The 72,089-nt window shown below is 34.3% G+C and overlaps 1 protein-coding gene across 1 annotated transcript; it reads left to right on the forward strand.

Annotated features, from left to right (window-relative positions):
* The first annotated feature begins 32,204 nt into the window (after positions 1–32,204).
* LOC139863984 (uncharacterized) lies at positions 32,205–45,185 on the forward strand. The gene is made up of 33 exons (XM_071852577.1): positions 32,205–32,566; positions 32,642–33,098; positions 33,198–33,452; positions 33,559–33,771; positions 33,891–34,022; positions 34,111–34,240; positions 34,333–34,379; positions 34,455–34,556; positions 34,690–34,768; positions 34,914–35,046; positions 35,243–35,337; positions 35,424–35,502; positions 35,792–35,840; positions 35,937–36,017; positions 36,268–36,360; positions 37,258–37,361; positions 38,654–39,101; positions 39,262–39,297; positions 39,607–39,805; positions 39,888–40,021; positions 40,139–40,316; positions 41,014–41,240; positions 41,381–41,476; positions 42,155–42,247; positions 42,341–42,373; positions 42,453–42,587; positions 42,661–42,721; positions 42,790–42,845; positions 42,944–43,000; positions 43,120–43,240; positions 43,852–43,940; positions 44,007–44,178; positions 45,091–45,185. The coding sequence occupies exons 1-32, from the start codon at positions 32,205–32,207 to the stop codon at positions 44,157–44,159; spliced, it is 4,527 nt and encodes a 1,508-aa protein (XP_071708678.1). The 3' UTR covers positions 44,160–44,178; positions 45,091–45,185.
* The last annotated feature ends 26,904 nt before the right edge of the window (positions 45,186–72,089 follow it).

The following is a 72,089-nucleotide window of genomic DNA, read 5'->3' on the forward strand; positions in this document are numbered from 1 at the left end:
AATTTTTTGGTTCTCTAAGACCAACGCTCGGATACCAACTGAAATGTCCCGTTCTTATTGATTAAAAACGTTCCATATTAATTGATTTCGTTGCGAGGTTTTGACCTCTATATGAGACGTTTTTCAAAGACTGCATTCATTTTTAAACAAACCATAACCTTTATTTCATCAATAAAGGTTTAAAAAGCTTTACGTAGATTATCAAATAATGATAATCTAAAATATCCTGTTTACACACGACCATTACATAATGGTTTACAATACAAATATGTTACAACAAAATAAGTTTCTTGAATGCAGTTTTTACACAATATCATACAAGTATGGACTCCAAATCTTGTCCTTATTTAAGTATGCGACAGCGGAAGCTCTTAATAATCACCTGAGAATAAACATGCTTAAAACGTCAACAAAAATGTTGGTGAGTTATAGGTTTAACCTATATATATCAAATCGTAACAATAGACCACAAGATTTCATATTTCAATACACATCCCATACATAGAGATAAAAATCATTCATATGGTGAACACCTGGTAACCGACAATAACAAGATGCATATATAAGAATATCCCCATCATTCCGGGATACCCTTCGGATATGATATAAATTTCGAAGTACTAAAGCATCCGGTACTTTGGATGGGGTTTGTTAGGCCCAATAGATCTATCTTTAGGATTCGCGTCAATTAGGGTGTCTGTTCCCTAATTCTTAGATTACCAGACTTAATAAAAAGGGGCATATTCGATTTCGATAATTCAACCATAGAATGTAGTTTCACGTACTTGTGTCTATTTTGTAAATCATTTATAAAACCTGCATGTATTCTCATCCCAAAAATATTAGATTTTAAAAGTGGGACTATAACTCACTTTCACAGATTTTTACTTCGTCGGGAAGTAAGACTTGGCCACTGGTTGATTCACGAACCTATAACAATATATACATATATATCAAAGTATGTTCAAAATATATTTACAACACTTTTAATATATTTTGATGTTTTAAGTTTATTAAGTCAGCTGTCCTCGTTAGTAACCTACAACTAGTTGTCCACAGTTAGATGTACAGAAATAAATCGATAAATATTATCTTGAATCAATCCACGACCCAGTGTATACGTATCTCAGTATTGATCACAACTCAAACTATATATATTTTGGAATCAACCTCAACCCTGTATAGCTAACTCCAACATTCACATATAGAGTGTCTATGGTTGTTCCGAAATATATATAGATGTGTCGACATGATAGGTCGAAACATTGTATACGTGTCTATGGTATCTCAAGATTACATAATATATAATACAAGTTGATTAAGTTATGGTTGGAATAGATTTGTTACCAATTTTCACGTAGCTAAAATGAGAAAAATTTTCCAATCTTGTTTTACCCATAACTTCTTCATTTTAAATCCGTTTTGAGTGAATCAAATTGCTATGGTTTCAAATTGAACTCTATTTTATGAATCTAAACAAAAAAAGTATAGGTTTCTAGTCAGAAAAATAAGTTACAAGTCGTTTTTGTAAAGGTAGTCATTTCAGTCGAAAGAACGACGTCTAGATGACCATTTTAGAAAACATACTTCCACTTTGAGTTTAACCATAATTTTTGGGTATAGTTTCATGTTCATAATAAAAATCATTTTCTCAGAATAACAACTTTTAAATCAAAGTTTATCATAGTTTTTAATTAACTAACCCAAAACAGCCCGCGGTGTTACTACGACGGCGTAAATCCGGTTTTACGGTGTTTTTCGTGTTTCCAGGTTTTAAATCATTAAGTTAGCATATCATATAGATATAGAACATGTGTTTAGTTGATTTTAAAAGTCAAGTTAGAAGGATTAACTTTTGTTTGCGAACAAGTTTAGAATTAACTAAACTATGTTCTAGTGATTACAAGTTTAAACCTTCGAATAAGATAGCTTTATATGTATGAATTGAATGATGTTATGAACATCATTACTACCTTAAGTTCCTTGGATGAACCTACTGGAAAAGAGAAAAATGGATCTAGCTTCAATGGATCCTTGGATGGCTCAAAGTTCTTGAAGCAAAATCATGACACGAAAACAAGTTCAAGTAAGATCATCACTTGAAATAAGATTGTTATAGTTATAGAAATTGAACCAAAGTTTGAATATGATTATTACCTTGTATTAGAATGATAACCTACTGTAAGAAACAAAGATTTCTTGAGGTTGGATGATCACCTTACAAGATTGGAAGTGAGCTAGCAAACTTGAAAGTATTCTTGATTTTATGAAACTAGAACTTTTGAAATTTATGAAGAACACTTAGAACTTGAAGATAGAACTTGAGAGAGTTCAATTAGATGAAGAAAATTGAAGAATGAAAGTGTTTTTAGGTGTTTTTGGTCGTTGGTGTATGGATTAGATATAAAGGATATGTAATTTTGTTTTCATGTAAATAAGTCATGAATGATTACTCATATTTTTGTAATCTTATGAGATATTTCATGCTAGTTGCCAAATGATGGTTCCCACATGTGTTAGGTGACTCACATGGGCTGCTAAGAGCTGATCATTGGAGTGTATATACCAATAGTACATACATCTAAAAGCTGTGTATTGTACGAGTACGAATACGGGTGCATACGAGTAGAATTGTTGATGAAACTGAACGAGAATGTAATTGTAAGCATTTTTGTTAAGTAGAAGTATTTTGATAAGTGTATTGAAGTCTTTCAAAAGTGTATAAATACATATTAAAACACTACATGTATATACATTTTAACTGAGTCGTTAAGTCATCGTTAGTCGTTACATGTAAGTGTTGTTTTGAAACCTTTAGGTTAACGATCTTGTTAAATGTTGTTAACCCAATGTTTATAATATCAAAAGAGATTTTAAATTATTATATTATCATGATATTATGATGTACGAATATCTCTTAATATGATATATATACATTAAATGTCGTTACAACGATAAACGTTACATATATGTCTCGTTTCAAAATCATTAAGTTAGTAGTCTTGTTTTTACATATGTAGTTCATTGTTAATATAATTAATGATATGTTTACTTATCATAATATCATGTTAACTATATATATAACCATATATATGTCATCATATAGTTTTTTACAAGTTTTAACGTTCGTGAATCACCGGTCAACTTGGGTGGTCAATTGTCTATATGAAACCTATTTCAATTAATCAAGTCTTAACAAGTTTGATTGCTTAATATGTTGGAAACATTTAATCATGTAAATATCAATCTCAATTAATATATATAAACATGGAAAAGTTCGGGTCACTACAACAAGGCTCGTCGGTTTATTCGAAGATCGATTAACGTTCTGGATATCATCAAATGCGAGTAAAGGAGGATGATATTCCAAAAAAGGCTTTTAGGACGCGTTATGGTCATTACGAGTTTATGGTTATGCTGTTTGGATTGACTAATGCACCAGCTGTGTTCATGGACCTTATGAACCGAGTGTGTGGGCCATATCTTGACAAGTTTGTCATTGTTTTCATTGATGACATACTTATTTACTCAAAGAATGATCAAGAGCGCGAAGAACATTTGAGAAAAGTGCTAGAAGTATTGAGGAAAGAAAAACTCTACGCTAAGTTTTCAAAGTGTGCATTTTGGTTGGAAGAAGTTCAATTCCTCGGTCACATAGTGAACAAAGAAGGTATCCAGGTGGACCCGACAAAGATCGAAACCGTTGAAAAGTGGGAAACCCCAAAAACTCCGAAGCATATACGTCAATTTTTAGGATTGGCTGGTTACTACAGAAGATTCATCCAAGATTTCTCCAAAATAGCAAAACCCTTGACTGCATTAACGCATAAAGGGAAGAAATTTGAATGGAAGGATGAACAAGAGAAGACGTTTCAATTATTGAAGAAAAAGCTAACTACGGCACCTATATTGTCATTGCCTGAAGGGAATGATGATTTTGTGATTTATTGTGACGCATCAAAGCAAGGTCTCGGTTGTGTATTAATGCAACGGACGAAGGTAATTGCTTATGCGTCTAGACAATTGAAGATTCACGAGCAAAATTATACGACGCATGATTTGGAATTAGGCGCGGTTGTTTTTGCATTAAAGACTTGGAGGAACTACTTATATGGGGTCAAAAGTATTATATATACCGACCACAAAAGTCTTCAACACATATTTAATCAGAAACAAATGAATATGAGGCAGCGTAGGTTGATTGAATTGTTGAATGATTACGACTTTGAGATTCGTTACCACCCGAGGAAGGCAAATGTGGTAGCCGACGCCTTGAGCAGAAAGGACAGAGAACCCATTCGAGTAAAATCTATGAATATAATGATTCACACTAACCTTACTACTCAAATAAAGGAGGCGCAACAAGGAGTTTTAAAAGAGGGAAATTTAAAGGATGAAATACCCAAAGGATCGGAGAAGCATCTTAATATTCGGGAAGACGGAACCCGGTATAGGGTTGAAAGAATTTGGGTACCAAAATTTGGAGATATGAGAGAAATGGTACTTAGAGAAGCTCATAAAACCAGATACTCAATACATCCTGGAACGGGGAAGATGTACAAGGATCTTAAGAAACATTTTTGGTGGCCAGGTATGAAAGCCGATATTGCTAAATATGTAGGAGAATATTAGACGTGTTCTAAGGTCAAAGCTGAACATCAGAAACCATCAGGTCTACTACAACAACCTGAAATCCCGGAATGGAAATGGGAAAACATTACCATGGATTTCATTACTAAATTGCCAAGGACTGCAAGTGGTTATGATACTATTTGGGTAATAGTTGATCGTCTCACCAAGTCAGCACACTTCCTGCCAATAAGAGAAGATGACCAGATGGAGAAGTTAGCACGACTGTATTTGAAGGAAGTCATCTCCAAACATGGAATACCAATCTCTATTATCTCTGATAGGGATGGCAGATTTATTTCAAGATTCTGGCAGACATTACAGCAAGCATTGGGAACTCGTCTAGACATGAGTACTGCCTATCATCCACAAACTGATGGGCAGAGCAAAAGGACGATACAAACGCTTGAAGACATGCTACGAGCTTGTGTTATTGATTTCGGAAACAGTTGGGATCAACATCTATCGTTAGCAGAATTTTCCTACAACAACAGCTACCATTCAAGCATTGAGATGGCGCCGTTTGAAGCACTTTATGGTAGAAAGTGCAGGTCTCCGATTTGTTGGAGTGAAGTGGGGGATAGACAGATTACGGGTCCGGAGATAATACAAGAAACTACCGAGAAAATCATCCAATTTCAACAAAGATTGAAAACCGCCCAGAGTCGACAAAAGAGCTACGCGGACAGTAAAAGAAAAGATATAGAGTTTGAAATTGGAGAAATGGTCATGCTTAAGGTTTCACCTTGGAAAGGCGTTGTTCGATTTGGTAAACGGTGGAAACTAAATCCAAGGTACATTGGACCATTCAAGATTATAGATCGTGTCGGACCAGTAGCTTACCAACTGGAGCTATCTCAACAACTCGCGGCTGTACATAACACTTTCCACGTCTCAAATTTGAAGAAATGTTTTACTAAAGAAGATCTCACTATTCCGTTGAACGAAATCCAAATCAATGAAAAACTTCAATTCATTGAAGAACCCGTCGAAATAATGGATCGTGAGGTTAAGAGACTTAAACAAAACAAGATACCGATTGTTAAGGTTCGATGGAATGCTCGTAGAGGACCCGAGTTCACCTGGGAGCGTGAAGATCAGATGAAGAAGAAATACCCGCATTTATTTCTAGAAGATATGTCAACACCTCCAACTGCTTAAAATTTCGGGACGAAATTTATTTAACGGGTAGGTAATGTAGTGACCCGAACTTTTCCATGTTTATATATTAGTACCCTGCAATACATAATTTACATATGCATATATAATACTAAAATCCCATAAGTTACGGAGGAATCTACGGAAGTTGTCAGGCAAAGTTACAGTAATAGATACGCTAAGATATGAAGTAGCAGATACGCTAAGATATGAATTTTATCTATACACTATTCATGCAGTCAATGCAGTAAAACGTGTCTAGACTAAGAATGATAAGCAAATGATTCTCTAAAAATGATAAGCAGGTAATTTTTGACACAAAATGATAAGCAAAACTTTTGACATGCAGACACGGTCGAAGTCCAGACTCACTAATGCATCCTAACGACTTATCAGTTAGACACACTAATGCAGACATGGTTTGCTAAGACCACCGCTCTGATACCAACTGTGAAGACCCGTCCTAATCCATCCGGACGAAGTTCATATCGATTATAAACGATTCACAACAGTTGAATACATCGCGAGGTAATTGACCCATATATGATACATTTTACAAACATTGCATTAGTTTTTGAAAAGACAAACTTTCATTACATCGAGAGTTGACAGCAGGCATACCATTTCATAATATATCCAACTATAATTGACTTAATAATAATATTAATGAACTCAACGACTTGAATGCAACATCTTTTGAAATATGCCATGAATGACTCCAAGTAATGTCTCTAATATGAGTTAATGCACAGCGGAAGATTTCTTTCGTACCTGAGAATAAACATGCTTTAAAGTGTCAACCAAAAGGTTGGTGAGTTCATTAGTTTAACATAAATAATCATTTCATAATTTTAATAGACCACAAGATTTCATATTTCCTTTTCTCATAAACATACGTCCCATGCATAGAGACAAAAATATCATTCATATGGATTGAACACCTGGTAACCGACATTCACAATATGCATATAAGAATATCCCCATTATTCCGAGATCCTCCTTCGGACATGATATAAATTTCGAAGTACTAAAGCATCCGGTACTTTGGATGGGGCTTGTTGGGCCCAATAGATCTATCTTTAGAGTTCGCATCAATTAGGGAATCTGTTCCCTAATTCTTAGATTACCAAACTTAATAAAAAGGGCATATTCGATTTCGATAATTAAACCATAGAATGTAGTTTCGATTACTTGTGTCTATTTCGTCAAACATTTATAAAAGCATCGCATGTATTCTCAGTCCCAAAAATATATATTGCAAAAACATTTAAAAAGGGAGCAAATGAAACTCACCTAATGTATTTTGTAGTAAAAATACATATGACGACATTGAACAAATGTAGGGTTGGCCTCGGATTCACGAACCTATGTCTTTAATATATATTAACACACATAATTGAAGTCGAATATCTTTATATATTATTATTAATATAACTGTTAGTTTTAGTAATTCATGTGTTTCGTTATTAACTTAAATGTATTTAATTTATATACTTTAAATAAAAATAATAATAAAAAAATGTAGTTTTATTAAATATAACTAACTTTTATAATAATAATATTAATAGTAATATTGATAATAAAAATAATATAGTTGTAATAATAATAATGGTAAAAGTAATAATAATGATAGTAATAATACTAAAAATGATAAAGATATTAATAATAATGTTAATACTAATAATAATGATAAAATAATAATAATGATCCTAAAAATATTAATTTTAATAATAATGATAAGAATAATAATGATAAGTAAATAAATAAATAACTACCTCAATGGAGTAATCCTAATTTTTTTTTTTGCCCAAGTCCGGGTTTGAACCCGCGACGTCCCACTAACCTAAAAACACCTTTAACCCATCATCTACCGTCTCATTTCTGATTTTAAATCCCCACCTAACAAATATATAACCTATGTACTTCTGCCTGATTCTTCTTCATTTTCTAAAAAAAATAAATGCCCCAGCCTGGGCTTGAACTCAAGACCTCTTGCTTAACGAACAACAACCCTAACCATCCTTCCGTTCTTTCATTCCGATTAAAACTCAACCCATAAATATATATATCTATAGCTTTCTGATTCATCATCTTCATTTTCTAAAAATAAAAACGCCCCAGGCCAGGATTAAACCTGTGACCTCTCGGCTAAACAAACCAACACCTTAAACCACTGAACCACCTTGTTACATTTTGTAATAATTCGCACACTTAATTATTTAAACTGCAATAACCGTTTATCATTTATATCATGAAATCATACCCATGGTCTTCTTTATTCAAATCATGTCAATAATCAAACCATCATCTCGTTATTACCCCGTATCACCATCATACCAACGACATTCAATACAAGCCCAAGTATATTTGCCCACATTGCAAGGAGCCCAAATGTTTAAATTAAATGGCCCATGTTGTTAAATTTAAGCCCGCTAGTATGATCCAATAAAACCACCGATGGAAATAATTGCATAATGTGTGTCGGCCACAAGTGAACCGAATATGCACTCCAAGTCATCGATTTCATTCCCCACCTTTTATCAACATCATAATCAACTTAATATTATTTATCATTATCTATGACCCATTAGACAAAAATATGCATTTGCAGCCCCCACAATAACCATAGTACACGACATCAAAAGGGAAAAGAAATAGTGGCCCAACTTGTACTCTTGTACTCGATTGGTTTCTTTGACGGCTCGTATGATTAATTATTGAGTTGTAGAAACTAGGCTTTTAACAAAAAAAAAAATAACAAGTGGTAGTAGACATTTGCGACCCCTCCCATTAATATCATATATTATCTAAGGTCTTCAACAAGTAGGAAAAAGGTATAGCAGCCACGTTCACAAGAAAGAAAGGAATTCGGTAGTGGGGTGGTTGGATCCAAGAAAAGAGAAAATCGAGCATGCTCACCTCACTTTATCATCATTCATTTTAACCTTGTATATAAAAAAAATAAAGGAATGTCCCCTATAATCTTCATTTTCGGCCATCAAGGAAACTCCACTCATTGTCTTTATTATTTATTGTATATAAAGAAAACGCGTTCTCCTTTCTTCCCGATAATTTCATAACTTGATCTCCATAATATAAATATATATTTGAATATATTTGATACCTGATGTCTCTATACAGCGTGACATTAGTTTGATATCTAAACAGAAAATGAGTAAAGGCTGCAGCAGATTGTTGGCAACACAGCAAAAGTAGTTGTAGTTTGTCGTGGGTTGGTTTATGATTTAAATGGAAACAGAAAAAGGGTGATGAATTGAAGGTTGTGTCTCGATTGGACAGCAGGCAGGAAACAGTAACTAATAGGTTTGTTGATGGTGTTGAAAAGAGAGAGTGGCTCGAGGGTGGTGACACAATATGAAACGACCCGACCCAATCCATAGGGACGAATACAATAACATATGATTACATCGCGAGGCATTTGACCTCTATATGATATGTTTTATAAACATTGCATTCTTTTGAAAAGATATACCATAAATGAATATTTAAAATTCAATGTTTTCGACATCTGATGATTTTTACATATAGACAATCACCGTAAATAACAGTTTACAAGAATACTTCCGTTGACAATGCAGTCAAAATAAATACACGGTGATGATTTTGTGAATGCAATGCTTCCTTGAATAAAACATGTATGACTCCATGCACATGGTTTCTCTAACATATATTCAAACAGCGGAAGACTTCTAGGAACCTGAGAATAAACATGCTTTAAACGTTAACATAAAGTTGATGAGATATAGGTTTAATGCTAGCAGCGTTATAAATATAGACCACAAGATTTCATATACATAAACGTTTTAATAAAAATATTCTAAATGGTTGAGCACTTGATAACCATACTTAACATTTAATCAACGTCGCATATTCCCTTTATTATGAAATCTCACTACACTGTACCAAGTGTAGTCACCGAAACGAAGTACTGTGCAACCGTTGAATACTGGTTGTCCAGTCCGGTTGGGGTTGTCAGGACCGATAGATCTATCAACAGGATTCGCGTTTACAATACCACATGTAAATAGTAGTTACCAAGCTACAGGGAAGTATGCCAGTGGTACAACTCAACGTAGAATATATTTTTTTATCACTTGTGTCCATAACGTAAATTATAAAATGCATGTATTCTCATCCCGAAATATTTAGAGTTTAAAAGTGGGACTATATACTCACTTTTGCCTTGAAGGTATTTAACTCGACTTGGTCTCCGATAGATATCACGAACCTAACCATATATATATATATAATATCAACATATTTTCTTTTCAAGTAATCGTTACATATATATAAATATATATATATATATATATATATATATATATATATATATATATATATATATATATATATATATATATACTTATAATACTTTTAATATTTTCTTAGTCCGTAGTTAGCAGTCCGATGTTAGTGGTCCACAATTAGTTGCTCAATAAAATAAATAAAGACCCCATCGTATTCGTATTGATCAGAATTAATCTCGACCCATGGTACCATGTTGTCAAATGACGTGTTGCGTACATAAAGTACCGTGTTGTCAAATGACGTGTTGCGTACAATCATGAGGTCTTATGATTAATCTTCTCGTGTTGTTTACGGGTGGTCCTGAAATATATAAAATCAAATCATAAGTAATTATATATAAAATATCATATTAATTAGAAAATATATGATTAATTTACTTTATCTCCAAATATTTTCGTAGCTAAACTAGCTTCGGATACCCAATCTTGTTTTAGTCGTAGTTTCTTCATTACAACTCCGTTTTTGTTGGTTCAACTTGCCACTTCCTTGGATCGAGTCAAATTTTAAGAATATTAACTGAAAATACCTTAGTTTGTATTCGAAATCAGAAATTATAGGTCAAACTTTGGTAAAACTTATGAAAGTGATCATTTTCCATCATAAAAATAACATTTAATGATCATTTTTCTAAAAATACTTACACTTTGAGTTAAACCATGAAATTTTTATGTGTTAACATATTCATAAGAAATATAATTTTTCCAGAACATGAACTTCCAATTCAAAGTTCAAGATAGTTTTTAATTATTCAACCCAAAACAGCCACCGGTTGCACTCCGACGACGTAGATTCAGTTTTTAAGGTGTTCTTTGTAAAACCAAGTTATAACTTGTTAAGTTAGCATATCATTATGATATATTACAGGTCTTGAAGTGTTTTAAAAGTTAAGTTAGAAGGATCTATTTAGTTTGCAAACAAGTTTGAAATCATTCAAACTATGTTCTTGTTGTTAAAATTTTACAACATAAAATAAGATAGCTATATAATTATGAATCGAACAAGATTATAAACAAGGTTACTACCTAAAGTTACTTGGACAAAGTTACTGTAAGAGATAAGAAAAAATCTTGGAATCAAAGAGTGGTGGAGTTAGATCAAAAGGTTGGAAGTATACTTTTTCAAATGGGTGGTTATTTTGATATGTTCTTGAAAGAGTTTTCTTATGGTGTTTAAGGCTTGTAATTGAAGCTAAATGATGGGGAAAATTCTTGGAGATAATCAAGTATGAAGTTAGGAGTATTTTGAGAGAGAAATGAGGGTGTAGGTATGAGAAAATGGAGTGAAGAAATGGTGTTCATTCATAAAAACGTTTTTAGTTTATAAAGAAAGAAAAGGATTCCTAATTTTGTTTTCTTACTAATAATTCATGCTACTTGACAAATCCTAGTTATCTCATATCTAGGGCAGTAATAATATTGATTAGGATGTTGATTTGATGTGTATATACCAATAGTAAATACATATAGAAACTGGATATGATACGGGTACATATACCCTAGATATACGTATAGAAATCTTGAGGAAATGGAATGAGAATTCAAATATAGCTATATTTTGTGAATATACTTATATTGTTTTATGTATTTAAGTCCTTAAAAAGTGATTAAATACATTATATATACAATACATGTATAAGCATTATAGGTTATAAGTATATATATCAAAGAATGTTACGTATAGTTATCGTTTTGAAAACTTAAGTTAGTAGTTTCAAAATATACTTATAACTCATTGTCATTAGTACACAATGAGATGTTAAACCATCCTTAGATCATGTTAAATATATATATATACATATATATACACAAACGTATAATTATCGTATGTTATATAGTTCGTGATATCATCGATCAAATTGGACGGTCAAACGTTGTGTAAAACTCTTTTCAAAAACACAAGTCTCAACAATTTGGATTACTTATCATGTTGGTAAGGTTTAATTTATGTAAATATTAATCTCATAAGTATAAAACAATTGGAAAAATCCGGGTCGTTACAGTACCTACCCGTTAAATAAATTTCGTCTCGAAATTTGAATGGGATGGTCATGGCTGACAATAAGTATGTTTTCATGACGTATACGAGTTGGAAATTAGAGTTTTATTATCATCAAGTAATATTGATAAAGCAATTTGATTTTTGTGAAGAGTACGAGTGAGGCTATCACCAAAGGGTGAAATGAGTAGGTATAGATTCGTCATATCTTTTGAGGTAGATAGGATTGATTTCCAAGTTCATGAGATTTGGAGTAAAATCTTCATAATGAGATTTGATTCTTTGATAATCAAGGAAATTAGAATTCGCTTTAAATGCGATCATCTATTTTGATTGCTCTGCCGGATCTTTTACTATAAATCCACCTCCCTTCATTTCCTTACAACTCATACCTTCTATTCTTCCTCCCTCAATTCATACTTTAAAACATTTATCAGTATGCTTCATCCAGTACTGATCCTGGATATACTCTTAACTTTCATCTCTGTCATTCTTCTTTTTCATCTACCTCCGGAGGATTTTATTTATTTCTACTATTACCTTGGGGTTATAGTATTGTTAATTCTCCCGTGCCTTTACGTTGCAATACGTATTGATATACACGGTTTGTAATTTATTTGTTGTTGTCGAGCTTTATATTTTCTTTTATATTCAACAGTTCCATACTTCTGTTTCCTCTTCCCGACTTCGAGTCAAGCGAATAATGGTCCGGAATTCGTAGGTATGGATTTTGAAATAAACATAGTTAATGTTCTAAGAAGGAAATAGTAATTGCACGATCTTGATTTGGTAAGTTACCAGAATGTCCGAAAAGATAGAATTATCAAGGAGATATGTTCTTAATATGTTTGGAGATTAGGTAGAATGTAAGAGTTGTGTAACATGGCACATGATGACGTTATGATCTGTGAATCATTATGTTCCATTTAGAAACTCAGCATGAATTACTGTAATATAATCACGTTGATCAAGTGTCATTATATTATACTAATTCATGCTTCAGTTTCCAACACTACTTCAAAACATTCATATTTTAAACTCGAATTTTTCAGAATTTAGAAACTAACACAGTTTCTTTTATGTTGTAACGCAAATATTGTGAAGAGATAAATGATTTTTGATGAGGATAGTTGGGAATATATCTTCAGGAATATCGGAGATATTTATAATAAAAAATACGATGATATCTTAGAATATCTAAGATCAGGGAATGACGCGGAAAATCAGTCTGTGAAGGTTTAGAATAAGGAGTAAGGTTCTTACTAACGGTTTCAGCAGACACTGAATCATTTGAATCCTTTGAAGGTAGATTTCGTCATTGTGATTTGTCCACGACCTCCTTTATACTTTGCTCAATCCGTTTTCCAGTACCAAATTTTTCGTTCGAGCTTTTCCAATCTATTATTCTTTATTGTCAAACTTTTGACCGTAATTGTTGTCTACTGTCTTTACCACTTTATCAGTCTTTTCCAAAACTTAATAGCACTAATTCGTAGACTGGAGCATTTTTCAGAAACTTCACATTTGAAATATGTAATTCTTGGGGATAGACGTTGTATATATATATATATATATATATATATATATATATAACTGCCGAAATAGAAATGCTGCGAGATTTCAAAATACCAATTGTTGATTCCGCCAAAGGGGTAACGAGTTACTGGTACATCTGCTGATAATGTCGTGGAATATAAAAGGTTCCCTGGTAACAAAAGGGTAATCGTATGTATTACAGGTTATAATAAGGCTACTTCAAATGGAATGTCGAGGTTGACTTGCTGAAACTGTGACAAAATTTGCTATTTTGAAAAGGAATCGCAAAGTTATTTTTGCTAATAAATGCTAAAACATTTAACGCGGATACATGTTAAATTATGTCCTTGGTTTCGAGAGCTTTTTAGGTGCAAGACTGCGGGTATTGTGTGGTTGGATCATCATCTCGATTGTCCATTATTTGAAGTGTCTTCAGGAATTTCGAAGGGTTTGATCATAGATTGTAATTGTTAATATACATATGATGTTTTAGGACTTTGAATGATACAAATATTTTTCTGGGTTCCAAGAATCGAATGATGTTCTAGCATAGTTTTGAAGTCAAAGTATAGTTTTGAAAGATGTAAGAGTCCTAAGAGTGACGTCTTCTGTTAAGTCTTGACTTGGATTTCTTTTTGTCATAATCAAATTTGGATGAGAATGGTTGTTTTGATTTCTATGAAAGAATGTATATTATTGTGAAGGTAGTGAGTATAGTTGATGATTGTTGAATCAGAGTCGAAGAATATAATCATATTAATTGTGAATTTATATATCTCTCGGGTATTACCTACCCGTTAAAAAAAATTTTACAAGTAATGTTTTGTACCAGAGAATTTTATTACAATCTTTATGAAAATATATGTACATATATATCTTCTTCAGATATAATCATGAATTTAATAAGTCAATATAATATTAGACTCATTTGATTTTCGGTTTGAGCTAGAATAAGTAATCTCTAAAACGATTAGGAACCACATATTCTTCACAGAATATTAATGAAGTTATGGATCAATACTTCATTATTTATTCTTATATATATTTCCTTAGTGAATCATGCTGATACTCATTGAACTCTTGCTAACTTCGCAAGATATGAATGTTGTTTCCCAGTAAGCTTCGAGTACATTGAAGATGAAAGTGTAAAATCAAACATATTATTGAATAATACACTTGGTTTATTATAAAACGAAATTCATTGAATTGAAACAGGGATTGTAGTTAACGATGATTAAGTTGCTGACGAAGGACGTACATCATTTCATATTTGTAGTATGAATTTAAACGAGTAGTATCTACCCTTTTTCAATTCATACTTAATAGCTTAGTACGAAAAGATTTATTTTGGTTTCCGAATTCATATATATAAAATATTTATATAAATTCTTCAGAAGAATGAGTTAATACTTCATAACTCGTTGATGCAATATACGCGTTATTGATGATGTCCACGGTGATTCTTGAACTGGTGGAGCTTGTGATGTTAAAGTTGCTGACGATTCTAACGATGTTTACAGCACTGACTGTGTTGGTGAGGCTAAGGGTACTGCTGAGGCTGTTGGTAAAACAAGTCTAGCTTGTACCTTACGCATCATTCTTGTCGGGGTTTCTACTCTTCCTTTTATCATTTTTGTCCACTCATCTGATTTATGGTTAAGGCATAAATAGGTAATCTCTATGTCTTTAAAGATTACATAATCACCATAGAATGTTTCTCCGATGAAGTTATGAATCAATACTTCATCGTTTGTTGTTGTTGGTACTTCTTGGTATCTATGGTGCGTGTTACGTTGATATCTGAGGTACGGATGGTGATATTGAGGCGTGTGATGCGGATGTGATTGTTGGTGGTGGTAATGATCCTGTTGATGTTGAGGATGGTGATAACGTTGATGCTGGTGATGCTGCTGGTGCTTAGGGTATTGAGGCTTGCGATGTTGATGTTATTGACGGTACTGGTTATGCTGTTGATGCTGCTGATGGTGTTTGTAACCTTCGTACCGTATTCTCCAAAGCTACTACCCGAGTGCGAAGCTCGTTGACTTCTTCTATTACACCGGGGTGATTGTCGGTTCGGACGAGTGGATAAATAAAATCTAGAATTTGATGTAGTATATAATCGTGACGAGATACTCTGGAAATGAGAGAGAAAATGGTTTCTCGTACAGGTTTGCCGGTAAGTGCTTCAGGTTCATCGTCAAGAGGGCAATTTGGTGGATGGAAGGGATCACCTTCTTCTTGTCTCCAATGATTGAGGAGGCTACGAACTCATCCCCAATCCATCCAAAATAGATGATGACTGATTGGTTGATCCATTCCGGTCACACTGCTTTCGGAGCTTGAGTGGTATTCCATATCGGAATCAGAGGGACTTTAACTAGTGATGAGTTCCATTTCGTATGATTGAATAAAGGATTTTTCGATATGAAATGATTTTCCGGCTATCGGGTGGTATTCTAATTATATAGAATATCCACATATATAGAACAAAAGATCTCATAGATTACGGAGGGATTTACGAAATATGTCAGACAAAGTTTACAGTAACAGATACGTGTAGATATGAATTAGCAAATACGCTAAGATATGAATTTTGTCTATACACCATTCATGCAATGAATGTAGTAAGACGCGTTTAGACTTAAGATGATAAGCAGGTAATTTCCTACAGATGATAAGTAGATGATTTTATACACAAAATGATAAGCAAAATTTTGACATGCAGACACGGTCGAAGTCCAGACTCACTAATGCAACCTAACGACTTATCAGTTAGACACACTAATGCAGACCTGGTTCGCTAAGACCACCGCTCTGATACCACATGAAACGACCTGACCCAATGCATAGGGACGAATACAATAACATATGATTACATCGCGAGGCATTTGACCTCTATATGATACGTTTTATAAACATTGCATTCTTTTGAAAAGATATACCATAAATGAATATTTAAAATTCAATGTTTTCGACATCTGATGATTTCTATATATAGACAATCACCATAAATAACAGTTTACAAGAATACTTCCGTTGACAATGCAGTCAAAATAAATACACGGTGATGATTTTGTGAATGCAATGCTTCCTCAAATAAAACATGTATGACTCCATGCACATGGTTTCTCTAACATATATTCAAACAGCGGAAGACTTCTAGGAACCTGAGAATAAACATGCTTTAAACGTCAACATAAAGTTGATGAGATATAGGTTTAATGCTAGCAGCGTTATAAATATAGACCACAAGATTTCATATACATAAACGTTTTAATAAAAATATTCTAAGTGGTTGAGCACTTGATAACCATACTTAACATTTAATCAACGTCGCATATTCCCTTTATTATGAAATCTCACTACACTATACCAAGTGTAGTCACCGAAACGAAGTACTGTGCAACCGTTGAATACTGGTCGTCCAGTTCGGTTGGGGTTGTCAGGCCCGATAGATCTATCAATAGGATTCGCGTTTACAATACCACATGTAAATAGTAGTTACCAAGCTACAGGGAAGTATGCCAGTGGTACAACTCAACGTAGAATATATTTTTTTATCACTTGTGTCCATAACGTAAATTATAAAATGCATGTATTCTCATCCCGAAATATTTAGAGTTTAAAAGTGGGACTATATACTCACTTTTGCCTTGAAGGTATTTAACTCGACTTGGTCTCCGATAGATATCACGAACCTAACCATATATATATATATATATATATATATATATATATATATATATATATATATATATATATATATATAATATCAACATATTTTCTTTTCAAGTAATCGTTATATATATATATATATATATATATATATATATATATATATATATATATATATATATATATATATATATATATATATATATATATATATACTTATAATACTTTTAATATTTTCTTAGTCCGTAGTTAGCAGTCCGATGTTAGTGGTCGACAATTAGTTGCTCAATAAAATAAATATAGACCCCATCGTATTCGTATTGATCAGAATTAATCTCGACCCATGGTACCATGTTGTCAAATGACGTGTTGCGTACATAAAGTACCGTGTTGTCAAATGACGTGTTGCGTACAATCATGAGGTCTTATGATTAATCTTCTCGTATTGTTTACGGGTGGTCCTGAAATATATAAAATCAAATCATAAGTAATTATATATAAAATATCATATTAATTAGAAAAGATATGATTAATTTACTTTATCTCCAAATATTTTCGTAGCTAAACTAGCTTCGGATACCCAATCTTGTTTTAATCGTAGTTTCTTCATTACAACTCCGTTTTTGTTGGTTCAACTTGCCACTTCCTTGGATCGAGTCAAATTTTAAGAATATGAACTGAAAATACCTTAGTTTGTATTCGAAATCACAGGTTATAGGTCAAACTTTGGTAAAACTTATGAAAGTGATCATTTTCCATCATAAAAACAACATTTAATGATCATTTTTCTAAAAATACTTACACTTTGAGTTAAACCATGAAATTTTTATGTGTTAACATATTCATAAGAAATATCATTTTTCCAGAACATGAACTTCCAATTCAAAGTTCAAGATAGTTTTTAATTATTCAACCCAAAACAGCCACCGGTTGCACTCCGACGACGTAGATTCAGTTTTTAAGGTGTTCTTTGTAAAACCAAGTTATATCTTGTTATGTTAGCATATCATTATGATATATTACAGGTCTTGAAGTGTTTTAAAAGTTAAGTTAGAAGGATCTATTTAGTTTGCAAACAAGTTTGAAATCATTCAAACTATGTTCTTGTTGTTAAAATTTTACAACATAAAATAAGATAGCTATATAATTATGAATCGAACAAGATTATGAACAAGGTTACTACCTAAAGTTACTTGGAAAAAGTTACTGTAAGAGATAAGAAAAAATCTTGGAATCAAAGAGTGGTGGAGTTAGATCAAAAGGTTGGAAGTATACTTTTTCAAATGGGTGGTTATTTTGATATGTTCTTGAAAGAGTTTTCTTATGGTGTTTAAGGCTTGTGATTGAAGCTAAATGATGGGGAAAATTCTTGGAGATGATCAAGTATGAAGTTAGGAGTATTTTGAGAGAGAAATGAGGGTGTAGGTATGAGAAAATGGGGTGAAGAAATGGTGTTCATTCATAAAAACGTTTTTAGTTTATAAAGAAAGAAAAGGATTCCTAATTTTGTTTTCTTACTAATAATTCATGCTACTTGACAAATCCTAGTTACCTCATATATAGGGCAGTAATAATATTGATTAGGATGTTGATTTGATGTGTATATACTAATAGTAAATACATATAGAAGCTGGGTATGATACGTGTACATATACCCTAGATATACGTATAGAAATCTTGAGGAAACGGAATGAGAATTCAAATATAGCTATCTTTTGTGAATATACTTATATTGTTTTATGTATTTAAGTCCTTAAAAAGTGATTAAATACATTATATATACGATACATGTATAAGCATTATAGGTTATAAGTATATATATCAAAGAATGTTACGTATAGTTATCGTTTTGAAAATTTAAGTTAGTAGTTTCAAAATATACTTATAACTCATTGTCATTAGTACACAATGAGATGTTAAACCATCCTTAGATCATGTTAAATATATATAAATACATATATATACACAAACGTATAATTATCGTATGTTATATAGTTCGTGATATCATCGGTCAAATTGGACGGTTAAACGTTGTGTAAAACTCTTTTCAAAAACACAAGTCTCAACAATTTGGATTGCTTATCATGTTGGTAAGGTTTAATTTATGTAAATATTAATCTCATAAGTATAAAACGATTGGAAAAATCCGGGTCGTTACACAATAAGATGGGTGTAGTGGTTCAAGGTAGCCAATGGTTGTGAGGAGAAGAAGGGTGGTCGAAGGTGGCTCTTGAGTTGTGGTTCGAACAAGATATCATAAGCTTGTATTCATGGTTTGGTGGTGGTTTGGCAGAAAATATTAAGGAAGGAAAAGAAGATGTTTTCTATCTCTAAACTTCTGTGTAAATATGTCTAGGTGCTTGTATATCATGTAATATGTGTGTATATATTTTATATATATTGAGAAAAGTATTAATGGTTGAATATGGTGATGGAAAAATTGAGTCGCTGTTTATCAATAAAAGGATCAGTTTTATAATACTAATGTCGACCGTGATTCACATGTAAACAGAAACACAGAAAAAGGACATACAATTGGAAAGGGATGTAAACCATCTCCTTGTTTATTGTCTGTACGATTTTGATAGAAACAGATGTAAAATCGATGGGTGGTTGAGTTTGTAATTTGTGTGTCGAAATCAAGACAATGACTTAAAGTTGGGATTGCAATTATCTGTATATGATTTTGTATATATATATAACTGTATATATTCATAACTGTATTTATGCATCTGTTTATATATATCCATAATATTAAATTTTGTTATATTAATTTATAATATAAACCTATAGGTAAACTAGTAACTGTTATTAATCTTAATAAGAATACTAATAATAATAATAAAAATAATACTAATCTTAGTGGTGATAATGATTAACAACATCAAATAATCAAATAATACTAATCATAAAAATATAATAATAATAATAATAATAAATCACAAGAATGATAATAATAATTTATTCAAAATATTACTAATAATGATGATATTTAAAAATGATAATAATTAATGATAATATTCGTAATACTATATTAATTCTAATAACTATTGATATTATTACTGATATATGTAACAATTTATATATATCGCGTTTCATATTCGTATATTATATTTATAGTACTAACTTGATATTAATATTGAGAATAATAATAATACTACTATTCCATTTATTTTAACTTATAATTTCAATTCAATATATTACAATTACATATTTTTAACTATGTGATATTTAATAATATATAATAACACATAATCAATATTTAATATTTATTCATTTTATATATGTATTACAACATACATATATTACTAATTATGTATAAGAATCATATATATTTATATATGTATATATGTGTATATATATATATATATATGTACATTTTATTTACAAACAATTGTTCGTGAACCATCGGGCACATTCGAAGGGTAAATGTTTACATGAATATAGTTTCAAAATTTTTAAGACTCAACCTTGTAGACTTTGTTTATCGTATCGGAAATATATAAAGATTTAAGTTTAAATTTGGTCGGAAATTCCCGGGTCGTCACAGTGCCTACCCGTTAAAAAAATTTCGTCCCGAAATTTGAGTGAGGTTATCATGGTTAACAATAAAAATGTTTTCATGACGAATATGAGTTGATAAATAGAGTTTTATCATCATTGATAGATAAAACGATTCGATTATGCGGAGCGTACGAGTGAAGCTATCACAAAATAATAAAATGAAAGGATCGAGATTTCTCTTAGCTTTTGACAGAGTTAGGGTTGAATTTAGATAATAAGGTGCATCTTATCTTTTGACGTTGTCTTGGTTGAATTCTGGAATTCAAGGGATTCAAATAAAATCTATGAAATCTATAAGATTTGATTCTTCGGCGAGTAAGGAAAATTAAGATCTCTAAAATTAAATACGGTGATCCGCCTCGATTACTCTGTCTGATATTTCCATTATAAATTAAGCTCTTCCGTTCCATTACTTCTCACCACTCCCATTTTCTATATTTTAATTCATACTTTCAAATCATCAGTCAATATGCTTCATCCAGTTTTAATTCTGGATATATTCCTGACTTTCATATCTGTCATGCTTCTTTTTAATCTTCCACCAGAAGAATCTATTTACTTCTACTATTTCCTTAGGGTGATACTATTTCTAATTATACCGTGTCTTTATATTGTTATTCGTATTAATATCCACGGTTTGTAACCTCCGGGTTGTGATTGAGCTTTATATCTTCTCTTACATTTTGGAGCCCTTTGCCTTTTTATTCTCCTCTCAACCTCTAGTAAAGCGAGTAATGGTCCAGAATTCGTAAGTATGGAGTTTCGAATGATCTTAATGTTCTAAATAGGAAAGAACGTATTAGCACGATTTGATTTTGTCAAATTACCAGAATCACTGAGAATAGAATTATCAAGAATATACTTTCTTGATAAGTTCAGTAGTAAAGCAGAATGAAAGAGTTATGTAACATGGCACATGATGACATTATGATCTGTGAATCATCACGTCCCATTAGAAACTCAGCATGACTTATTGTAATATAATCACGTTGATCAAGTGTCATTATATTATACTAACTCATGCATCAGTCTCCAACACTACTTCAAAATCATTCATAGTTTAAGCTCGAAAATTTACAGAATATAGAAACTAACAGTTTCTTATATGATGTAACACTGATAGCGCAGAGAGATAATTAATATTGGACGAGAATATTTATGAAGGTATCTTCAGAAATATTGAGGATATTAATAATGAAAGATACGATAATATCTTGGAATTTCTGAATCAAATTGTGATGAAGAAATTCATTCACGATGATTTAGAGCGATTAAGGAGCAAGGTATTCGTTAAAAAATTTCATCAGAAACAGAATCATCAGGATTCTTTTATGTACAAGTTTAGTCCTTATAATTTGTTCAGAGTCTCCTTCATGGTTTGCTCAATCCGGTTTCCAGTTCCAACTTTTCTGAGCTTTGCCAACATACTATTCTTTATCTTTATATCTTCGACGGTTGGGGTCGTGTACAGTTTTTGCTCCTGTATTCAGCTTGTACAGTTTTTGCTGCTGTATTCAGCTTTTTCAGAATTTGGAGTATTGATTTGTAGACTGGGTGCTTTTCAAAATTTCAGAGTGGAAGATCATAATTCTAAGAGATAAGGATTATATGTATACTTATAATTGTTGATGTAGACATGCTGCGAGTTTTTAAGATACTGATTGCTACTTCCCGGTAGTTGGTATAGTAATTCTCGTTATAGAATGTAAAGGAGTATATGATAGGGTTTCACTGAATATAGTGAGTTTTCGGAAAGTCAAAGATCAAAGGAGTTGTTGGTAAATTTACTGGTAATGTGGTGAGATATAAACGGTTTCCCGGTATCAAAAGATAACTTATATATCAGGGTTATAATAAGCTAATCCGAGTGAAAAATCGAAGTTGATTTGTTGGAGCTGTGACAAAATTGGCTACTTTGGAAAGGGATTGCAGAGTTATTTTGGTAATAATAATACTAAAGAAATTAGCACAGCTACGCGTTAAACGTTTACTCAGTTTTCGAGAGTTTTTCAAGTGCAATACTATATGCATAAATCTTTCCTTCCGTAGATGAAGTGCGGTTGGTTCATCCTCTCAATTGAGGTGTTTTCAAGAATAATGAAAGGTTTGAACGCGGATTGTAATCGTCAAGATACAAATGAGGTTTATGATGAAATCAAGTGGCAAACTTGAAGAATTGTTTAGTTTCATATGTTATAATCAGTATTTTAATTCATTTTAATTGTCCAATGTTGGCAGTCCACAGTCGATAGTCCACAGTTAACAGTCCAATAATTCATACATAGTTTAATATATAATATTCGAATTAATTAATTCATATCGTGACCCGTGTACACGTCTCAGACTCGATCACAACTCAAAGTATATATATTATTTGAGAATCAACCTCAACCCTCTATAGAGAACTCGATCATTACTGCATATAGAGTGTCTATGGTGATTCCAAATAATATATATAGATGTGTCGATATGATATGTCAAAACCTTGTATACGTGTCCCGATATTTAAAGAGCGTAAAAATAAATAACAGAAATTAAATGACGATAAATAAAATTAATAGAATGTAAATTGCGATAATTAAATTGCGATAAATAAAATGTAATCAGTTAGCTAGGAATAATTAGCTAGGAACATTTAACGTGGATTCTTAACAAAATTACTCATAGTTAATTTGTTTGTTTCTAACAAATTTTATTTTGTCAAATGTTTTCTTCATTATGCCACTTATTGGATTCTGATAAATCAAAATTCAAATATGAAATTGGATGAATATGGTTATTCTGTGGTGAACGGATTTGTATATCGGTGGATGTAAGTAGGATAGTATATAACTGTTGAAACAGATTCGAAGAACGTACAATATAACTTATTGATTTGAAATTTAAATACTCCTCGGGTATTACCTACCCGTTAAAATATTTTCACCATTAACAGTTTGTACAAGATAATTTTTAATTACAATCTTTATGAAAACATATATACATATATATTTTCTTCAGATGTATTCATGGATTTAATGAGTTAATATGATATTAAACTCATTTGCTTTTCGGTTGGAACTAGAATAAATAATCTCTAAAACTTTAGAGATTACATATTCGTCATGTCGAACGAAGATAAATGAGGTAGAACGATACGTAGAACGAAGATCATACTCAAAGTACAGATGATGATATTGAAGCATGGATTGTTGATGGTACTGGTGCTGTTATTGATGGTACTGTTGGTGCCGGTGATGTTGCTGAAGCTGGTACATTTTGCACCATATTCTCCGAATTGATTATTCGAGCGCGAAGTTCATTGACTTATTACTCCAGGATGATTGTCGGTCGGAATGAGCGGATGAATAAGGTTCGGAATTGTGGATAGAATATAATCTTGTCGAGTTACCCTGGAAATGAGACTGAAAATGGTGTCTCGAACAGGTTCGCCGGTAAACGCTTCAGGTTCATTGTCAAGAGGTGAATTCGGTTGGTGGAAGGGATTGCCTTCTGCGCGTTTTCATTAATTAAGTCGACTACGAACCCATCAGATGAATTGATAATGGCTGATTGGTTGATTCATGTCGATGACGCTGTTTTCGGAGCTTAGGTGAACATCTATGTCGGAATAGCTGTCGGAATAACTATCGGAATAGCTATCGGAATCTGAGGGACTCGAACTGGTTGCAGGATTCATCTCGTACGATCAGATGAAGGATTTTCGATAAGAAATAGATTATAGGATGTAGATTACTACCCTGCAATACATAATTTACATATGCATATATAATACTAAAATCCCATAAGTTACGGAGGAATCTACGGAAGTTGTCAGGCAAAGTTACAGTAATTGATACGCTAAGATATGAAGTAGCAGATACGCTAAGATATGAATTTTGTCTATACACTATTCATGCAGTCAATGCAGTAAAACGTGTCTAGACTAAGAATGATAAGCAAATGATTCTCTAAGAATGATAAGCAGGTAATTTTTGACACAAAATGATAAGCAAAACTTTTGACATGCAGACACGGTCGAAGTCCAGACTCACTAATGCATCCTAACGACTTATCAGTTAGACACACTAATGCAGACATGGTTCGCTAAGACCACCGCTCTGATACCAACTGTGAAGACCCATCCTAATCTATCTGGACGAAGTCCATATCGATTATAAAAGATTCACAACAGTTGATTACATTGCGATGTACTTGACCCCTATATGATACATTTTACAAACATTGCATTTGTTTTTGAAAAGACAAACTTTCATTACATCGAGAGTTGACAGCAGGCATACCATTTCATAATATATCCAACTATAATTGACTTAATAATAATATTGATGAACTCAACGACTTGAATGCAACGTCTTTTGAAATATGCCATGAATGACTCCAAGTAATGTATCTAATATGAGTTAATGCACAGCGGAAGATTTCTTTCGTACCTGAGAATAAACATGCTTTAAAGTGTCAACCAAAAGGTTGGTGAGTTCATTAGTTTAACATAAATAATTATTTCATAATTTTAATAGACCACTAGATTTCATATTTCCTTTTCTCATAAACATACGTCCCATGCATAGAGACAAAAATATCATTCATATGGATTGAACACCTGGTAACCGAAATTCACAATATACATATAAGAATATCCTCATCATTCCGGGATCCTCCTTCGGACATGATATAAATTTCGAAGTACTAAAGCATCCGGTACTTTGGATGGGGCTTGTTGGGCCCGATAGATCTATCTTTAGAGCTCGCGTCAATTAGGGTGTCTGTTCCCAAATTCTTAGATTACCAGACTTAATAAAAAGGTCATATTCGATTTCAATAATTCAACCATAGAATGTAGTTTCGATTACTTGTGTCTATTTCGTCAAACATTTATAAAAGCATCACATGTATTCTCAGTCCCAAAAATATATATTGCAAAAGCATTTAAAAAGGGAGCAAATGAAACTCACCTAATGTATTTTGTAGTAAAAGTACACATGACGACATTGAACAAATGTAGGGTTGGCCTCGGATTCACGAACCTATGTCATTAATATATATTAACACACATAATTGAAGTCGAATATCTTTATATATTATTATTAATATAACTGTTAGTTTTAGTAATTCATGTGTTTCGTTATTAACTTAAATGTATTTACTTTATATACTTTAAATAAAAAAAATAAAAAAAATGTTGTTTTATTAAATATAACTAACTTTTATAATAATAATATTAATAGTAATATTGATAATAAAAATAATATAGTTGTAATAATAATAATGGTAAAAGTAATAATAATGATAGTAATAATACTAAAAATGATAAAGATAGTAGTAATAATGTTAATACTAATAATAATAATGATCCTAAAATAATAATAATGATCCTAAAAATATTAATTTTAATAATAATGATAAGAATAATAATGATAAGTAAATAAATAAATAACTACCTCAATGGACTAATCCTAACATTTTTTTTTGCCCAAGTCCGGGTTTGAACCCGCGACGTCCCGCTAACCCAAAAACACCTTTAACCCATCATCTACCATCTCATTTCTGATTTTAAATCCCCACCTAACAAATATATAACCTATGTACTTCTGCCTGATTCTTCTTCATTTTCTAAAAAAAATAAATGCCCCAGCCTGGGCTTGAACTCAAGACCTCTTGCTTAACGAACAACAACCCTAACCATCCTTCTGTTCTTTCATTCTGATTAAAACTCAACCCATAAATATATATCTATAGCTGTCTGACTCATCTTCTTCATTTTCTAAAAATAAAAATGCCCCAGGCCAGGATTGAACCTGTGACCTCTCGGCTAAACAAACCAACACCTTAAACCACTGAACCACCTTGTTACATTTTGTAATAATTCGCACACTTAATTATTTAAACTGCAATAACCGTTTATCATTTATATCATGAAATCATACCCATGGTCTTCTTTATTCAAATCATGTCAATAATCAAACCATCATCTCGTTATTACCCCGTATCACCATCATACCAACGACATTCAATACAAGCCCAAGTATATTTGCCCACATTGCAAGGAGCCCAAATGTTTAAATTAAATGGCCCATGTTGTTAAATTTAAAGCCCGCTAGTATGATCCAATAAAACCACCGATGGAAATAATTGCATAATGTGTGTCGGCCACAAGTGAACCGAATATGCACTCCAGGTCATCGATTTTATCCCCCACCTTTTATCAACCTCATAATCAACTTAATATTATTTATCATTATCTACGACCCATTAGACAAAAATATGCATTTGCAGCCCCCACAATAACCATAGTACACGACATCAAAAGGGAAAAGAAATAGTGGCCCAACTTGCACTCTTGTACTCGATTGGTTTCTTTGACGGCTCGTATGATTAATTATTGAGTTGTAGAAACTATGCTTTTAACAAAAAAAAAATAACAAGTGGTAGTAGACATTTGCGACCCCTCCCATCAATATCATATATTATCTAAGGTCTTCAAAAAGTAGGAAAAAGGTATAGCAGCCACGTTCACAAGAAAGAAAGGAATTCGGTAGTGGGGTGGTTGGATCCAAGAAAAGAGAAAATCGAGCATGCTCACCTCACTTTATCATCATTCATTTTAACCTTGTATATATAAAAAAAATAAAGGAACATCCCATATAATCTTCATTTTCGGCCATCAAGGAAACTCCACTCATTGTCTTTATTATTTATTGTATATAAAGAAAACGCGTTCTCCTTTCTTCCCGATAATTTCATAACTTGATCTCCATAATATAAATATATATTTGAATATATTTGATACCTGATGTCTCTATACAGCGTGACATTAGTTTGATATCTAAACAGAAAACGAGTAAAGGCTGCAGCAGATTGTTGGCAACACAGCAAAAGTAGTTGTAGTTTGTCATGGGTTGGTTTATGATTTAAATGGAAATAGAAAAAGGGTGATGAATTGAAGGTTGTGTCTCGATTGGACAGCAGGCAGGAAACAGTAACTAATAGGTTTGTTGATGGTGTTGAAAATAGAGAGTGGCTCGAGGGTGGTGACACAATAAGATGGGTGTAGTGGTTCAAGGTAGCCAATGGTTGTGAGGAGAAGAAGGGTGGTCGAAGGTGGCTCTTGAGTTGTGGTTCGAACAAGATATCATAAGCTTGTATTCATGGTTTGGTGATGGTTTGGCAGAAAATATTAAGGAAGGAAAAGAAGATGTTTTCTATATGTCTAGGTGCTTGTATATCATGTAATATGTGTGTATATATTTTATATATATTGAGAAAAGTATTAATGGTTGAATATGGTGATGGAAAAATTGAGTCGCTGTTTATCAATAAAAGGATCAGTTTTATAATACTAATGTCGACCGTGATTCACATGTAAATAGAAACACAGAAAAAGGACATACAATTGGAAAGGGATGTAAACCAGCTCCTTGTTTATTGTCTGTACAATTTTGATAGAAACAGATGTAAAATCGATGGGTGGTTGAGTTTGTAATCTGTGTGTCGAAATCAAGACAATGACTTAAAGTTGGGATTGCAATTATCTGTATATGATTTTGTATATATATATATATATATATATATATATATATATATATATATATATATATATATATATATATAATTGTATATATTCATAACTGTATTTATGCATCTGTTTATATATATCCATAATATTAAATTTTGTTATATTAATTTATAATATAAACCTATAGGTAAACTAGTAACTGTTATTAATCTTAATAAGAATACTAATAATAATAATAATAATAAAAATAATACTAATCTTAGTGGTGATAATGATTAACAACATCAAATAATACTAATCATAAAAATATAATAATAATAATAAATCACAAGAATGATAATAATGATTTATTAAAAATATTACTAATAATGATGATATTTAAAAATGATAATAATTAATGATAATATTCGTAATACTATATTAATTCTAATAACTATTGATATTATTACTGATATATGTAACAATTTATATATATCGCGTTTCATATTCGTATATTATATCTATAGTACTAACTTGATATTAATATCGAGAATAATAATAATACTACTATTCCATTTATTTTAACTTATAATTTCAATTCAATATATTACAATTACATATTTTTAACTATGTGATATTTAATAATATATAATAACACATATTCAATATTTAATATTTATTCATTTTATATATGTATTACAACATACATATATTATTAATTATGTATAAGAATCATATATATTTATATATGTATATATATGTGTGTATATATATATGTACATTTTATTTACAAACAATTGTTCGTGAACCATCGGGCACATTCGAAGGGTAAATGTTTACATGAATATAGTTTCAAAATTTTTAAGACTCAACCTTACAGACTTTGTTTATCGTATCAGAAACATATAAAGATTTAAGTTTAAATTTGGTCAAAAATTCCCGGGTCGTCACAGTAGCTATGGTAGTAATCGATCTTGAAGATGGTGGTTTCAAGTGGTTCACGATTGTGAGGGTGACAAATGGTGGCGTGTGGTGTAGTGCTTTATGATGGTAGCAAAAGAACAAGGTGGTTGTTTATTTGTGAAGGTGGTGGTTTTGGTAGCGGGTTTGTGGTGCTCTAAACGGGTTTAGATGGACATTTGTTGTAGAAAAACATATGGAAGTTGTAGTAATTAGTAGCGGCGGTGGTGGATCTTCGGTTAACAACAACAACCGAAGGGTGGTGATTTGTAGTGATTAATTGTGATGGTGAGTTCTTGTCGATGGTATCTAGCTAGAATAGAAAAGGTGTTCAGGTTTGAGGTGGCAACCGAGGATAGGAGCTTTAGCATTTGATGGAAATCGATTAGCAAACATGTAGTGATTATTGGTTGTGTGTGATGTAGAAGAACACAAATAGTAGTGGGTTCTTGGTTATAAAGTGGTAGACAAAATCTTATGCATGTATGTATTATATAAGAACATGAAGATGTAAGATGAGATGATTTTCCTTGATCTATTCACTGTAAAATGTATCGTATATATACATACATATTCCTTATCATGCCTATCAACTTTTCCATCATATATGTAAAAGATTTGACTAGCAAGTGTATATCTCTTAATCTATTTTGACATGTGATACATACAATCTTATGCCATTAATAAATATATCGTGTCATGTGCTGGCATTGTTTAATAAAAGAAAACTGTAGTAATAGTGTAGTTATAGTATATGATGGTTGTGGTTTGACAAAAGAGAAAAGCAGAGATAGGAATATCTCTCGCATGCATGAACAACAACTAAAATAACAAAAGCACAATTTTTGACATTTAAAAAAAATACCCGTGATTATTACTTGTTTATAGGTTACCGACAATTTTAACGTGCATCAATAGTGCGCAAATAGTAATCTAATTAGTTTAGCAGCCATCATTTTTGTAGCTTTCTTACCGACAGTTTATCACGGATGGCTATATCAGACTCCGTTGTTTATTCAGTGGCGGATAAAAATCTTCGGAAAAATCCCATATTTTTAAATTAACTATATTTATTTATTTTGGTCATTATGGTATAAAATTCGATCATTAACTATTAAATAAAAATTACATTAATTATTCACTCCCAACCCCAAGTAAAATATAAAAAGTTTTAAAATTCAACAAATAGTTTCTAAATACATTTTTAATAAGTCTATAATTTATAAAACTCATTTCCGGATCACCGTTTATTTTAAAATCGCATAAGTTCCTTTTTAACTCGTTTATTATCAATCGAATGACAATTGAGCGTTACCGTCGTTTACTAAATAACTTTGAAATCACAAAATATATATTCTATATACTTTATTTATGTATATATATACTTTTTGAATAATAATTATTATAATATCATATTTTATTTTAATTTTATTTTACATAATAAATTCTAAATATTAAATCATATAATATTTCAAATTATAATTCAACTTATTATTATATATTCGTATATTTAAATATTTATGTATCTATTTACAAATAGTGGTTCGTGAATCGTCGAGAATGGTCGAAGGTTAAACGAATACATTAAAACAGTTCAAAAATTTTGAGATTCAGTTTAATAAATTTTACTTATCGTGTCAGAAACATATAAAGATCAAGTTTAAATTTGATCGGAAATTTCCGGGTCGTCACATTTGGTGCTCTAATATATGTGTTGTGTTGGCAACTGTATTGTCTGCAAATCGAATTAGTAGCATAAAATAAATAGATTTTGCCTACATTTTGTGAGCTGTAATTCCAGTTTGCAAGCAAAGATATAAATTAGAAAATCAGTTTGTTTCAATTTAATTCTAATAATCCACAAGCATTTACATATACCACAAAAACTTACTTCCAGTATTTAACTACAAATATACTCATGACATCAAATTCAACATTGAAGAGTAACAATGATGAACATGATGAACTGAAATACAATAGCAATCAGATCAAATTTCGTACATGAATTAATTCAATCAAGATTTACTTAACACATATTAATATTCCAGCAATCTAATTCGAGAAATTAAACAACTAAAATCATACAGAATCAGATTCAACTCACGAAGAATTGCAGCTAAAAACATAATGAACGCAAAATTCCTAAATTCAAATTCGAATTTAGATGTTTTCAGGAAAGAAATTCTACATAAAATTTGATCTAAATCATTACCCTAACACTCGAGAATCATTAATTAAGCTTGAATTTGACAGAACCGTTTCAATTTGATGTTAACTTTTATGACCTAATAACTTAAATGACAGATCTCAAATCAAAAGATGTTAGGGTTAGAAATTGACCATAGATGAAGATAAACGATGATGTTTATGATGTATCTGTACTTTTACTTTCTTTAAATCAAAAGCTTGAATTGATCCAGAGAGCTTAAATTGATCTTCAGAAATCCGTTTAAGTTTTGTGATTGAATGGTAGCTGTTGTAAATTTTAATTAAATAAGAGGGTATTTTAGTCTTTTTAATGGATGATTAGCTAATATGGTTTTTTTGTTAGCTAATAGGCAAAATGGATGGTTATGATTAAAAGTTATTAATAATCCTATGGTTATAAAGGTGTTAGCTACTATAATAATGCTCCTCTTAAAAAAAAAAAAAAAAACGCATACATTTTCTTTTCCCGTCAATTTCTTTTGAAAAAAACTAGAGTACGCTGTACGCAGCAGTCAGGTTCGATTTCTACTCGCGAAAAAATTACAAACACTCGGCAAGTTTTCCCGCCAATTTCTCCACCATTTATCCTCTTCACCTTCACACCAACATCTCCGCCGTTTCACCGCCGTAACAGTTCGCCAACCACCGAAAAATGTCGTTTCGTAACAATCAAATCCCTCTGCGTAACAAACGACCTTCAAAATCATTCGTTTCACCAATCTCACGCCCTCCCAAACTCTCCAAACCTACTATCACTTCCACCGCCACTAATCAAAACGACACCGTACCACCACCACTTCCTTCACAAACCCTAAATTCAATCGACAAAATGACTTCAATACTGGCAGATTCAGGTTGTACATTAATCAACGTTACTGGTCCCCCTTGTCTCCCTGCTGACTTACACAAACTCCGCCACCATCTTCAAACTCGCCTTTCTACTGATTCCGATCTCCGTTCGCAGTTTCTCGAAGGATTCTCTGCTTACATCGACAATCAAAATGATCTCCGCAGGTTTAATTTTATCAAAATTTGCAAAATTAGGTTTATTAATCTATATTTCAATAAGCCTTAGTTCTGTAAATGCAGGGTTTTGCTACCGTCACAACGTGATAATATTATTAATGGACGAAATGATAGCTTAGTTAGGGTACTATTATTGATTCCTTGTATACAATTGAGTCTTCAGAAGATGTTGCTTGAGAAACTGCCCGAGTATTTTGATAATGATAGTTATGGAAACCACACATCGTCGAGTTTGCGCTTGGATGAGGATATAGCTAGGTTGATAATTAATCAATTCAGATGGCTTGATTTTCTAGTGGATTCTGAGGCGTTTATGGAGAGTTTGTTTCAAGTGATGTCAATTTGTCCTCCTAATTTAAAGAGAGAGATTATCGGATCGTTGCCTGAGGTCATGGGTGATACGGATAATAAGATCGTGGTTGATGCTCTTGAAAAAGTTTTGCAAGATGATTCAACTGCTACAGTTGCTGTTATTGATTGCTTCTCTAGTCTCAATTTGGACGAGTTGTTACAAGATAAGGTCATTTGCTTTATGTGCATACTTGTGTGTGTGTGCGTGTGTGTATCTGTAGTTTGTAGGCTAATTGTTAATATATGTTTGTTTTTAATTCTTCTGAAGGTTATAACAATAGCATTATCATGTATCCGAACGATTGAAGCAGAGAAGCTGCCTTACCTACTCAGGTTTTTATTGCTATCTGCAACACCGGTAAATGCGCGAAGAATAATCTCACAATTCCGTGAACAGTACAAGCTGATTGGAGTCTTTGATACTTGTTCAACCCAACACAATAAACTTAAGGGAAAGTCAGTTGTAAATAATGTAGAGGCTTCTGTTCTCGATGCTTTGGGGTCAAGCCTTCGCTTTAAAAATGTACTGCAAATACTAAAAAAAGTTATTAAGCTTTTTTTTTTTTTTTTTTTGAAATTACATAATGGTTTAGTTGGTAACATCTTCATGTGTATGTTGATGCTTGTAGATACTATGCCAGGAAATACTTAAAGAAGTTCAACACATTGATAAACCCCAAGATCATAAGGCGATTGACATTTGGTTGCTGATGCTTATATTTAAAAACTGTGGATCTATGCAAAAGAGTGTTGAAAAGCTACTAAAGAAGAAAATCACTGAAGGCTCTATCCAGAATGTTCTGTTTGAGCAATGCATCTTTGGTAACAAAGAGTTGGTAAAGGTATGATGTCAGCTACTACATGTTATTGCAAGCAATGAAAGAGTTGCTAATTAGGAAATATAGCAAATTCTTATCTTTCTACTTGAGCTCATTCTGTGTCTCTTGCTTTTTAATAATAGGATTACTTTTCCTCCTTTTTGCTGTTATCGGAATACTTGTTGTCTTGCAAAGAACAGAAAACAAGCAAATTTGGCATTCAGATGTATAAGTACCTTTTTGAGGGATTTTCCGATACTTACTCAAGACAGGAAGTAAGCTGCTATAAGTCGTAACAATACATTTTTCATACATATGCAATTGGCTTTAGAAAAAGCGTAACCTTCTTGTTTTTATATACAGGTCTTAGGGGCTTTGGTAACCCACGTGGGTTCTGGGATTCCATTTGAAGTCAGTTCAGCTTTAGAAGCTATGGTCTTGCTAGCCTCTACGTACTCCCAAGAACTAATACCAATTTGTTCCTACATAACTGGTATACCATCACTTCTTATTATGTATAGTTTGATCACTTTTGCTCTAATGTTGAAGCGTACGTGACGACATGTTACTTTTCTTAATGTGTAGGCATATTAGATTATATGGAAGGGTTTAGCACTGAAAACTTGCACAAGGTTACAAATATGTTTTTTGTACGATAAAGTTCATGCATTTTCACATGCTTACTTATCCGGACACTCGTATTGCAGATGTATGATGCTTTCTGTTTTTTGTCACGGTCTGCACGGTCTAACTCTGAATTGGTAGGGTCATCTATTGCTAACGATCTTTTCATGATAGTAAGGAAGCAGGTAAAACTAGTTTGTTTTTTAGCTATATTTCCCAAATCATAATTTCTATAAGCCTGTTAATCATTATTTCAATAAGCCTGTTCATAATCCGAGTATTCTTTGCACTTAAGTTATATGACTATTTGACATGCAGGTCAGTAATCCAGAATTCAAGTACAAGAAAATGGGTCTAATTGGAACCATAAAAATATTGTCCCATCTTGGAAAGACAGATGACATATACAACTCTTCTTCATCACAGGTATAGGGATGCTAAAAGTATGTGTTTTTTATTAACTTATAACACAACTATGTAGTATATTATAACCGAGACTTCCTATGTTCTTTTGTTTGAAATCTCTTTGTAGAAGTTGAATTATGAGGAGGCTCTAGAACTTTTGAGGACAACTCTGGATTCATGCCAACAGTTGCCAGTATCGTTAATTCTTTTTTACGATGAATTATCTGCCATTCTTGATTCAGAAACTCTTCATCCGGCAATCATGGAACGGTAAGTATATACTTATATGGTGATAGATTAATGATATGCTTCATCTTGTGATGTTGATTTAAGAGTTTTACTTGTTCAATGTCTTGTAATGTTCATAATTATAAGCTGCTCAAACATGATACTATGGTTAGTTAATGGAACAAACAGTTCGCAAATAGATTTATTATATATTGATATCTAATACTCCCACGTGCAGGGTTAGCCAACTTGTGGGGGAGTTTGAATCCATGTTTTTATCTGATTTAGAAAATGGGAAACTGCCTGTTTCTGACTTGTATTGCGGCCTTGAAGGTGAGTCACCGGGATTTGTCTTTTGTGGCATCAAATTTATCAGCTTTTATCGAAGAACTTTGATGCATATATTTTTTGTTATGTAGGGGAGCTATGGATGAATTTGGATGGAGATATATCTCCAATCTGCATGAACTTACTGCCACTGGCTTCCTCGTCATCAAGGTAAATAATTTCATTCATTCGTAAGTCGTGTTCAGCATGTCAGTATATGAACCAGGAAGGAATCTTCAAAAGTTAACTGTAATACCGTATAGTTTTGTATACAGGAGATAATATGTATGACTTGTATCCTAGAATAACCCAGACATATGCTATAATGAATCTTCTAGTCAACAACTAAAATTACGTATTCTTTTTCTAATTTTAAATAATATCATGCATTTTTCTACTTACCATTCTGTATATATTTGAACAAATGATAAGAATTCTATATATCTTTGCATCCCTTCAGGTCAACATCAGTACAAACTCTTCCTGCTAACTTTCGTTTGCTTTCCGTGGTAGGTGCATCTTCAGAAATATGACTCTGTCAACCTTATTTTTACATGATGCTCTCATCTTTTTTTCTTTTTTTTTAAATCTATTTTTTAATCCAGACGGAGAAGTTGGGAAATCAGGGATCTCTTTCAGGGATTGACGCACTTCTTGGCTGTCCTATACACCTTCCTTCTTCTAAGGTTATTTGTGAACTGTCTCCAACTCCTAGAGTGTCTTCAATGAGTCATGCATTCATGACAAACATTTTTTGTAAGCATAATAGCATATTACAGGGTATTGATGGAAATTACTCGGATATTAAATAAATTAATTCATTTGCATTCCTCTCTATTCAAAGATTCTGAGCTACTTCATGTGTCTCTGTCCTTATTTTATGTGGATATGCAAGACGAAGGACTTACTTAAATACTTTCTTGCATTGGTTTGCAGCTTTTCTTCGAGTCTTGGCAGTCGCTAGATAAAAAGCAGAAGCATGTTGTCTGTTTGTCTCTCTATTATGCAATTAATTGGATCAGAGAACTTGTAAGTTCTCCGACAAACTTAATTCAAAGTTGATCACTATACTTCTCTATTAGTTTCAGACTTCATTACGACAAACTCAATTGATTAGTTATTATTTGTTATTAGTTTCAGACTTGTGTCTTTATGCTTACATAGTATACTTATTTGTTTTATATTGCATATTATACCTACATGCTTCATACCTACATGTTTACATATACATATTATACTTGCATGGTTTGTTATACTTGCATATTTGACACTTACTTATTTTACTTATATGTTCTATTACTTTACTTTGTTACATGCTATATTTATGTATACTTTTCCCATGGTAAGGTTTCTATATTATCTTTTCTACCTGCATTTAGCTACTTCACTTGACGGAATTCATGGTTCTTTCTGGCCGGAGGTCCTTAGGAAGCAGCCTCTCTGCCCTCTAGTATAGGGAGGGACGACTTCTTCTACCAGCGGACCGATAGGTACCCTTGGGTGGAGGAATGACTTCCCTTTTACTCTAGGGTAGAGGAAAGACTGTCTACATCTAACCTCCCCATACTCCACTTTGGTGGAATTGGGTATTGTTGTTGTTGTTGTTGTTGTTTTCTGGAAGGTTTATAAAGCCCACAAAATCAACATATCACTGAAACACAAAAAATCTTAAGCATTTGTGCTTTGTTTACAAGAAAACTGACATTTGACTTCATGGTTGATTGTCAATAAGTTGGTATGTACTATGCGTTGTTACAAAGAGTTTAATCATGAGTTGTGTGCTCACAAAGAGATTTACATAACAAGTTCTTTGGTCACATGACAAACCAAGTATGATGGCCAATTTGACAATCTGATATTGTTGAAGCAAGACAAGAGTGTTTATCATATTTACTTAATTGACTTATTAACTTTCATGTTAAATAGCTTAATGCCTTCTGTGCACAAGTTGCTGGAAAGTATGACTGCATAAGCCAAGCTACAAAGGAGGACACCGTCACCAAGATCTTGAAACGCTTGAAGAACCTTGTGTAAGTTGATATAAAACCTCACTCTAAAATACAACTTTTTTATAAAGTATGAAAGGTTTCGTTTTTTGCAGCATTGATGTTTACCTTTTAGCTACTTTTTTCCCATCCCACCCAATTATAAATAAAGCATTTGACTCGATTCTTGTTTCAATAGAGATTTTGACTAGTATTCAAATATCTAAACTTCCCCTTAATAATGGTAGTTATGCATATTCTAAACTAATATTTATCCTTTTTAAGATGATATATAAAGGATCTTAATTTGATGAACATGCATATATACAGAGACTAAGATCTTTCTGTTACTTTTTTATTTCCATATATTAAATTATTTATCTGCTAGAAATATCTCATGTGGAAATATGCACAGATACAGAGATTAAAATTTTTCTGTTACTTTTTTGTTTCCAAATGTTACATTATAATCTGTAAGAAATATTTCATATGGAAATGCTTAACAACATATTTGAGGATATGCTGCATTGAGTTGTACACATGAAATTCATTACTGTCTTTCAAATGCTCTTTGGTACCTTTTGGTATAAACTATATCTGGCAATTGAGACCGATACACTCAAATTCGGGTCAAATGGGTCAAGCTTTCGGGTCAATTGGGTCTTGAAAAAAATTATGACTAACAATGTAAATCAAAACTCAAGAAAAGATCCAAATGGGTTTCTCTCCAACCTATTTAGTCCTATACAAAAAATGAAGGAACGGGTCTAATAGGTATCAGTACTCAAAGATCAATAAATAGAAATAGGTCTAATGGGTTTTGTGAACGGGTCAAATGGGTCGAGCATAAAAAGTTTCATCCGTAAAAAATTTATGAAAGCATTCATGGTTATATCATTTATTATGTATATTAATATTTCGTATCTATATATAATAAATAATAATAACTAAAATAATGTAATAAATGTAAAAAAAAAAAAAAAAGCGATGTAACCCATTTGACCCAATTGACCTGTGACCTGTTTCGACCCGTTACCCAAACCGACCCAACTTGACCATTTTGATCCTTTTAAAAAATTGACCCGTTTGATCTATGACTCATTTCAACCCAAAACTATTTTGACCCGTTTCCCAAACCAACCCAACCTGACCCGTTTACCAGGCATAGTATAAACTACTATATGTTCTCTTTGTAGAGCTTCAATACTTTAAGTTGTAGTTCTTTCATATGAATTCTGTTGCAGAAACTAACAGCAATTGTCTGAAATTTGTGTTAATTTAATCTACAAATTTATTTCATTGCAGTTGATTTTATTTAACCTTCTCTTGTGATACAGATTTCTTGAGAGCTTGTTGAATAAGAGTCTCAAGGAGTGTCCCTTATCGTTACCTGAGTTGTCCTCAACAATCTATACAGGTCAGCCTACTCGAATTCAAAAGAACACAGAGCAAATGAGAACAAATCAAGAATCTTCCAAAAGAAATAAGAGAATTGAAAAGTCTTCAAAATCATGGACCCAGGGAAGTAAGACCACTCAACTTACAATTATTGAAACATGGAAGAAAGCAGGTGCAGTAAACAGCCAAGATGGTTTAACTGAAAATTCTACTGCCATGCCCTCTAAAACCGGTCAATCTGAGTCAGCAACGTGTTCTACCATCAACTCTAATGAATCAATAGATACTGGTATTGAGATTTCTGAAGCTGTTAAGCTTCTAGAAGCTCAACGATACAAATTTAGACCTCTTTCGCTTGATTGCTTCTCCATTTTGTCTTATTCAAAGGTCAGTTCCTATTTAGTAATATTTATATATCTTAAATTTGTTCAATCGCCGTGTCTTACATCTGTGGTTTTGTCATTTATGCTTTTGGTACTTCTCAAGTATAGTCTACAGCAAAGTATTAAGCTGCCTCATATGCTTGTTTCATGTTTCATGGACGCAGGTTGTTGATTCTTGTTGTGCAGGTTCTACGTGTGAGGTATGTCTTTTCCACTGCATGTCAGAAGTGGTTACACCTCAGTTATGTATAAATGTGTTGGCCAAAAGTGGTCTAAAGTGGACCGTAAAGAATAAAACCATAGTTTTTGAAATTATATTTGATAAACTAGGTATTTATATTTGGTCAAAAAGGGTTTTGGTTCAACCAACCCATTCTGACTCGACCAATTGTTAATTTACCCATTTTGACTTGCTACTCAACCCACGCGACACCCACCATTGTTGCCACCTATAAGCATTGATTGACTGCAGCTTAATTATTGTGTTTCATGTGGATTTCATATTCTAGTTACCTGTTTATCTTTACCTCCTGCGCGATCTTCATAGCAAGCTAGAATCTTTTGCACCTAAACCAACATCACCCAGATTTTCAAGCACTCCTCCTGGTTCACAAGCATTAACAGCAGTTGAATTTGTAAACAAGATTCAGGCCTTGTTTCCAATTCTGAGAATGTACTTGGATTCTGCTATGTCATTACTTGAGAATGGTAATATTTTATCATTAATTTATTGAATGTCCTTCAGTAAGGGTTCAAAATTCTTTCTTTTATCTTACAAAGTGATATTTAGACTCTGAAGCATGCGAAACACATTGGAGGGATCAATTTGTCATGGCTGGTAATCCAGATATAATCAACATGTTAGTGTCTGTACCATCTGTCTCGACTTTAGCTGTCAAAGAGACACTTAACTGCTTCAGCAAGGTATCTACTGCGATTTATCCTTTTAATTTTATCTGGTAAAAGCTTTGCATTTTTATGATTTGATCAACTTTTATATTATTTTATTTGTTTGTTCTTTTACCTTTTGGTCCAGCACAGATGTTGACCTATTCAGATCTTATACTGTCAAAACAGTCTGCTTTCTTGGATCTACTTAAGTCATTTCAACCCAAAAAAGTCTCTGATATTTCAGACATCCCGTCTTTATCATCATCAGGAGACCTGGATTGTTTGTATGGTGGTGTTTATACGTTTCTAGAAGGAGTTCTGGATGTAGGTATGGTTTTTCTTAGGAATGGGTCAATTGGGTTATGTTTTATCTCTAGCCTGATAAAGCGAGTATAAAAATAAAAAGTTGGCTAACAGGAAAATGGACAAGGCCAAATGGGCCGAAAGTCGCCCCCCCTTATTTCATATGTAATTTATAAACCAATATTAAATTATTGTCTTTTTCTATTCAAAATATTATATTATGTTTATATACGGATTAATATATAAGCTTAATAATTAAAAATGAGACACTGATATTTTATATAAACGTACATAAGTTATGGACGAATACAAGGTTGCAAAACTTGCTACTCGGGGAGTACTCGGTTGGGACTTTGGAGGGAGTAATCGGTAATTCGGGGATTAATCGGACTGGACTTTATGTGTAAGTACATAAGAAAACCATAAACATTAACATAATTGTTCATTTGTTCAAAAAATCTAGAATTTTATTTTAATTTAACTTCATTTTAAAACGTTTACATGTTTTGACTTTGACCAACTTTGACCAACAAATCCGATTTTCACCCATCAACCGATGTTGACCAACTAATTAAACGGATTTTTGAAATCTGAAAGCTCTGCTCTTGAAAACGGAGTAATCCGGGATTTTTTTACAACAGTGGACGTATGTTGCTTCGATTCAACCCAACCTGCCTATTTTTATTTTGCCATCTCTGATTGCATGGCAATCTTTTTTGCAGCACTCCCTTTGTCATTTATGCTTGCCTGTGAAGTGGTACTGACATTGGAGTTGGTAGTTATTTCTGTTAAAAAAGTGGTTGACATGCCTCTAGAGGGAATTGGTAAGCATACACAGGCTGTCATTCAACAACTCATTGTCAAATTGCGCAACAAACTCAGCTCTTCTGCTCACAAACTGCTGAGTCATGATTACCATAGCGACGTTGAAAATGGTTGGAAGGGGAAGGTACGTCTCTTCTATGCTCTTCTTCAATCTTATACTAGAAAACATTAAATTATTTGGTTTCAAATTGTACGTTGAATTTTTTTTTTTTCAATTGAACTTTCAATGGCCAATTGGTCATGCTTCTTTTCTATCTATTTTAGGGGGAAATGGTGCAGAAGATCCTTCACATTTACTTGGAAAATTGTGAGTCTACATCTGAATCACTGGATAACCTCGCGTGCTCAATTTTGCCTACAGTAAGTATAAATATGTTCTCTATAGTTTGTTACAATAACAATATGGTGCGAAAAGTATTATGGTATACTGAATGTTATTTTAATGTTATAGACTGCATCATTAACCCACTTTCTAACCTATATATATGGTCAATTTAACATTTATTTTTCAGCTTGAACACAACTTATAGATATCAAATTAATCTACAGATAATACTGTGCCAATTTCATAACCACTTACTTTCACATATATTGTCATTTCTAGTACAGGGTGGCAAACTCGGTAAAACTCATCAAGTACTTGGCGCGTACTCGGTCAAAAGTTTGGGCCTAGTATTCGGTTCAAACTTGGTCAACCCTCAGTCAATGGGGATTACTCGGTCAAACTCGGGATTACTCGGAGAATCAGTCAAAATTGGCCATGACTCAGTCAAAGTCAAACTTGGTCATCCGATTACTCCCGAGTACTCCCCATGTTGCCGATTACTCCCTAAATAGCCTCGATCGAGAACTCCCCGAGTATCGATCTCTGCAACCTTGCCCTATAATGGTGTTGGTTCTTGAACACAAAGTCTTAACTAGTCAGTAAGGGTTGAGTCTTAATTAAGCACGCAGATAGCAAGTTTACACTCGGTTTGAGGTCTCTTTGAAGCAGTTCCGTTTGTATTTTGTGTGTGTATGTGTGTGTGTGTGTGTCAGGTATCATCTTCCAGCAGAACAACTGCGGAAACATATAGCCATGGTTTCACAACTCTTTGTTCCTCAACTTTCGGCGTTTGGTACAGAGAGTTGGTAGGCATTTTATCTTCTAATTATTCCTTAAACATTGACGTATCATATATTTCCCATATAGATTGATAATCAAAGGTTTTGTATGATTTGCAGCATGAGCAGAACCTCATTATACTCGAGAAGCTGGTAGCACATTCTTATCTAAACAGTTCAAAAGTCATTAGTAAAATGATGTAACAATTAACAATGTAACATTTCACATTAGGTTAAAGAAGCTATTCAAGTAAACAAATCAAGGACTGCTCCTCAACCAAATGAAGTGCAAATACTTCTGGAGAAGCTTTACCGATCTGTAAATGTAGTTGTATCCTTGATAAATATTTGTAGGACTCATAATAAGGTACCTATAAACCAGGACTCGTTTCATTTCACTGCTTCAGGTTGTGCAACTCTGATCCAAAATTTTATTGTAGGTTAACGTTCGTACAATGGCCGTTAAGTATGGTGGGAAGTTTGTCGATTCCTTCTTAAAAGGTTTGTAACCGACATTTCAAATTTCGTGAATTATGTCTTATTGGTCACTGATGTTTGAACCTTTGCAGTTTTTGAGTTCCTAGAAAACCACTATCAGAACCACAATCAGTTTATCATTCAACTGGTAAGGCACTCTTAATTCTTGACGTTTGTTATATAATCTACTACTATTAAAAAAACTTAATAGTTTTAACTTTCAATAATGCTTTTCGGAATTTTCAGATTAGAAATTTCCAGATGGGAACAAGAACAATACAAATTTTATGTTCAGAAGCAAAGGTACGTTAACAGTTTCGTATCCATATAACTAAATTGTTAGTTCCATTCACCCCTTATCTCATGGAGGCCAGGCCTATTGAATATCTTATATGTTGTGTATTGTATATTGGTATTGGTAGGGCTTAAAACAAACTGGTATCACTAGTAAAATTCCTGCTACCAAGAGATCTTTGGAACGCTTTTTATTTCGGGTCAAGGCTCTTCTTCACACTTCATCTAGTGGATGCACCTTCTGGCTCGGTATGTAACATACCTCCTTGCTTATTTCTTGAACCATGGTTCAGGGAGATGTTGAATTGTTCTTGTGATTTTTACTTGCGATAAAACACGTTTCCTTGCATCCTGCTTTACGTACATTTTCACCCGCTGATGTTCCCTTTGTGCATTTATCCTCATGAATCCTTTTTTGTTATGGTGTTTCTAGCATTGCTGTAAAAAAAACCTTGATTACTCACGCTTAATCCCCAATTTCTCCTTTTTAAGAACAGACCGATCCGATTTTCCTAAGCCTGCTTAGTTAATCAGTCTATGTTGGTTCATGGGTCAAAATCGGATTTGTTGGTCAAAGTCAAAATTGGTCAACATGTTAATATAAATTCAAAATTAGAATAATAGAGTTTTTGAACAATTGAACAATTATGTTTTTAGATAATAATTGAAAGCTTAATGTTTATTGATCCACATGACCAGAATGCAACAAACTATGCCACCTTTGAATATAATTCAGTTTGCAATATAGTCACCATGATTTCTTTTATTTTTTCTTTTTTAATTCGATTTCTGTGCTCGCCAGCTTAAATCCTGCGCACTTTTATGCTATCTATCTTATTTGGCAAGTTACATGTTGACAGGAAACTTAAAGCACAAAAATTTGTTAGGGCAAAAACTGTGCTCTCAAGCTTATATTGATGATCAAGATGATAATACAACCGATGACTTTGTTAGCAGCGTTGATGAAATAGTGAGGAATGCAGAGGATGAGATAGTGGGAAATTCAGAGGATAAGGTGAGAAATGTGGATGATGATGAGATGGTGAGAAATTCAGACGATGAGATGGTGAGAGATTTAGATGATGAGATGGTTAGAGATTCAGATGATGAGATGGTGAGAATTTCAGATGAGGAGATGGTGAGAAATTCAGAAGATGAAGCAGAATGAACCAATCATATTACTAAAGGTTATTATTATTAACTTTTTGCACATAATTCAGGTTGATAAATAGCAAAGCATTTCAAATGTTCATATGCATTAGTTTCATCAGAAGTATCTCTTTACTAAATAGGTTTCTTTGGCTAACTATGGAGTATTAGCTACCGAAAGCTATAAGCTTATATATTTAATTGTTAGTCGAAGCTTATGAATGGGAATTAACTGGAGAGTAAAGAAAAATATATAATAAATAACTGTATAAAAGATATTTACGTAGGTCATTTAATTCAACCATCTTTTTTTTTCTTTCTAAAGTTTATATTTTAAAAGAAACTCATCAACCCTGCGTGATGAGGTGTTTGTGATTCCATGGTGCCACTATCACGCTTTTAATGTGGCGTGATAGATGGCAATTTTGTTGGTGTGGTGCTTTGCATTACTTGAAGGATCTCAAGCGTGAAAGGTATTTCTACCAATGAGAATTTAAATTAATGTATTTATATTTTATTTTAATTAATTAATAAATAAAAATAGTAAAATAACTAAAAAGAGTGAGACCTAATTTCTATTATAATATATAACTCTATCGTCATTTTAAACTTCACTGCTCTATCACAATTGCCACATCAACAATATATATTACAAAAATCACCCATCATATTTCATTACGTCATCACCATTAATAATGGTCTTAGAAAAAAAGTTAACCTTGTAGTTATGTGTGCCACTCATAGATAAATTTATTTTGCAATTTTAGAAATGACAAGAATAATTTATTTTTATTGGTACATGGTGGAATATTCAAAAACATTGATAATAAGAATCAAACTTTATTTAAGTTCATACTATCTTTCCGGTTATAAGTATGTAAATATGTACAATTATGTGTTGAATATTTTACTTTGTGCACTACTTCATGTGTGTTATTGAATATCTCCAGCCATGGAACGATGGCCAAAAAAAAGTGGAAGGTTGCGATGGTGACAACAACATAGGGCAACGACACTACCATCAAAGGCGTTTTTGAGGTTCTTGCAACTGAAATTGTAATAATTTTGTCATCCAAATTATGTTCAATTAAAATTAAAATAAAATGTCGATAAAAAAGTTTTCGTAATAACTTTGTCATGTAAACTATATTCAACTAAAATGTCATTTTTTTTTTATTTTTTTTTATTTTTTTTGTAAATTTGATCCCGTATGAAGATAACTAAATAGTTTAAAAATAATTGTCCGTTTCATCAACAGCCAAGAATCGAGTTAAACCAATGAGCCTTAACAACGAGATAAGAATTTGACGTACCATGTGGTGTAGTTCAAACATCACAATTTGTAGAAACACAATATTTATAAATTTGAAAACCGTCAATAGTATCTTTTTAGCACGTTCTCACAATTTAAAGGCTTATTTCTTGAATTCCAACTTATTTCATCAAATGAAAGAAAGAATAGATAGAGACCATCAGAATAGATAGAGATCAATGGTGAAAGCAAGAAGAAATATTAGACTTTGTGATACTGAAGCCCATTAGTTGTGGTTTTGCATCTTGGAGCGGCGTCTATCAAGAAGGAAGCTAACCTTCATAATTGTCCATATTCTTCATCCCCAATTGTAAGAACCCTAATTTTATTACTTGAGACTTCTTATGGTTTTGTTAGTTTCTTTGACCCTAATTTTATTACTTGATATCAATTTCAAATTTAACCTTCACTACTTTACAATGTATCTTTGTTGATCAAGCTATACAGAGGATATGCATTGATCATGCAAAATTAAATTTTCTGGTTGTGCAACATTTGTGATGGTTCTGGTAAGTTTTTACTTGCCATTCTTTACTATTTATAAGTTTGGAAACATGTAATATCTATGGACATTGGATGTTAAATATTTTTTTCCCATCTTTTTAGACCACGAAAAATATCTCGACTTTTTGTTTTATTACCTATAATAGACATGATTAGGATGGTCATTAAGTCCCAACTAAAGAGATGCTCTCCACTTGATTAATCATTAAGCATTACTTACATGCTTAAATATATAATTAGTGTAACTTCCTAGAAGTCCTCATGTAAGACAAATGAGTCTTATTTGGAGGGTTGCAAGTAACCAATGAATGCATATACTTGCAATCAAATGTTTATAAAAGCCTTGAAGACGTGATATGTACTTTGAAGCTTGTCGTTTGTCAAGGATAAAAATCTGCATTTGCCATTAAGGGAAATCAATGACACACTAAGAAGTACTATGGGGCTTTCATCTTTTAAGCCTATGTCAAGTTCCAAGAATGCATCCAAGATAAAAGGGTTATGCAGGTTATTCTAGATGTTTTGGCTTCTAATTGCAGTCATCCAATAAAGGAAAGTGACAAATTTAAAGGTCTCAAACGGCTACAAATTCAGAAGTCAGATGCTGCATGGTCGACCCACGGTCGACTGTGAGGTGAGCCGCACAGGGTTTGGTTTGAATTTCTCTGCATATAGAAGCCAAACCTTGGAGCAATTGAAGACTCACCTCTTGCACTTACATTTTCATATATTTACTGATATCATTCAAATGTTATTGTAAACTATTTAGAGTGATTCTAGCAAGAGTGATTGTAAACTTAGTTGTGAGTTTACTTGTAAACTATCTTCATAAAGGGATCTAGAAGATAGTTAAGGTTTCACTAAGTTGCAGCTTTAGGATCTTGTGGTAAGGGGAATTTGGTGATTGTGAATTCTTCAAAGGGACGTAAGGGTTCATAAGTTGCGGCTTATCGAGGAGCTAATGTTGTATCAGGAAACTCCATCGATTTTGGAGTATTGTAGTGAAACAAACTCTCAATTCGTTAGAATTGAGGAGTGGATTAAGGAAGATTGGTTAACATCTTCCCGAACCACTTTAAATCTCTGTGTTTGTTCTCTTATCCTTTATCTTTATATTTACATGACTTGTTAACAAACAATTCAAATCTCACTATAGTCATTTCAAGTTCTAAATCGAAAAATTTTGTAAAAATCAACTAAGTAACTATTCACATCCTCTAGTTACTTACATAAATGACAATAATCGTGTTTTTTTTTTTTTTTGGTACATACAGTACATTGATGATAGTAAGAATTCAATTTTATTTAAGTTTACCCCATCTTTCAGGTAAGTGTGTTATGTACCATACCAAGTCACATGATGACACACCCATTAAAAGTACTATTGTTGATAATGATCTCGTCAATAAAAAAGAACATACTAAGGTGAACCAAAAACTCCCGAAACCTAGACTACTAAACCTGAAATTTAACAAGATGCTTTAGTACATAGTGAACACGGGGAATCAAGCAAAACTAAACCAAGTCAAGACGAGACAACCAAATGTGAATAACAACATTATGTGCTTCTTCCACTAGTAGCCAACATAAGTGTCCCCTTCAAGTGATACCGCCCAGATTAAGAAACTCGGAGCTCACGTTATCCAATGGCTTCAATTTCTAGGGGAAATCACACAAGAAACTAAAAAGTTCACTTCCGTATTATACTCTAAAGATAGTCGTATAAGACTTGAAATTTAAGATTTGCAAAAGAAACTATGTAAGAATTAGATAAAAGTGACATATTAAAATGTGTTTTATACCACGACAAAAGAAATAGTCTGAAGTCGTTTGAAGCCGTCCAATGTTCACCTTAAAACACAAATAAGATGGAACCGTCGAAAGATACAAAGCTCTCAAATCTTAAGTTTATAAGCATCCCAACCAATTCGAACTTATAAATTAAATACAGTTCATTTGATATTTATAAATAAATTTAATTTAAAACACACACACACACACACACACACACACACACACACATATATAGGGACCAGGGGGAAGCGGAGGTAAGCAAATTTTTTTTTTTCGTTTTTTTTTTTTTTTTTGGAATTTTTTTTCAGGCATCAAGATTACACGAAAATATAAACATTTAGAAAAGACACTTCGTGATGAATGTTATTATTTAGGCGGAAAAGCGATCGACAAAAATAACATTCAAGATAATATTGATCGTGAAGAATGTTAACGTTTTTTTTTTCTTTCATGTTCTGTGAAGCAAAATTTAGCCCGATTTAGAGTTTAGGGTTTAGGGTTTGGTGTTTTGGGTTTAGTTCCTAAACCCAAAACCCCAAACCCTAAACCCTAAACCTTAGACTCTAAACCGTTCGTGTTACAAACTCAATCTAAATCCTAAATCTAAACCCTAAATCTAAACCCTAAATTTCTAAACCCTAATATCTAAACCCTGTAAACCCTAATATCTAAAACCTCAACATACGGTTGAAAAACACGATAATTGTTATATATTACTTCTTCGAGCGTTTTTCCTCCAAAATAAAAACATTTATCACAAAGTGTCTTTATAAAATGTTCATATTTTCATCCAATCTATAATGTTCGTGAACAAAGTTTTTTTCAAAAAACGAAAAAAAAAACGTTTTGCTTCCCCCCGCTTCCTCCCGATTGGTTACTTCCCCCTTGATCATACCACTATATATATATATATATATATATATATATATATATATATATATATATATATATATATATATATATATATATATATATATAGTGAAAGGATCCGGAGAGAATTAAGGATAGGAGAGAACCCATAGCACCAAAGGGTTTAGTAGAAGGGTTTAGAAATTAGGGTTTAGATTGAGTTTTTAACACGAACGGTTTAGAGTTTAGGGTTTACGGATTTTGGGTTTAGGGACTAAACCCAAAAACCAAAACCCTAAACTCTAAATCGGACTAAATTTTGAAAAAATTCGGGAAAAAAAAATTTACGAATTTTTTTTTTTTTTGAAAAAAAAGTCGATCTGCACAAAAAAAAAGTCAATCTGCACACACAAAAAAAAAACTGCAAAAAAAGTCAATCTGCAAATCAATCTGCACAGTAAAAAAAGTCAATCTGCAAAAAAAAAATATTCAATCTGCAAAAAAAAGTCAGATTGACTTAATCTGCACGCAGATTGACTTAATCTGCACACAAAAAACTGCACAGAAAAAAAAATCTGCAAAAAAAAAAAAAAAAAAAAAAACTGCAAAAAAAAGTCAATCTGCACGCGGATTGACTCAATCTGCACGCAAGTATAAAAGGTTAGTCGATGGTTCCATGGGTTCTCTACTACCTTTGGTTCTCCGTAGATCCTCACCCTATATATATATATATATATATATATATATATATATATATATATATATATATATATATATATATATATATATATATATATAGGGGCAGGATCAATGGGGAAGTAATCAATCGGGGGGAAGCGGGGGGAAACAATTTTTTTTTTCGTTTTTTTTGAAATTTTTTTTTCCGGCATCAAGATCACACGAAAATATGAACATTTAGAAGAGACACTTCGTGATGAATGTTATTATTTAGGCGGAAAAACGATCGACACAAATAACATTCAAGATAATATTGTTCGTGAAGAATATGAACGTTTTTTTTCCCCATGTTTTGTGAAGTAAAATTTAGCCCGATTTAGAGTTTAGGATTTAGGGTTTAGGGTTTGGTGTTTTGGGTTTATGGAGAGTTTAGGGTTTAGGGTTTAGGGTTTGGTGTTTTGGGTTTATTCCATAAACCCAAAACACCAAACCCTAAACCCTATGTGATGCCCCGTACAAAACCATCGTGTACGAACTATCAACAACAGGATCATTACAAGGTTAAGTACTATATGCGTTTTCAAAAAGAGTTTGCATTCATAATTAAAAGTGATGTCAAACCAACATCGAAAGTTTTACAATCCAAAAGTATGCTTCACTAAGTAGAAGCAATAAATAAGTGTACGTGACCCCAAATGGTCGTTACAAGTCATAATTCAAAAGTACGAATGTTTGAATGCAAAATAAAGTAGTTCATGCGATGACAACTCTAAGCAGCGGGTGTCTACAGCACGACTAGTACACAGCGGAAGCTAACCTCAAGCACCTGAGAAAAACATGCTTAAAAACGTCAACACAAAGGTTGGTGAGCTATAGTTTAAGTATAACAGTAAGTAAGGTAGGCCACGAGATTTCAGTGCTACAAAGAGCGTTTCAAAACAGTATGATAAAGTATATGTTAACCGTGGGCACTTGGTAACTAACTTAACGTTTATACCCCCTGAAAGTACACTTGGCAAGTGCGTATGTCTACGAAGTATTAAACACTCGTTAAATGCTAGCGCGACTAGCCCGAGTGGGGATGTCAAACCCTATGGATCCATATCTAAGATTCGCGTTCACGGTTCAAAAACCAATGATTAAACGTTACCGAGCTAAAGGGAATGTTTATGCCGTTGTATAACCCACACATATATAAGTTTAAGTACTCGTGCCTAGTATGTAAAACATAAAATCCACATGTATTCTCAGTTCCCAAAATAAGTTAAAGTAAAAAGGGAATTGTAACACCCCAGCTTAACATGACCACAATATTGTCCGCTTTGCCCGCAGGCGCACGGCTTTTTCTTGGCGACCACACACGAGAAGCACTTTCCCAGGAGGTCACCCATCTTGGTAGTGCTCTCGCCCGAGCACGCTTAACCACAACGTACTCGCACTTCTACTCAGCCTGTGATCCCAAAACGCGTTGTGTCATTTAAGCGTGAGTATTACCTTATAATCCCATGATCACTCATGTCTGTGGGCGATGTGGGATTTGCCTTGGGTGTTACATTCACCCCCCCTTAGGGACTCATCGTCCTCGATGAGGTTTGCCCCACCACCCCCAACGGCACATGAGTGGCTCTGATACCATTCTGTAACACCCCAGCTTAACATGACCACAATATTGTCCGCTTTGCCCGCAGGCGCACGGCTTTTTCTTGGCGACCACACACGAGAAACACTTTCCCAGGAGGTCACCCATCCTGGTAGTGCTCTCGCCCGAGCACGCTTAACTGCAGCGTACTCACACATCTGCTCTGCCTGTGGTCCCAAAACGCGTTGTGTCATTTAAGCGTGAGTATTACCTTATAATCCCATGATCACTCATGTTCGTGGGCGATGTGGGATTTGCCTAGGGTGTTACATTCACCCCCCCTTAGGGACTCATTGTCCTCGATGAGGTTTGCCCCACCACCCCCAACGGCACATGAGTGGCTCTGATACCACTTAAAACAACCCAACCCGTACTCCGTACGCTATAAAATTTTTTTTTATAACATACACATTTATGCGCCAATTAAATATGTAGACCAACTCACAAGTTTCATTAAACCGTACAACCATTACCGATGTTTACAAAAGGCACAATGGCCGTTAATTAAGTTAATACAAGTTTGACCGAATACAATGGTAGTTTATTAACCAAACGACCCGACGAGCATGGTTTGGGACTAAACTACCCAAAAGGTGGCCAACTTCCAAAAGCTCCTACAAGCACATCATCAAGGGCATCTAGTGCCCGACAATCCCCTTCCCTTTATCCTCACCTGCAACTAAAAGATAAACAACGAGAGGGGTAAGCTAACGCTTAGTGAATGCAATAATTATACATGATCATATATAACCTACTTACTTGCATACACTTACACAATACCACATACGAGCTAGCAATTCAACAAACATGCAATCCATCATGCATAAACTACTATCCACGTTCCACATTACGCTAGCAACAATAATAGCATATAGTTCACAATATAATATGCTAAGTACAATTCGCACAACCATGGTTAACCAAGTATACAAGAGAACGGTACATGTAAGTCCGTTGGAGTTCATAACATCCACTAGTGTTACTTATACACCGCGTAATCACTAGTCCCCCGGGTGATGTCTTGAACACCGCGACTAACTCACCCTTACAACAATGTGGCGTCTTAAACACCGCGACGAATCCACACTTCATTCAATACAATGAGTGGTGTCTTGAACACCGCGACACTTCCACTCTCACGACATTGTGGTGTCTTAAACACCGCGACAATCCCGCAAGTCAATTACACAAGGAGTAGTGTCTTAAGTGTAGTGACCCGAACTTTTCCATGTTTATATATATTAATTGAGATTGATGTTTACATGATTAAATGTTTCCAACATGTTAAGCAATCAAACTTGTTAAGACTTGATTAATTGAAATAGGTTTCATATAGACAATTGACCACCCAAGTTGACCGGTGATTCACGAACGTTAAAACTTGTAAAAAAACTATATGATGACATATATATGGTTATATATATAGTTAACATGATATTATGATAAGTAAACATATCATTAATTATATTAACAATGAACTACATATGTAAAAACAAGACTACTAACTTAATGATTTTGAAACGAGACATATATGTAACGTTTATCGTTGTAACGACATTTAATGTATATATATCATATTAAGAGATATTCGTACATCATAATATCATGATAATATAATAATTTAAAATCTCTTTTGTTATTATAAACATTGGGTTAACAACATTTAACAAGATCGTTAACCTAAAGGTTTCAAAACAACACTTACATGTAACGACTAACGATGACTTAACGACTCAGTTAAAATGTATATACATGTAGTGTTTTAATATGTATTTATACACTTTTGAAAGACTTCAATACACTTATCAAAATACTTCTACTTAACAAAAATGCTTACAATTACATTCTCGTTCAGTTTCATCAACAATTCTACTCGTATGCACCCGTATTCGTACTCGTACAATACACAGCTTTTAGATGTATGTACTATTGGTATATACACTCCAATTATCAGCTCTTAGCAGCCCATGTGAGTCACCTAACACATGTGGGAACCATCATTTGGCAACTAGCATGAAATATCTCATAAGATTACAAAAATATGAGTAATCATTCATGACTTATTTACATGAAAACAAAATTACATATCCTTTATATCTAATCCATACACCAACGACCAAAAACACCTACAAACACTTTCATTCTTCAATTTTCTTCATCTAATTGAACTCTCTCAAGTTCTATCTTCAAGTTCTAAGTGTTCTTCATAAATTCCAAAAGTTCTAGTTTCATAAAATCAAGAATACTTTCAAGTTTGCTAGCTCACTTCCAATCTTGTAAGGTGATCATCCAACCTCAAGAAATCTTTGTTTCTTACAGTAGGTTATCATTCTAATACAAGGTAATAATCATATTCAAACTTTGGTTCAATTTCTATAACTATAACAATCTTATTTCAAGTGATGATCTTACTTGAACTTGTTTTCGTGTCATGATTTTGCTTCAAGAACTTTGAGCCATCCAAGGATCCATTGAAGCTAGATCCATTTTTCTCTTTTCCAGTAGGTTCATCCAAGGAACTTAAGGTAGTAATGATGTTCATAACATCATTCGATTCATACATATAAAGCTATCTTATTCGAAGGTTTAAACTTGTAATCACTAGAACATAGTTTAGTTAATTCTAAACTTGTTCGCAAACAAAAGTTAATCCTTCTAACTTGACTTTTAAAATCAACTAAACACATGTTCTATATCTATATGATATGCTAACTTAATGATTTAAAACCTGGAAACACGAAAAACACCGTAAAACCGGATTTACGCCGTCGTAGTAACACCGCGGGCTGTTTTGGGTTAGTTAATTAAAAACTATGATAAACTTTGATTTAAAAGTTGTTATTCTGAGAAAATGATTTTTATTATGAACATGAAACTATATCCAAAAATTATGGTTAAACTCAAAGTGGAAGTATGTTTTCTAAAATGGTCATCTAGACGTCGTTCTTTCGACTGAAATGACTACCTTTACAAAAACGACTTGTAACTTATTTTTCCGACTAAAAACCTATACTTTTTTTGTCTAGATTCATAAAATAGAGTTCAATATGAAACCATAGCAATTTGATTCACTCAAAACGGATTTAAAATGAAGAAGTTATGGGTAAAACAAGATTGGATAATTTTTCTCATTTTAGCTACGTGAAAATTGGTAACAAATCTATTCCAACCATAACTTAATCAACTTGTATTATATATTATGTAATCTTGAGATACCATAGACACGTATACAATGTTTCGACCTATCATGTCGACACATCTATATATATTTCGGAACAACCATAGACACTCTATATGTGAATGTTGGAGTTAGCTATACAGGGTTGAGGTTGATTCCAAAATATATATAGTTTGAGTTGTGATCAATACTGAGATACGTATACACTGGGTCGTGGATTGATTCAAGATAATATTTATTGATTTATTTCTGTACATCTAACTGTGGACAACTAGTTGTAGGTTACTAACGAGGACAGCTGACTTAATAAACTTAAAACATCAAAATATATTAAAAGTGTTGTAAATATATTTTGAACATACTTTGATATATATGTATATATTGTTATAGGTTCGTGAATCAACCAGTGGCCAAGTCTTACTTCCCGACGAAGTAAAAATCTGTGAAAGTGAGTTATAGTCCCACTTTTAAAATCTAATATTTTTGGGATGAGAATACATGCAGGTTTTATAAATGATTTACAAAATAGACACAAGTACGTGAAACTACATTCTATGGTTGAATTATCGAAATCGAATATGCCCCTTTTTATTAAGTCTGGTAATCTAAGAATTAGGGAACAGACACCCTAATTGACGCGAATCCTAAAGATAGATCTATTGGGCTTAACAAACCCCATCCAAAGTACCGGATGCTTTAGTACTTCGAAATTTATATCATATCCGAAGGGTGTCCCGGAATGATGGGGATATTCTTATATATGCATCTTGTTAATGTCGGTTACCAGGTGTTCACCATATGAATGATTTTTATCTCTATGTATGGGATGTGTATTGAAATATGAAATCTTGTGGTCTATTATTATGATTTGATATATATAGGTTAAACCTATAACTCACCAACATTTTTGTTGACGTTTTAAGCATGTTTATTCTCAGGTGATTATTAAGAGCTTCCGCTGTCGCATACTTAAATAAGGACGAGATTTGGAGTCCATGCTTGTATGATATTGTGTAAAAACTGCATTCAAGAAACTTATTTTGTTGTAACATATTTGTATTGTAAACCATTATGTAATGGTCGTGTGTAAACAGGATATTTTAGATTATCATTATTTGATAATCTACGTAAAGCTTTTTAAACCTTTATTGATGAAATAAAGGTTATGGTTTGTTTTAAAATGAATGCAGTCTTTGAAAAACGTCTCATATAGAGGTCAAAACCTCGCAACGAAATCAATTAATAAGGAACGTTTTTAATCAATAAGAACGGGACATTTCAGTTGGTATCCGAGCGTTGGTCTTAGAGAACCAGAAAATTTGCATTAGTGTGTCTTATCGAGTTTGTTAGGATGCATTAGTGAGTCTGGACTTCGACCGTGTTTTCTTTAAAAATGATTGCTTAACATTTTTGTTGGAAACTATATATTTTTAACATATGAATATTATGTGATATATTAATCTTTTAACGTGTTTGATATTATGTGATAGATGTCTACCTCTAGAACAAGTCCCATTGACTCACCTAATAATAATGAAGAGTCAAATGTAAATTGGAATGATTTGTGGACTGATTCACAAGTTCCCGAAGAGGAACCGGAAGAAGAGTCGGAACCGGAAGAAGAATCGGAACCGGAAGAAGAATCGGAACCGGATGAAGAAATAGAACCGGTGGGGGAAATAATAAAACGGTTAAGTAAAAGAAAATCCTCAACCAACCGACCAAAGTTAATTATGGTCAATGGTGTTTCCGCCAAGGAAGCAAAATATTGGGAGGATTACCAATTCTCCGATGAATCGGATTCCGACGAGAATTCCGATGATGTTATAGAAATTACCCCAACTGAATTTAAAAAGGCAAAAGAAAATAATAAGGGAAAGGGCATAAAAATAGAGAAATCTAATTCCAACCCCGATGAACTTTATATGTATCGTCAACCCCCGAAGTCCTTAAGTTGTAACAATGACCCGGGAACCTCTAAACCACCAGGTTTTTCTAAACCAATGTGGACAACGACGGCTCGTATTAGGGGAACATCATATATCCCTAGAAACTTGGCAAAACGAACCAAAACCGAAGAAGAAGAAACGAGCGAGTCGGAATAAGATAGTTGTATTCGTGTGGTGTAATATATGGAATATAGTGTTCTTATGCTTTATGATATATGTAAAAATTGCTTGTATTAATAAGTATTTTTTTTTATGAATCTAACTCTTGTCTATTTTACAGTTTAAAAACACAAAATGGATAGACAACCCAATATTTTAAGAGACCTACCCGGAGACATGATTGATGAAATCTTGTCTAGAGTCGGCCAGAATTCTTCGGCACAACTATTTAAGGCGAGATCAGTTTGTAAGACATTCGAAGAACGTTCCAAGAATGTCTTGGTTTATAAGAGACTTTCGTTTGAAAGATGGGGGATATCACATTGGGAAACCCATAAGTTACGATGTGTTTACTTTGACGCATATATTGCGGGGAACCCAAATGCTATTTTACGCAACGGGTTAAGAAATTATTTTGACTCAATATATCCGAATATTGGACTTCGTGATTTAGAAAAAGCGGCTAACATGCAACATAAAGAAGCATGTTATGCTTACGGATTAGTAATGTTCGCTTCTCACCAAAGTGAGAACAAGAACATCGGGCTACAACTATTAAACAAAACGTTTCCACAAGTGACGGAGTCGGTAATTGGGGTAAGAAATGAGGTTTTTAGATTATTACGGGACTGTTGGACATTACGTAACCCTCGTCCCTTTGATGACGTTACAACACGCTGTCTTATCAACGGCCATAACGGTTATGTTACACAAGACCAAGGATGGGAAGTAGTCCTAGTAAAACCAGAATGCATGACTTGTTTCTGGACGTATGAATTACGTGTCTTTATTGCCTTTGCTGAACGACTTGTGTACTAGCTAGAATTGTCTTCACAACTATCTTGTATCAAAGTTATTGTGTGCTATATTTCATGCTTTATGTAAAATAAGCGGTATTGTAAGTTTGTAAAATATTGTATAAAAGTTTGAACGCGAAATATTATTATAATCAGTTTTTCATATAGAATTGTAGTAGTTGAATTGTATATTAGCTACTAAGTATGAACTTAACGGGTAGGTACTACCCGAATTTAAACTTATAAAACGCTAATATGAAGAAAAAGCTTTTATAAATGAGTTCATATTATGCTACGAAATACTATTAACTACTCTTAATATTCTGTATGATTAACTTGTTCCATTTAACTATTTTGAAGGAAATGGCACCGACTACTCGACACACCGTGAATATGAATGAAGAGGAATTCCGTACTTTTCTAGCTTCAAACATAGCCGCAGTACAGGCTGCGCTACATACCAACAATAACCTTGGATCTAGCAGTACAGGAAATCGTGTAGGATGCACCTACAAAGAATTCACTGCCTGCAAACCTTTGGAATTTGATGGAACAGAAGGACCGATCGGATTGAAACGGTGGACCGAGAAGGTTGAATCGGTGTTTGCCATAAGTAAGTGTACTGAAGAGGACAAAGTGAAGTACGCTACGCATACCTTCACAGGTTCTGCGTTAACATGGTGGAATACCTATCTAGAGCAAGTGGGACAAGATGATGCGTACGCACTACCGTGGTCAGCATTCAAGCACTTGATGAACGAGAAGTACCGTCCCAGAACCGAGGTCAATAAGCTCAAGACAGAACTTAGAGGGTTACGAACCCAAGGATTTGATATTACCACGTACGAAAGACGATTCACAGAATTGTGCCTATTGTGTCCGGGAGCATTCGAAGATGAGGAAGAGAAGATCGACGCGTTTGTGAAAGGATTACCGGAAAGAATCCAAGAAGATATAAGTTCACACGAGCCCGCCTCCATACAACAGGCATGTAGAATGGCTCACAAACTAGTGAACCAGATTGAAGAAAGAATTAAAGAACAGACTGCTGAAGAGGCCAATGTGAAGCAAGTCAAAAGAAAGTGGGAGGAAAACGGTGATAAGAATCACCAATACAACAACAACAGCAATTACAACAATAATCGCAACAATTATCCCAACAATCGCAACATCAATCGCAACTACAACAAACGGCCCAACAACAACAACAACAACAACAGCAACTACAACAATCATCCCAACAACAATAATAACCGCAACAACAACAACAATCAGAAGCAACTATGCCAAAGGTGTGAAAAGAATCACTCGGGGTTCTGCACCAAATTTTGCAACAAGTGTAAAAGAAATGGTCATAGCGCGGCGAAGTGTGAGGTCTACGGACCAGGGGTTAATAGAACGAAAGGAACAAATGGTGTCGGAACGAGTAATGGCAGAGCAAGTAGTGTCGGAGCAAGTTATGCCAATGTAGTTTGTTATAAATGTGGAAAACCAGGCCACATTATTAGAAATTGCCCGAACCAGGAGAACACGAATGGACAAGGCCGTGGAAGAGTTTTCAATATTAATACGGTAGAGGCACAGGAAGACCCGGAGCTTGTTACGGGTACGTTTCTTATTGACAATAAATCTGCTTACGTTTTATTTGATTCGGGTGCGGATAGAAGCTATATGAGTAGAGATTTTTGTGCTAAATTAAGTTGTCCATTGACGCCTTTGGATAGTAAATTTTTACTCGAATTAGCAAATGGTAAATTAATTTCAGCAGATAATATATGTCGGAATCGAGAAATTAAACTGGTTAGCGAAACATTTAAGATTGATTTGATACCAGTAGAGTTAGGGAGTTTTGATGTGATAATCGGTATGGACTGGTTGAAAGAAGTGAAAGCGGAGATCGTTTGTTACAAAAATGCAATTCGCATTATACGAGAAAAAGGAAAACCCTTAATGGTGTACGGAGAAAAGGGCAACACGAAGCTACATCTTATTAGTAATTTGAAGGCACAAAAACTAATAAGAAAAGGTTGCTATGCTGTTCTAGCACACGTCGAGAAAGTACAAACTGAAGAAAAGAGCATCAATGATGTTCCCATTGCAAAAGAATTTCCCGATGTATTTCCGAAAGAATTACCGGGATTACCCCCACATCGATCCGTTGAATTTCAAATAGATCTTGTACCAGGAGCTGCACCAATAGCTCGTGCTCCTTACAGACTCGCACCCAGCGAGATGAAAGAACTGCAAAGCCAATTACAAGAACTTTTAGAGCGTGGTTTCATTCGACCAAGCACATCACCGTGGGGAGCTCCTGTTTTGTTTGTCAAGAAGAAAGATGGTACATTCAGGTTGTGTATCGACTACCGAGAGTTGAACAAACTTACCATCAAGAACCGCTACCCACTACCGAGAATCGACGACTTATTTGATCAACTACAAGGCTCGTCTGTTTATTCAAAGATTGACTTACGTTCCGGGTATCATCAAATGCGGGTGAAAGAAGATGATATTCCAAAGACTGCTTTCAGAACACGTTACGGTCATTACGAGTTTATGGTCATGCCGTTTGGTTTAACTAATGCACCAGCTGTGTTCATGGACCTTATGAACCGAGTGTGTGGACCATACCTTGACAAGTTTGTCATTGTTTTCATTGATGACATACTTATTTACTCAAAGAATGACCAAGAACACGGTGAACATTTGAGAAAGGTGTTAGAAGTATTGAGGAAGGAAGAATTGTACGCTAAGTTTTCAAAGTGTGCATTTTGGTTGGAAGAAGTTCAATTCCTCGGTCACATAGTGAACAAAGAAGGTATTAAGGTGGATCCGGCAAAGATAGAAACTGTTGAAAAGTGGGAAACCCCGAAAACTCCGAAACACATACGCCGGTTTTTAGGACTAGCTGGTTACTACAGAAGGTTCATCCAAGACTTTTCCAGAATAGCAAAACCCTTGACTGCATTAACGCATAAAGGGAAGAAATTTGAATGGAATGATGAACAAGAGAAAGCGTTTCAGTTATTGAAGAAAAAGCTAACTACGGCACCTATATTGTCATTGCCTGAAGGGAATGATGATTTTGTGATTTATTGTGACGCATCAAAGCAAGGTCTCGGTTGTGTATTAATGCAACGAACGAAGGTGATTGCTTATGCGTCTAGACAATTGAAGATTCACGAACAAAATTATACGACGCATGATTTGGAATTAGGCGCGGTTGTTTTTGCATTAAAGACTTGGAGGCACTACTTATATGGGGTCAAAAGTATTATATATACCGACCACAAAAGTCTTCAACACATATTTAATCAGAAACAACTGAATATAAGGCAGCGTAGGTGGATTGAATTATTGAATGATTACGATTTTGAGATTCGTTACCACCCGGGGAAGGCAAATGTGGTAGCCGATGCCTTGAGCAGGAAGGATAGAGAACCCATTCGAGTAAAATCTATGAATATAATGATTCATAATAACATTACTACTCAAATAAAGGAGGCGCAACAAGGAGTTTTAAAAGAGGGAAATTTAAAGGATGAAATACCCAAAGGATCGGAGAAGCATCTTAATATTCGGGAAGACGGAACCCGGTATAGGGCTGAAAGGATTTGGGTACCAAAATTTGGAGATATGAGAGAAATGGTACTTAGAGAAGCTCATAAAACCAGATACTCAATACATCCTGGAACGGGGAAGATGTACAAGGATCTCAAGAAACATTTTTGGTGGCCGGGTATGAAAGCCGATGTTGCTAAATACGTAGGAGAATGTTTGACGTGTTCTAAGGTCAAAGCTGAGCATCAGAAACCATCAGGTCTACTTCAACAACCCGAAATCCCGGAATGGAAATGGGAAAACATTACCATGGATTTCATCACTAAATTGCCAAGGACTGCAAGTGGTTTTGATACTATTTGGGTAATAGTTGATCGTCTCACCAAATCAGCACACTTCCTACCAATAAGAGAAGATGATAAGATGGAGAAGTTAGCACGACTGTATTTGAAGGAAGTCGTCTCCAGACATGGAATACCAATCTCTATTATCTCTGATAGGGATGGCAGATTTATTTCAAGATTCTGGCAGACATTACAGCAAGCATTAGGAACTCGTCTAGACATGAGTACTGCCTATCATCCACAAACTGATGGGCAGAGCGAAAGGACGATACAAACGCTTGAAGACATGCTACGAGCATGTGTTATTGATTTCGGAAACAGTTGGGATCGACATCTACCGTTAGCAGAATTTTCCTACAACAACAGCTACCATTCAAGCATTGAGATGGCGCCGTTTGAAGCACTTTATGGTAGAAAGTGCAGGTCTCCGATTTGTTGGAGTGAGGGGGGGGATAGACAGATTACGGGTCCGGAGATTATACAAGAAACTACCGAGAAGATCATCCAAATTCAACAACGGTTGAAAACCGCCCAAAGTCGACAAAAGAGCTACGCTGACATTAAAAGAAAAGATATAGAATTTGAAATTGGAGAGATGGTCATGCTTAAAGTTTCACCTTGGAAAGGCGTTGTTCGATTTGGTAAACGAGGGAAATTAAATCCAAGGTATATTGGACCATTCAAGATTATTGATCGTGTCGGACCAGTAGCTTACCGACTTGAGTTACCTCAACAACTCGCGGCTGTACATAACACTTTCCACGTCTCGAATTTGAAGAAATGTTTTGCTAAAGAAGATCTCACTATTCCGTTAGATGAAATCCAAATCAACGAAAAACTCCAATTCATCGAAGAACCCGTCGAAATAATGGATCGTGAGGTTAAAAGACTTAAACAAAACAAGATACCAATTGTTAAGGTTCGATGGAATGCTCGTAGAGGACCCGAGTTCACCTGGGAGCGTGAAGATCAGATGAAGAAGAAATACCCGCATCTATTTCCAGAAGATTCGTCAACACCTTCAACAGCTTAAAATTTCGGGACGAAATTTATTTAACGGGTAGGTACTGTAGTGACCCGAACTTTTCCATGTTTATATATATTAATTGAGATTGATGTTTACATGATTAAATGTTTCCAACATGTTAAGCAATCAAACTTGTTAAGACTTGATTAATTGAAATAGGTTTCATATAGACAATTGACCACCCAAGTTGACCGGTGATTCACGAACGTTAAAACTTGTAAAAAAACTATATGATGACATATATATGGTTATATATATAGTTAACATGATATTATGATAAGTAAACATATCATTAATTATATTAACAATGAACTACATATGTAAAAACAAGACTACTAACTTAATGATTTTGAAACGAGACATATATGTAACGTTTATCGTTGTAACGACATTTAATGTATATATATCATATTAAGAGATATTCGTACATCATAATATCATGATAATATAATAATTTAAAATCTCTTTTGTTATTATAAACATTGGGTTAACAACATTTAACAAGATCGTTAACCTAAAGGTTTCAAAACAACACTTACATGTAACGACTAACGATGACTTAACGACTCAGTTAAAATGTATATACATGTAGTGTTTTAATATGTATTTATACACTTTTGAAAGACTTCAATACACTTATCAAAATACTTCTACTTAACAAAAATGCTTACAATTACATTCTCGTTCAGTTTCATCAACAATTCTACTCGTATGCACCCGTATTCGTACTCGTACAATACACAGCTTTTAGATGTATGTACTATTGGTATATACACTCCAATGATCAGCTCTTAGCAGCCCATGTGAGTCACCTAACACATGTGGGAACCATCATTTGGCAACTAGCATGAAATATCTCATAAGATTACAAAAATATGAGTAATCATTCATGACTTATTTACATGAAAACAAAATTACATATCCTTTATATCTAATCCATACACCAACGACCAAAAACACCTACAAACACTTTCATTCTTCAATTTTCTTCATCTAATTGAACTCTCTCAAGTTCTATCTTCAAGTTCTAAGTGTTCTTCATAAATTCCAAAAGTTCTAGTTTCATAAAATCAAGAATACTTTCAAGTTTGCTAGCTCACTTCCAATCTTGTAAGGTGATCATCCAACCTCAAGAAATCTTTGTTTCTTACAGTAGGTTATCATTCTAATACAAGGTAATAATCATATTCAAACTTTGGTTCAATTTCTATAACTATAACAATCTTATTTCAAGTGATGATCTTACTTGAACTTGTTTTCGTGTCATGATTTTGCTTCAAGAACTTTGAGCCATCCAAGGATCCATTGAAGCTAGATCCATTTTTCTCTTTTCCAGTAGGTTCATCCAAGGAACTTAAGGTAGTAATGATGTTCATAACATCATTCGATTCATACATATAAAGCTATCTTATTCGAAGGTTTAAACTTGTAATCACTAGAACATAGTTTAGTTAATTCTAAACTTGTTCGCAAACAAAAGTTAATCCTTCTAACTTGACTTTTAAAATCAACTAAACACATGTTCTATATCTATATGATATGCTAACTTAATGATTTAAAACCTGGAAACACGAAAAACACCGTAAAACCGGATTTACGCCGTCGTAGTAACACCGCGGGCTGTTTTGGGTTAGTTAATTAAAAACTATGATAAACTTTGATTTAAAAGTTGTTATTCTGAGAAAATGATTTTTATTATGAACATGAAACTATATCCAAAAATTATGGTTAAACTCAAAGTGGAAGTATGTTTTCTAAAATGGTCATCTAGACGTCGTTCTTTCGACTGAAATGACTACCTTTACAAAAACGACTTGTAACTTATTTTTCCGACTAAAAACCTATACTTTTTTTGTCTAGATTCATAAAATAGAGTTCAATATGAAACCATAGCAATTTGATTCACTCAAAACGGATTTAAAATGAAGAAGTTATGGGTAAAACAAGATTGGATAATTTTTCTCATTTTAGCTACGTGAAAATTGGTAACAAATCTATTCCAACCATAACTTAATCAACTTGTATTATATATTATGTAATCTTGAGATACCATAGACACGTATACAATGTTTCGACCTATCATGTCGACACATCTATATATATTTCGGAACAACCATAGACACTCTATATGTGAATGTTGGAGTTAGCTATACAGGGTTGAGGTTGATTCCAAAATATATATAGTTTGAGTTGTGATCAATACTGAGATACGTATACACTGGGTCGTGGATTGATTCAAGATAATATTTATTGATTTATTTCTGTACATCTAACTGTGGACAACTAGTTGTAGGTTACTAACGAGGACAGCTGACTTAATAAACTTAAAACATCAAAATATATTAAAAGTGTTGTAAATATATTTTGAACATACTTTGATATATATGTATATATTGTTATAGGTTCGTGAATCAACCAGTGGCCAAGTCTTACTTCCCGACGAAGTAAAAATCTGTGAAAGTGAGTTATAGTCCCACTTTTAAAATCTAATATTTTTGGGATGAGAATACATGCAGGTTTTATAAATGATTTACAAAATAGACACAAGTACGTGAAACTACATTCTATGGTTGAATTATCGAAATCGAATATGCCCCTTTTTATTAAGTCTGGTAATCTAAGAATTAGGGAACAGACACCCTAATTGACGCGAATCCTAAAGATAGATCTATTGGGCTTAACAAACCCCATCCAAAGTACCGGATGCTTTAGTACTTCGAAATTTATATCATATCCGAAGGGTGTCCCGGAATGATGGGGATATTCTTATATATGCATCTTGTTAATGTCGGTTACCAGGTGTTCACCATATGAATGATTTTTATCTCTATGTATGGGATGTGTATTGAAATATGAAATCTTGTGGTCTATTATTATGATTTGATATATATAGGTTAAACCTATAACTCACCAACATTTTTGTTGACGTTTTAAGCATGTTTATTCTCAGGTGATTATTAAGAGCTTCCGCTGTCGCATACTTAAATAAGGACGAGATTTGGAGTCCATGCTTGTATGATATTGTGTAAAAACTGCATTCAAGAAACTTATTTTGTTGTAACATATTTGTATTGTAAACCATTATGTAATGGTCGTGTGTAAACAGGATATTTTAGATTATCATTATTTGATAATCTACGTAAAGCTTTTTAAACCTTTATTGATGAAATAAAGGTTATGGTTTGTTTTAAAATGAATGCAGTCTTTGAAAAACGTCTCATATAGAGGTCAAAACCTCGCAACGAAATCAATTAATAAGGAACGTTTTTAATCAATAAGAACGGGACATTTCATTAAGCACCGCGACAATACTACTCGTTACCTAGAATGTGGTGTCTTGAACACCGCGACACTTCCACATTCATACCACACAAATAAATACATTATATACGTTCACGCATAATTATTCCACTCACCTTGACGCAAGGATGATGAATAATCGCTTCCAAACTTCAAAGCCAAGTACCTAATACATTAAGTACCAATTCAATACATAAACTAGTGGAATTAACCACATTACATTTACTTGGGCATTTAATGACTCAATTTTGCATTAAATGACCCAACCACACCACAACCGCCCTCTTAATGGCCAAGACTCGACTTCAATTACCAACATTAGTGCATTAAAGTCTACTAGCCTCAATTGACATCCACCTAGGGTAATTTACACCCATTTTACCCAAACTAGGTCAACTAGTACATTCTTGACCCAAATGACATCTCTTTCAATTCTAACAAGTGTTTAATGCTTACAATACCATTAACACTTTCAAACTCACAATTACAAGACCAAAACCCTAGATTATGGCCATTAGGGTTTCATTACAACAACCTAACCCAAATTCACCCATTTTACTCCCAAATGGGTCATACAAGCTTCTATTAACCAAAACCCTAGCCATAATCAATTAAAACTCGAAACTTAGAGTTAGAACTTACCGAGACTATCACCACATAGCTAGAGTCACAAGGAACAACTTTAATACTTGCTCCAAGGATCAACCCTAAATCCTTCCTCTCTCAATCTCACTTTGAATCCAAATGGGTGTTAGAGTTTTGGGAGAGAAATTGAAAGAAAATGAAAAAGGAAAATGAAATAAATGAACTAGTGGACCAGATTTAATGCACCCATCTGATCTATACGTCCATTTACCATTTTGCCCCTCAAAATCTCTTAATTTAACCTAAAACCGGAACCTGACCAGCAGGCCTGCCGCGGCGCGACGAATCAAAGTAAAATTCACCATGCTTATGTCCTGTTCTGATCTGGAAACGCTTGATGGGTCGCGGCGCGGACCCGTTTGTCGCGGCGCGACATACGCCTGGGTCTGGCCACTTCGACTAGTTAGTCAAATTTCCAAGGTTTCCACAACTAATTCCTTCATTCTCGTTCCCAATACACGTCTAAGCCTCACATCTAAGTCTCACGAGACCTAACACTACACAAGCTCATTTGTACACTTATATACGCACATGTTAACTAGCACACAATAAATTATATATATACGTTTATCTATACAATTATGCATAAGCTTCCGAATCATAACGTACAAATGGTTAAATATGTACCTTTAGTCACGTACGGGAAAAACGGGATGTTACAACTCTCCCCCACTTAGATCGGAGCGCGTCCTCGCGATCCAAGCCGCATGACAAGCCGGAAGATAAACCAAAGCAAACTCTTCGGATTCCCATGTAAACTCGGAACCCTTTCGATGTCGCCATTGCACTTTGAAGGTTCTAACTTCCTTGTTCCGCAACATCTTAACCTTTTCATCAAGGATTGCAACCGGTTCTTCCGCATACTCTAACTTGTTATTCAAAGTAATCTCATCCAATGGCACCCAAGTCGAGTCATCCACAAGACACTTGCGAAGATGGGAAACATGGAACGTATTATGAATTCCCGCAAGTTCTTCGGGTAACTCTAATCGATAAGCAACCTCACCAACACGTGCCAATACCTTGAAAGGACCAATAAACCGAGGAGCTAACTTTCCTCGCTTTCTAAACCGAATCACACCCTTCCATGGAGAAACCTTAAGCATCACCATATCACCTTCTTGAAACTCAATCGTTCTTCTACCTTTATCGGCATAAGACTTTTGTCTATCTTGGGCCGCTTTAAGTCGAGCCCGAATCATTTCAATTTTACTATTCGTCTCCAAAACCAAATCGATACTCCCGATTTCCTTTTGACCCACTTCACCCCAACAAATTGGAGTTCGACATCTTCGCCCATAAAGCATTTCATACGGTGGCATCCCGATACTAGTATGATAACTATTATTGTACGAGAATTCCACCAAGGGTAAGTGCTCGTCCCAACTTCCACCAAAATCAATAATACACGCCCTTAACATATCCTCTAGCATTTGGTTAGTACGCTCGGTTTGACCGTCCGTTTGAGGATGATACGCCGTGCTCATTTTCAATTGAGTACCCATATCTTCATGAAACTTGTTCCAAAACCGAGATGTAAAGCGAGTATCTCGATCTGAAACAATAGATACCGGAACCCCATGTCTTGATATCACCTCCTTTATAAACAACTTAGCTAAAGTCTCCGATGATATCGTTTCCCGAATGGGAAGAAACAAGGCACTCTTCGTCAATCTATCAACAATCACCCAAATCGTATCGTATTGGGTTCGCGCCATCTTCGGTAACTTGGTAATAAAGTCCATGGTAATGTGCTCCTATTTCCATTTCGGGACTTCCAATGGTTGTAATTTACCTTAAGGCTTTTGGTGTTCGGCTTTGACTTGCAAGCACGTGACGCATTGTTCAACATACTTAACCACATCACGTTTCATGCCGGGCCACCAATAATCTTTCTTCAAATCATAGTACATTTTCGTTGCACCCGGATGAATGGAATACTTGGACTTATGTGCTTCATCAAGTAGCATTCGCCGGCAATCTCCCATCTTGGGTACCCACACCCTTCCTTGAAAGGACAACAAGCCACGCGAGCCCATTGTAATGAACTCCGATTGGCCAACGATTAATTCCGTGTGCTTATTGTGAACATAAGCCTCTATTTGATCTTCACCCATCTTTTCAAGAAAGTCATTAGTGATAATCAAACGTAACGATCCCACCTTTATCGCCGGATGTGTACTCTTTCGACTCAAGGCGTCCGCAACAACGTTCGCCTTACCCGGATGATAAAGTATCACGCAATCATAATCTTTCACTACATCCATCCACCTACGTTGACGATAATTCAAATCTCGTTGAGTAAAGAGATGTTTCAAATTCTTGTGATCCGAATATCTCGTACACTTGACACCATACAAGTAATGGCGCCAAATTTTCAACGCATGCACAACCGCCGCCATCTCTAAATCATGAGTCGGGTACCTCGTCTCGTGTTCTTTTAATTGTCGAGAGGCATAAGCGATGACTTTACCTCTTTGCATCAGAACACACCCGAGTCCATTCAACGAAGCATCACAATAAACCACCATGTCTTCAATCCCTTCCGGTAACACCAACACCGGAGCTTGACATAACTTCTCTTTCAACAATTGAAAGGCGACTTCTTGTTCATTTTCCCAATTAAATTTAACATTCTTCCTCGTCAACTTCGTCAAAGGAGAAGCAATCTTAGAAAAGTCTTGAATAAACCGACGATAATAACCGGCCAATCCGAGAAAACTTCGGATTTCCGTAGGCGTAGTCGGTCGACTCCAACTTTTCACCGTTTCGATCTTCCCCGGGTCTACCATAATACATTCTTGATTCACAATATGACCAAGGAATTGAACTTCCCTTAGCCAAAATTCACATTTGGAGAACTTAGCATACAATTTCTCCCTTCGCAACGTCTTCAACACTTCACGTAAATGGTGTTCATGTTCCTTCATACTCTTGGAATAAACGAGTATGTCATCAATGAACACGATTACCGACTTGTCCAACATAGGTTGGCACACTCGGTTCATTAAATCCATGAATGCCGCCGGTGCATTCGTGAGACCAAAAGGCATAACCACAAACTCATAATGCCCGTAACGCGTCCGAAAGGCCGTTTTCTCGATGTCTTCCTCACGGACCCACACTTGATGATAGCCGGACCGTAAATCGATCTTAGAAAAATACGTAGCACCTTGGAGTTGATCAAATAAATCGTCGATCCGAGGTAATGGATAACGATTCTTGATCGTCACTTTATTCAACTCCCTATAGTCGATGCACATTCGCATGCTTCCATCTTTCTTTTTCACAAACAAAACCGGAGCACCCCACGGCGAGGAGCTCGGTCGAATGAAACCCTTCTCAAGCAACTCTTGGGTTTGATTAATCAATTCTTGCATCTCCGTCGGCGCTAAATGATAAGGGGTTTTAGCAATGGGAGTAGCTCCCGGAACCAACTCGATGCGAAATTCGACTTGTCTTTCCTCCGGAACACCCGGTAATTCATCCGGAAAGACATCTTCAAATTCATTAACCACCGGAATCTTACGAATAGGTGGTGGCTCATCACGAGTATCAACTACGTGAGCAAGATAAAACAAGGCACCGCTCTTGAGAAAACGTCGTGCCCTTGCATACGTGCACAATGGTACGAGTCTCCTCCGTCTATCGCCATGAATAATCAACTCTCCCCCACTTGGGGTCCTAACACGAATGAACTTATCATGGCATGCAATATCGGCTCTATAACGATCGAGCCAATCCATACCAACAACAATATCGAACTCACCCAAGGTCATCGGAATGAGGTCAATTTTAAAGGTTTCGGTACCAAACACAACATCACAATTCTTACAAGCATCAACCACTAGCGCCGTCTTGCCATCCGCTATTTCGACTTCAACCGGACGACTCAACTTAACTAGCGGTTTATTTAACTTAGATACAAATCGAGGCGACACAAAAGACAAATTAGCACCGCTATCAAATAATATCTTGGCCGGTTTAGAGTTAACCAAGAAAGTACCTGAGACAACCTCGTTCGATTGCTTAGCTTCATCATTAGTCATCAAATAATTTCGACCCCGGCCCGTACCTGCCGCCTTCTCTAACCGCTTGACATGATCATTAACCAACTCGGGACACTCGGTCTTCTTGTGTCCTTCTTTCCCACAATTATAACAAGTGAATTTTGTAGTAGAGGATGGTTTGGTGCAATCACGGGCCATATGTCCCCTTCGCCCACAATTAAGACAAGAATAGGGGAAATCCCCCGAAGCACCTTTCTTCACACTCCCCACACTCTCGGAGCCTTTCTTAAACTTCTTGCTAGAAAATTAGATTGACTAGTAGCTTCAAACTTTTTCTTGCCCAAGGTAAGGCTATTCTTCCTCATCACAAGCGCCTCGAAGCCCTTGGCCATGTTAAACAATTCATCAAAGCTTTTCACCACATTCACACTTATCTTCTCTTGATAACTATCATTCAAGATCCGATAAAAATCTTCCTTTAACATCTTATCATTCCTGACATACTCCGGGAAAAATTGAGTCTTAGACAAAAACACGGATTTGAGAGTGTTCAAATCCATTGACCCTTGCCTCAAAGAACGTAGCTCGTCCTTAAGCTTAGTGAGATCGGCCGAAGTTCGGTATTCTTCGAAAAATTCCACCTTAAACTCATCCCAAGAAAAGTCCATGCATTGTTCTTCACCATAGACTTGAATCTGTGCATCCCACCATAGCTTGGCATCACCTCTTAGCATGCTACAACCATACCTTGTCTTTTTATCGTTAGGGCACTCACATGTACGAAAAGCCCCCTCCATATCGGAGATAAACCGGGCACTCTTAAGTGGGTCCTGTTCACCATCAAAGGTAGGAGGTTGAGCATCCTTGAAGTTCTTAAAGAAAAAGTCTCGCCTCCCCACATTCTCTTCTTGAAGAACAATTTTAATTTGTTCCTTAACCATATCGACGACTTGTTCTTCAATAGTGTCTAGAAACATCTTCTTAATATCAACAAGAAAATCCGCCCTTTGGCGTTGAAAGATGGCCTCAACCTTGGCCGTGAACTCGGGGTCCTCGCTCGTGCCCCCATTATCGGTGTCGTGTCCGTTTCTCATCTTCATTCTATAAAACGGGAAAGATTAAACAACGAACCCAGAGACATGACACGTATATATATATATACACCATACCACCCCATCTCGCTCGACAATCGTCGTACATCGCTTGTTTAACACGATTTGCACCCGTAGTAAGGGTAGCTAGTCATTACTACGCGAGCACGTCGCATTAACTTGCTAGTACAACGTCTGTCTCGCTCGATGATTCCATCTACAACACAAATCAATTAGTGCATGGTTAGTTCATATAAACCTACGCACTACAATTCCCGATTCGACCCGAAGTCGTACAAGTCCCGCCTAAAAGCGCATACACATAAAAGTCTAAGTCTAGGCACCTATCTCAAGTCGCCTAAATCCCTTAGACCATGCTCTGATACCACTTATTGTCCGCTTAACATGACCACAATATTGTCCGCTTTGCCCGCAGGCGCACGGCTTTTTCTTGGCGACCACACACGAGAAGCACTTTCCCAGGAGGTCACCCATCCTGGTAGTGCTCTCGCCCGAGCACGCTTAACCACAACGTACTCGCACTTCTACTCAGCCTGTGATCCCAAAACGCGTTGTGTCATTTAAGCGTGAGTATTACCTTATAATCCCAAGATCACTCATGTTCGTGGGCGATGTGGGATTTGCCTAGGGTGTTACATTCACCCCCCCTTAGGGACTCATTGTCCTCGATGAGGTTTGCCCCACCACCCCCAACGGCACATGAGTGGCTCTGATACCATTCTGTAACACCCCAGCTTAACATGACCACAATATTGTCCGCTTTGCCCGCAGGCGCACGGCTTTTTCTTGGCGACCACACACGAGAAGCACTTTCCCAGGAGGTCACCCATCCTGGTAGTGCTCTCGCCCGAGCACGCTTAACTGCAGCGTACTCACACATCTGCTCTGCCTGTGGTCCCAAAACGCGTTGTGTCATTTAAGCGTGAGTATTACCTTATAATCCCATGATCACTCATGTCTGTGGGCGATGTGGGATTTGCCTAGGGTGTTACAGGAATGCTATAACTCACAATGATATGTAGCGGTAAAGTAGTAGTCGGGAAAGGTGTGCAAGTAAACGGTCCGAAGTTCTCAACCTAAGTCAAATAGTACTA

This window comes from Rutidosis leptorrhynchoides, chromosome 8 (genome assembly GCF_046630445.1).
Source record: "Rutidosis leptorrhynchoides isolate AG116_Rl617_1_P2 chromosome 8, CSIRO_AGI_Rlap_v1, whole genome shotgun sequence".
Taxonomy (NCBI): domain Eukaryota; kingdom Viridiplantae; phylum Streptophyta; class Magnoliopsida; order Asterales; family Asteraceae; genus Rutidosis; species Rutidosis leptorrhynchoides.

What these genes read in the sequence shown, in the direction of transcription:
- LOC139863984 (XM_071852577.1), top strand. Translation starts at nt 32,205, where the DNA reads ATGTCGTTTCGTAACAATCAAATCCCTCTGCGTAACAAACGACCTTCA. An exon ending in TACACCTTCCTTCTTCTAAG is followed by an intron (nt 36,018 to 36,267) that starts GTTATTTGTGAA and finishes ATTGGTTTGCAG; the next exon opens with CTTTTCTTCGAGTCTTGGCA. An exon ending in AGAAGGAGTTCTGGATGTAG is followed by an intron (nt 40,317 to 41,013) that starts GTATGGTTTTTC and finishes TCTTTTTTGCAG; the next exon opens with CACTCCCTTTGTCATTTATG.